The following is a 72,089-nucleotide window of genomic DNA, read 5'->3' on the forward strand; positions in this document are numbered from 1 at the left end:
AACGAGCATCGTTAGCACCCGAAGCAACAGAAGCAGCAGCGAAAGCCCGGCCGTCACAGTAAAACTTCGATCGTGTAAGTGGATAGCAGATTAATATAGTATTAAAATTAACTATTGTCCTTTTATTGCCCGAACATCCAATTCTTTGATCAGCCCTTCGATGTCAGAGCCGACCCTGAGAGCGAAAAAGCAGCTCACGGCCGTGCTAGCCGTTTAAAAGAGGCTAGTGTTGCCCACCCTCACTAGATCGCCGATGGTGTTGCCCAGCGATCGAGGTTTAGTTTCGGTAGGTCCTCCACCGACCAAGTAATAATGTTCAACCTTTCAAAATTAATTGTTTCTGTCGCTTGAATATTAAAATTGTTTACGCATAGTTTCAACGTTATGTAGACATAAAATAATTCAAAACTAGAAAACGTTGCTAGATATACGGTAACAAAAATTAGAGTGATATTGGTTGCACTGTAAGCGTTTTGTTTACCTTTTCATGGCGCATTTTGACCCACCTCGAATAAGTTTATTAAAATCATTTAAATAATTCTATTAACAATTTGATCAAGTAGTTTTACGTTGGTTTTCGAATATCAATAATAGGAAAAGTACTTTACAGGTACGAAGTATTGTTATTAGGCGTATAATATTGAACGCGCGCGGCTGCCCCGGCTGGGCATTTCATCCACTGTTTTTCTAATACATAGTGAAAACATCTGGAAGACACCTTTAGGCAAGTGTCATTTGTGTCATAGTTGTTGTTTGTTCAACTCATGTTATTGGAAAACATCTTCAAAACCAGGAAAAAAATAGTTTGTGTTCGGAATGTGGTTGAATTACTGATGAAAAACATCTCTCAAATGTTGTATTTTAAGTTGCTTTCTGTACTGTTTTGATAACATCATAAACACAAGTTACAGATAAGCAGCAGCAATTTATATTCGACAATATATTAAAAACACTTATGCTACGGAATAACATCTCGAGAACAAGAATATAACAACACAAGTCTTGAATTGCGCTAATAGTATTCTTATATGACTACTAAACAACAACAATATCGCACGCTAGCCTGGGGGCTAATGCGGTCTCGATCAACTAGATTAGTTGAGAGAATTCGTCATCGATATTGTTTTCGGCACATTTTGCATGTTGTTGGATAAGTACAACGATACACCGTGCCCCAGTGCTGAGTCGAGAAAATTTCCAGCTCGAAAAGTTCCTCGACCTGATCGGGAATCGAACCCGATATCACAACCGTGTGGGAGAGCTAGCCGACCGACATCGCTAACTACAGAACCACGGGGACCACTCTTATTTGACTACTGTCATTGTGAATTATTTTCTAATCTGTTTTGTGTGTTACTTGGGAAACTGGCCCTCCATACCTGAGTATGGACGTAGTCACGCTAGCAAGGACTTGGCGCCTGTTGCTACGGACCACTGAGCTGTTTGCCATCATGCGGGATAATACAGCCATGGAAGCTTTCTTGCAGGTATAATCGACATGGCTCCCGAACGTGGGCTTGTCATCGATCATAGCCCCCAGAAGCTCCAAGAAGCGTTTTGAGGCGATAGTGCATGCACCAGCACTGATCGATGCCTCCTGCTCCGACATCCTGTTATTTACAACGATAACCTCTGTCTTATGGTAATCTAGCTCCAGTTTTCTGGAGTGCATCCAATCTTCCACTACGCGTATGGATGGCGCCTCTTCAATTGACTCGCCATAGTCCTCAATCACCACTCCTGGAGGGAATGTTAGTTTTAACACGTCGTCATACATGGCATTCAACAATACCGGACCCAGGATGGCACCTTGTGGTACTATGGTAACTGGGACGCTTTTCTGACCCTCGTGTCCAGCAGGCAGATTGGACTGCCTGGTGGTTTCCCGACCTGTTGCCGAAGGACCAGCCTCTGGCGCTTCCACACGTCCGGGAAGAGGCGGTCTCAAGGCATTTCTGCATGACCGCCTTGAACAACCCGGGGGCTTCCTTAAGGGGTTATATACCTTTTTGGTCGAGAAAAATGAGGGAAGTTTGAATCTATTTTTAAGTGCATAGCACCATTTTCATTGCATCAAAGGGGTATTTTTCTGAAAGTACAGTTTATCAACAACAAAAAAATACGTTTGATTTTGAGATATACCAATTATTACTGGAGTAATGGCCGTTTCCCCGAAACGCTATTTTATTGCAGAGGCTTGCGGTGATCCTGATAGAGACTCAGCGCCGCTGAGGTTTTTTGATTTCGGTTTTGGTTTCGCTGAGTCAGCGGGTAAACCGAAATCAAAAAACTCATATTATTTCATTAGGGCATCTTCAGCGGTGGTCCAAATCGTTGTTTTGTTCTATTTTTTCGGAACAAACTCAAATTCACTGCTACACTGGTGGTGTAAATTTTGTTTTATACCAGATCTAAATTGAAAAAATTTGAAACTGGTATACGTTTTGGTCTATTTTTGTCACTTTTTGGAACAAGAAATAGATCGTTCTAAAACTCTTTGTACGCTGCCAATAGGTGGGTAAAATGTCATATTTCAATTGAATACCTCATTTGTGGCTATTTCCATATAAGCGTTTTGCGACTGTTGGGGAATAAACAAAACAAAGATTGTTTATGACAATTCACAATTCATTTTTGTGGCTTTTCTGAAGAAGAATATGAACAGGTTTGTCGTTTTTGGCTTCAAGGAAACCGGCCAGCAAAAGGGGGAGTTCTGAAAGACCATAACCATAGGTTCAACTACTTGGTTTGCAACCATCAGCCACCAGGATTGCAAATATGTTGGCTATTTGTTAATCGCCTCAATTGTATTGGGACTAGAGGAGAACTTAAGAGGCCAGAAAATGTTCCTCGAAGACGCTGAACTGAAAACGTTCAAAATGCTGGGGTGACATTGCTCATTTCGTTTTTCTTATTTTTCGACTTTGCGGGTTAGATGAGCCGCAGGACAAATGACAATGACTGCTCCTTTTAAGCTTGAAGCATAACTGGCAGTATTTGACCTACTCGAAAATAGCGAAAATCGTTCGAATCGAGCTGCGCAATGCCACCCAACATCCTCAAAGCCCTAACCAAGTTTGGAGAACTGCAAGATTTTAAAAGAATGATGAGACGAAAACGGAAGATGAACATCTACGCGATCAAATATTTTTCGCTATCCTTCGAAACCCTACTTGTAGCAGAAATTTTCGATCATAGCAATCCATCCTGAGGAATGTCACTGACGCTCGGGTCAAACCGTCAAATCTATAAAGTCTTGTGGATATAAAGTGTCTTATCAAAGTAATCGTTTAATGTGCGAAAAAATTATCGAATTTCCGTATTTTAAATATTGAGTGTTTTTATTCTAACAAGTCTCATTAACTGATAGCATGGGGTATTGAATTGTTGACAGTGTGACAGATGTCAGCGGTTTGAAACAACAAGATATACAACACCGTTGCGGAGAACGAAAAGTTGGTCTATATTAGCTGGTTCTATTCAGGTTTCGCTGGTGTAAATCTAGTATAAAGTTGTTTCAAAAATAAACCACCGCTGAAGATGCCCTTAGTTTAGAAGTGTGCCGTGTCCTAGAACGATCGCTTTTATGAGTATTTTGTTTTCAGTGCAAACGGGAACGTTTTTCCCAAATAATGCACGTTTTGAGCGCTAAAAATTGCATTAAATTTTTTTTTGCGGCAGAATGTAACTGTATGTTTCAAAAAGCGATCGTTCAAGGACCGGCGAATTTAATAACGAAAATTTAAAAAAAAATATGAAGAAAATCGGTTCAGTAGTTTTCCCGCAATCAGGATCACGGCAAAGTCATTTTTCGGAAAACACTATTCCGAGAAAATCGCGTGTAAAGTTTCAAGTTTAGCTTATGCGGCCGTGGCGAGGCGCGCTGCAAATCGCTCTAACTTTCTTCCTATTGCTCAGATCTTTATGAAAATTTGTGAAAATGTTCTCAAGATGTTGTATTTGAAGATAATACAATGAAAAAATTTTCGTTTTTTTGAAAACTTAAAAGGTATATAACCCCTTAATGGCCGTCTTGATGGCCAAGTTCGGGATTCCATCTGGTCCCGGTGCTTCGCCAATCTTTAGGGAGTTTGCGATCTCGATAATTCATCTTCTGTCACCCTCACCGCATCGTGTGCCTTTGCACGACTGCCGTCACTCACGGTTGGTGGTGACTCGTCAGCCGGAGGCCAGGGACTTGGTTCGTGCGGACCGATTGGTGATCGCTATTCGTGTAGCTGTCGTCAACCCTCCAGTACGTGATCGGTCCTGGGCTGCAGAACGTCACATCGATAGTCGATTCCGCACCGTGCCTGCTGTAGGTGCATTTCGTACCAACGTTAGCCAAGTCTATGTTGAGCTTTACCAAAGCTTCAACAAAATCTTGCCCCTCTGGTTTGTACCCACTCGACAGCCCAAGCGTTAAAGTCACCCGCAACCACCAACGGCCCTAGGCCCGTCAGTTACACGGCTGCTTGGTCGACCATTCATGCGAACGTTTCAGTAGACCAACTAGGCGGACCATAGCAACTGCAGTAGAATACTCCATCCACTTTGGCTATCACGTACCCCTCGCTGGAGGCTGCCACAATCTCCTGGACCAATCTCCTGGACCTGCCTGTCGTGCCGTCTTCCAAGACTTGTCCCAGTTACCGTTTCCGGTGGGGATGCGGTAGGGGTCCAAGACGATGGCCATAGCGTGCTTGGCGTCCCGTTTACCGGTGCATACCAAACACTTGGGAGGTGCGCCGCTGTCTCGTGCTTTATGGCCTGGCTTGCTCCACCGCAGCGGCGGCATGAATTGTACCTGTCAGGCCCTTTGCACGACCAGGATTTATGCCCCCGCTCAAAGCACCTGAAGCAAACGTCAGGCTGTTGGAAGATGCCCAGGGGGCAGACCGACCAACCCACCTTCAACGTGGCTCCTCAGGGCCTTGTTACCCTCCGCTAGTGGAAACTTTATGGTAGCAACCTGGGTACCTGCCGGGCCCCTACGGAGACGTCCTGCTTCCGCGATCACCACCACTCCACACTCCCGCTCCAAAGCATGTGCTATGTCGCACCCTTCGGTGATCTCATCCAGGTTTTTAAGCTGTAGAGTCACTTCTGGGGTGAGAGCTAGGATTTGAACATCCTCGCCTAACACTTCTTGGGCCGCCTTTTTCATAGGCACAACCCTTGCCTTTCGCCTCCTTACGGAGTTCAAAGATCATTTCGCCGGTACGGGACCGACGAATTGACCTGACATCCGCGCCGAGATCTTTGAGCTTGGCTTCGCCTCTCATGGCCTTGAAGACTTCAGCGCACTTAGATGCATCCGTCTTGAAAATGAGCGCGTCGTCCTTGCTCCTCTTGTTCGACCCATGCGGCTTCGCGCGTCGTTCCCGCTTTTGCCACTTTTTGTCCACCACGGTGGTCCATTTACCTGCGCCCGCGGCTTCACAGATCGTCAGTTCCCTACTTGGCAGAGCTGACGGGCCAGCCTGTGGGCTGTCTTCGAACAACCGCCCTCGTTTAACTTTCCTGGGGGCCGCTTCTCCCGGAGTTTTTGGCATCATTAGCCCGCTGAAGGGCTTCCGCAAACTCGGATTTCGCGCCGCAGATATTTTCATCAAGCTGTACAAACACAGCCTCTACACTCGGGAACTTATCCATGTGGCTTTCTACCGCTGAGTCTATTTTATTCCAACTAGTACGGGTGTACTGTTGGAAAGCACTGCCCAGCCGTTAATCAAACCTAGCTCTCCTCAATATCAAATCAGTGTTGCTGAATCATAAAATTCATCAAAAAACTAAAATTTTTCAAATTGATCGTTAAATGCAGCATACAACCTATTTTAAAGTGACTAAAATTAGCCGTTTTTTGATGAATATTATAAGAAAGTAAACCAGACTACAACACTACAAGACTTCCGACAGTTGGAAAACAACCGTTTAGACAAATACGTCACAACTAATTTCCCTTGAAAAAGACCACCAAAACAGCCGAAACGTCGGGCAGTTTATCTTGATCTAGTCTGATTGCCAAAGTTAAAATTATCATAATTGTCAAAAATGCCATATGAATAAAGAAATAAATACGATGTGCAAGAGTCAAAAATAAAAAGCATGTAAAAATTATTTGTTTCATTATATGTTTTTATGTTTTTAATTGAAACATGTATATTTTACTTATTAAGTTTGTCTATTGTTTATTATTTTTTTCGAATGGTGCATTTTTGTTTGCGAGGTTTGCAAAAGAGCTTCATAGGCGCCAGTTTACAGAAACCGCTTTAACAAGCGGGAGGTACTATCGACCAGAACACTATTTGTCTAAAAGATCTCAAGCATTTTAGTTGAAACTTTTCTGAAGACCTAACAAACTCTAGTCTTAGTCTTCGAAAGTATTATTGACTTATAGCTTATAGACGGAAATGTAAAGGTTGATGAAGAAGATACTTACATTATTTTATTTTTATGGTGACAGATCGTTGAGATCCTGTACTGAATCCAAAATACGCCTTCGCAAAAGTCGATTTTGGGCTGCTCTTCTCCAGTCTGCTATGGCATCCGCTGCTATGGCATCCTCGTTGACAGCACACATCCAGCGCGTGTGAGGTCTGCCTCGCTGGCCTCTGTCTAGTTCTCTGCTAAATATTAGCTTTGCCGGTCGCTCGTCCGCCATCCGTGCTACGTGGTCAGCCCACTGTAACCTGCCGTGTTTCATCAGCTTGATTCTATGCTCAAAGATCCCAAGCACTCGTCGGTCGATCGATTCATGTCCGTAGAGCACCACCGGAGGGATCAGCGTCCTGTAGAGCGCAAATTTCGTACGATTCTGTAGACTACGGGACCAAAGCTGGCTACGTAATCCGTAATAAGCCCTATTCGCTGCCGCAATCCACCTCTTCACCTTGCAGCTTACCTCGTTGTCACATGTCACGAGAGTACCAAGATAAACAAATTCTGCGACCATTCGAAATAAAGAAGATAGGAGGTTAATAAGTCTCAGGGTGAAGTCGAACACCATAACACGTAGCATTGGAGGTAAAAAAAGCAAAAAATGTGAACAGCAAAAACGTTCAGACATGCCACAAAAGAACAAATATTACTGGTCGCTGTTTAGTCCATCCAAAAAAATGTATTTATTATTTTTATTATTTAAATTATTGTAGTGTTAGCTTAGGTTCTTCCAACAACTTTGAAAGATATTCGTCATTACAACGTTAGTGGAGATATCTTTTACCTCTATTTAACGTGATTTTTTACAAGTTTTCTTCCACAATGATGCCGCATCATTGTCTACAGAAAAACCATTTCTTACATAATTATCACATTTTTTCCTATAAAAATTCTGCTATCTTTGTTGAATATAAACAATCTTGATACAAATCGAATACAAATTTCTTTTATAATGGAAATATTTAATTCGTTTTCTATTTCACCAACATTGATCTTTTTCATGAATAAACATTGTGTAATCCTACGTTAACAATCGTGATCGTGTCTCGGATACAACTCTGCACAACAATTATTAAAATTGCGATCGCTTAAGCATTTCTGAAATAGTTTCAAATTTATATTTAATTTCAATTTAATTTCAATTTAAATTACATAAATTTAAAACGACATTTAACGCGAATAGTTAACACCGTTAGTTATATTGCATTCCGAAAAGGGCTTCCGTTCATTTTAACATTGCACCAATCTGATTCCGCGGCACGCACGAACGCACAAAGAGCGAAACAGGCACACCGACTTCTGCGTATGTACCGGCAAATAAATTCGCCTTCCTATGGCATCAGTTCCATCGTAGATCCTCTGGACTGCACCCTCGAAAACAGCAACTTTACGAAATGAGGTCACAGACCAACAAAAAGCAGCTTTCGTATGTGGAACGCAACTCATGACATCGATATTTTTACGACAAATATATTTGATTCGATACGTGACAATACGTATTATGCTTTCGGCTTTAACACTGTTGACAGTGGTCATAACCAGTAACACCCTCTTGTTCGCTTTGCTAAACCAACAAAATATACACCAAAAGGAACGGCGGAAGGTTTTCCTAGTCGTTGCTCACTGAATGAAACCAAAAATATCCTGTATGATTCTCGGTGGCCTGCAAAATTTGTGCGTGTACGTGGGTCGAATGTTGGGAATTTTTCCCATCGATTTCCGAAGCAGATGGCGGAGAAGCCTCGTTGAATATTATTTAAATTTGGTGCCTTGTCTGTATTCCATTCGCGATGCCATCGGAATTCTTCATAAAACACGGACTTCCTTAGCGCGCTACCAGAAGAGTTCCACGCGCGTTCCAGCACAGTAGCGTGAACCGATGGGATCTGGTCTCTGACGTGAAGAAGCGTGAGCGCGTCATGAATATGCAAGGGAGCATAAAGCGCGCTATCTTGATTATATGCTAAGCCTTTAAGCAAAGTGCATAATTTATCCGGCTGACGGTGGTGCTGCACTGTCGAGTATCTCTGCTGTTGCTGTTGCAGCCCAGCATGCCGTCTGCCTTGTTTTGTCGGTTAGAGTGAACGATGATGATGGTGCTGATGGTAGCTTCCGAGCATGATAACGCTCCGTGCAACCGGTTTACATTCAAAGCTAGATAATTATTCGCATGAAATTTTCAAAAACAAAAAACAAACGTCGGCATCTTAATAATTAGAAGCTTGTATGGTGAAATATGCCACGCTTCCCTCAACCGAAACTGTGTACAGTGAATGTTGTGCTACGAGTGGTTACGGTACAGGGAAAGCCACGATCGGGCGGAAATGTGGTGTGCACAGTACAAAAATTGAGCATCTTAAATCGTATATCACTCAGACGCTTGAAACGCCTGACGAAAGGTTTTTGCTAGTGCACACTCATGCCACCATCGAAACAATACAAAGAGGAACAGTTGCGTACCACGCGGACTTTGGCGGATAACGCTGATACTGATGAAGGTGTCTTTCATTCTGACAACAAGCTTTGTGCCTTAATATCTACGATATGGTGAAAAGCTCGGAAGTGTCGCTGCACGAAGAGAACATCCAAAACAGTTGAGTTGAGACGAAAGTTTTACGCTGAATATGGAATGTTTGGAAACAATTTAATTGCGTCATGTTCAATAACCATGCGACTCCACATTTTCACAACCAATGGAGTCGCTGTATGCTGTAAATATAGGCAAAGTTACCTAACAGGAAAATCAAATGAATGTATTGTAATAGCTTCCTGTACGAGTATACTCGAACGAGCTACAAGAGTAGGAATTTCGGGTGAAGCCGAAAGCACCCAACGATGTTTCGTGAAAATATCTATCACCAGTCCATTGTTATCACTGTAATGAAAGTCATCGTACGCACCAGCAGCCACTGTATTCCCAGATATGCAGCATTATTACAGACCCTAATTGGATTACTAGACATCGAGTGGTTTATAACGGTCGATGTTGTATCGGTACTAGAAATATCAAATGGAATACAGCTTCGAACAGCGGAAATATAAATTTCACCAACATCCCAACACACACATAAATTTCCATCGTGCCTTTACTATCAGCCAAACAAAGCAACGTACCATTATATTGGGCGGATGCCATCCGTGTAACTCAGCAACCGAAATCCGAAAAAAGAAGCACAGCGCATCTGTCTGATAAAACACAAATTGCTATCAACTTGGTATGCTACCACATCAAATAGTTTACCAACTTCGTCATATAAATTACTCACTCATCTTGCACGCGCTTGCTCTACCATCCTCTGTCTGTCATCCTTCCACCGTCACACGCAGCTGCTTGTAACGGTTTAATCCGATCAATAAATCAACAAGCACAAACTTTTGATTGCGCCATTCTTCTCGTGTGCCACCAGAGTAGAAGACGAGGTAACTCGCGGTTAGTTCATAGATTGAAACTGGGAGCACGTTATGCAGAGAGTATCAGTAAGTTTATTTTATTGAATTATCAAATTTTATGTGAATGAGCACTTGCGAATATGATGTTATTCGCGAATGAAACTGTTTCGTTGAAGTTACTTTCTTACATGCGTTGAGCAGCAAGATGAACAAGACAAGCGTTACGGTGAAACAATTTTGGCTTCTATGACGCTACTGAAAGCTCCAAGAATAAATAAGTTCGACTGTTTTTTTTTTAACAGTTCTATTTTGTCAGGTGTGCAACTATATTTCTACTGTTCATTTGTTTATTTATTAATTTATTTTTTTCAATAGAAAAGCACCTTTATTTGAAAAGAATAGTTACCAATAAATCACGATAGAAGCGCTCGTTTTTCGAGGCTATCGACGAATCGAGCCATTTTTTGATACCTTCATGTGAGCCGAACCACCAGAACTAGCCAGACCATATGCCATCGAACAAAACAAGTAACAATCGGACACGTGACTGCAGAAGCAATTACAATGATATGAAAAAAAAATTAAAATATATGTAATAGTTTTGATCTGTCACCGTTTGTGGCAGGACACACAATATAAATACTGAATAAATATTAGTAAATAAATAATTCATCACAAAATATCTCTTCCTATTAAAAAAAAGCAACAATCGGACGGCGCAACATATGGGGAATATGTCTCAAATTTGAGCGTTTCTATGTAGGAAGATTTTGGTAGTACTAGACCGAGCGTTGTCATGCAGTGGAATCACTTTTCGTGCCTTTGCTCATATTGTAGTTGTTTGCTACGCAATGCTCCGCTGTGATTACAATTAAAATCGACAACGTTTCCCGCTCGTTCCTGCTCATAATAAATGACATCGATCTGGTCCTATCATATACACAACAAAATCATCGCTGTGTGTATATTCTACCGAGCCGACTATTAATAATCATAATCGTAAATTTCTTTGATGGTGTTGTAAATCCATTTTTCATCACTCGACACAATATGATGAAAACCCCCTTTCTTTTTTACTGTTGGAGCAGTAGCTTGCACACAAAGATAGAGACACTCATCATCCATTGTTTTCAAAGCAAAAAGAACTCAAGTTAGTTATTTTTAAAACATTGGTAGAGCATACAATCGCTTGGAAAAGGCTTGGTGGGTAACTCCTAATACCCGAACCAGTATGGAGGCATGGATCCTCCTCGTAATCAAAATCTCTGCCGGCCGTCAAATTTTCAGTGTGTAATCAGCCTTTCACTGTGTTGTCAGGGTGTCTTATTTGTCGGTGCGGTCACCATTATATCCGATTTAAATTTGAACATCAAACTGTCCTTCTTAGGACGAAGCAAATACATGATTCAAAATTTAAAATTCTACCCTAGAATTAAAAGTGAACTGCTACACTTGATTCAACTTTAACAACATCTCTCTAAAGCCCTGTACACCGTGACGCCAGGTCTAAATTTATAGTTTCCCTTCAGGCCGAGGGTAGACAGCCAGCTGTTCCTGTTCTTGATGTCCTGGCGAGCCGTGACCTATCCTACATGTCCCTTATATACGTTTTCCTGAAATCCATCCACGCCCCAGTTTAGTCCTATCCCCTTCCGCCTACATCCAACCAAACGACAAGAACACGTTAAGACCCCGGATCCGAAAACAGCAATCAGACCCGCACAATACTCTCAAGGCCCGAGGGAGACAACCCAATTTGCCAGTCCGTAATATCTTGGCCCAGCAGCGGAACATATTCAATATGCTGCTTACCTATAGCAATGGAAAACCATCAAACAACAAATCAGTGCTTTTAATGCAAAACATTCTAGCTGTAAGTTAGATTTAGTTTCAGCTCGTAGTCGGCAGCGAGGATAAAAAATTTGCTTTTAGTTATTAAGATACTTTAGAAAGTAAGCTACTAGATATAATTGGCGCCGTTAAACATTGAATTGTATTTGTGCCGTGTCAAATAAATTATAGATTAAGAAAAAAAAACATCTCTCTAAAGTCTGAGTCTGATCAAACCATCAAAGTTAGACCGCGGTAGCAGACCACACGAAACTAAGTGACATTCAACAGACGATTTGAAGTGATAGGAGAAAAGAAAACCGCGGCGGGTCAAACTGTCACATTCATTAAACTTCCTAACGATACAATCATTTACCTCAAAGTGGAGCGTCAAGCTTGTGATCGTGGCTTTACACACAACCATTGCGATTTTTTGTATCTCGATACGCTTCAGCCACCGTTTTTTAGTGGAATAATGATAGTACCACATCCCGGAGCTTTCAAATATTTGGCAAAAAATCAAATGAAATAACTAAAATTATATAAAAATCATTAACATGCCGAACCAGTTTGCTTGTCTTGTGTCTAAGTTTGGTTCATCACGTTTCAGATATGTAAAAATCGATAAGCAATCGATGTAAAAATCAAATAGATCATCTATTATTATCAAATATCATCTATTAACAAATAGCAAAAATTTAGTTATTCACCTAATGTAGAACATTCATTTTTACACCCAAAAGTGAAATTGAAATAATTGATGACAAACTAGACAAAAAAAACGCTTCACTCTTTATTCTTTATTCTTTATTCTAACCTCTTCACTTGTCATGTTTTTTCGTCGCTCATCACTCTTCACTTTTAACTCTTCACTCTTTACTCTTCACTCTTCACTCTTCACTCTCCATTCTTCACTCTTCACTATTCACTCTTCACTCCATACTCTTCACTCTTCACTTTTTACTCTTCAGTCTTCAATCTTCACTTTTCACTATTCACTCTTCACTCTGCATTTTTCACTCTTCACATTATCACTCTTCAATCTTTACTATTCTCTCTTCACTTTTCACTTTTCACTCTTAACTCTTAACTCTTCATTCTCCACTCTTCACTCTTCGCTCTTCATTCTCCACTCTTCCCTCATAAGTCTTCATTTTTTACTCCCCACTCTTCATCTTTCACTCTTCACTCTTCACTGTTCAAAAATCGACCTCCGATGCTAATTTGCAATTCTATATGGTGACTTTTGACTTCTGGATAAACAGCTCAATATAGCTGTATACTAAGTGATAAGAGCATTCCCGAAGATGGGATGATATCCTGAGGTCGTGAATCTTAGAATTACCGATTTCAGCTTACTGCAGAGCTCAACCCATGCTACTTTTATCGTGAAGAGGTGACAACTGTGTTTCTGCAATGTTCATCATTTATATCCCCTATCATACTTTAAGTCGTACATTGACATAAGCCGTAGGTGGCTGTTAACCTTGCGGTTGTGTCTTATACACAACTAACACAACTCTACTTTTCACTTTTCTCTCTTCACTCTTCACTTTCCTCTCTTCATTCTTTACTCTTAATTCTTTACTCTTCACTCTTAAGTCTTTCATATTCACTCTTCACTATTAATTCTGCACTCTTCAATATTCACTCTCCACCCCTCACTATTCATTCTTCACTCTTCATTCATTACTCATCACTCTTCACTCTTCACTATTCATTCCACACTCTTCACTTTTTACTCTTCACTCTTTAGTCTTTAATATTCACTCTTCACTTTCCACTCTGCACTCTTCAATTTTCACTCTTCACTTCTCACTATTCTTTCTTCACTCTGCACTCTCCATTATTTGCTCTTCCTTCTTCATTCTTTATCGATCACTTCCCATTCTTTACATTTCTAGTTTCATTCTTTCCTCTTTATTCTTCAATCTTCATTCTTCACTCCTGATTTTTACTCATCACTCTTCACTTCTCACTCTGTTTTCGTCATATCTCACACTTTATTCTTAACTTCTCCCTATCAAATCTTCACTTCTCACTGATTATTTTTTATTCTCAAGGGTAGAGACTAAAATTATTTCTTCGCTCTTAACTTTTCTTTTTTCACTCTTCTCTATTCACTCTATACACTCTTCACACTTTACTCTTAATTTTGCATCACTTTCACTCTTCACTTTATCACTCGTCACCCCTATTTCTTCACTCTTTACCCTTCACTCTTCATTCTTTACTCTTCATTCTTCGCTCTTTAATTTTATCTATTTTTTCTTCACACCTTACACTTTAATAACATTATTGCACTGCTTACTATTTATTCTTCAATTCTCTCTTATTCTTCATTTTTAAGGGTAGAGACTTTAAACAATTCTTTGCTCTTTACTCTTCACTTTTCATTCTTCACTATTCACTCATAAATCTCAACTCGCCTGTCTACACTTTACGCGCTTCACACTCCATTTTTAATTTGCTTCACTTTATTTACTTCTCACTATGTATTCTTCACTTATCAATTTATATTCATTATTCTTAAGAGTGGAGATTCAATTTATTTCGTTGCTCTTCACTTTTTCCACTCTCCTACTTTCATTTTACAATCTTCACACTATATTCTTCTTGACTTTTCACTCTTCACACTTCATTATTCATTTCACATTCTTCACTTCTTATTCTGTTTTCTTCACATCTCACCCTTCATACTTTACTTCTCACTATTTATTCTTCGTTTCTCACTCTTCATTAATTGTTGAATTAATTCTTCGCTCTTCACTTTTCACTTTTCACTCTTCACTATTCACTCTCAAATCTCAACTCACCTGTATACACTCTTCACACTTCACTCTTAATTTCGCTGCATTTTTCACTCTTCACTCTTTACGTTTCATTTATCACTCCTATTTCTTCACTCTTTATTCTTCGCTCTTTGCTTTTCTCTATTTTTTCTTCCCACCTTGCACTTTTTTAACTTTATTTCACTTCTCACTATTTATTCTTCAATTCTCACTTTTTATTCTTCATTCTTAACAGAAAAGACTTAAATTATTTCTTTGCACTTCACTCTTCACTTTTCTCACTTTACTATTCCCTCCTAAAACTCAACTCGCCTGTCTACACTTTACATTTTTCACACTCCACTCTTAATTTTGCTTCACTTTTCACTCTTCACTCTTTACTTCTCACTCGTCACTCCTATTTCTTCACTCTTCATTCTGTGCTCGTCACTTCTCTGTCTTTTTTCCTCACATCTCACACTTTATTAAGTTTATTTTACTTCTCACTCTGTATTCTAAACTTCTCTATTTTTAGTCTTTATCCTTAATAGTGGAGATTTAATTTAATTCGTTGCTCTTCACTTTTCATTATTCAATCTTCACTCTCCTACCTTCACTTTAAAATCTTAACACTTTACTCTTCTTGAATTTTCATTCTTCACTCTTCATTATTCATTTTTCATTCTTCATTATCACTCTGTTTTCTTTACATCTAAAACTTCATACTTCACTTCTCACTAATAATTCTTCAATTTTCATCGATTATTCTATATTCTTAAGAGTGGAGACTTAAAATAACTCTTCACTCTTCACTTTTCGCTCTTCACTCTTCATTTTTCGCTCTCCACTTCTCATTCATTACTCATCACTCTTCACTCTTCACTATTCATTCCACACTCTTCACTTTTTACTCTTCACTCTTTAGTCTTTAATATTCACTCTTCATTTTCCACTCTTCACTATACACTCTGCACTCTTCACTCCTCACTATTCATTCTTCACTCTGCACTCTCCATTATTTGCTCTTCCTTTTTCATTTTTCATTAATCACTTTCCATTCTTTACATTTCAAGTTTCATTCTTCTCTCTTTATGCTTCAATCTTCATTCTTCACTCCTGATTTTTACTCTATATTCTTCTGTACTCTCCTACCTTCACTTTAAAATCTTCACGCTTTACTCTTCTTGAATTTTCTCTCTTCACTCTTCATTTTTCATTCTTCATTATCACTCTGTTTGCTTCACATCTAAAACTTCATACTTCACTTCTCACTAATAATTCTTCACTTCTCACTGATTATTCTTTTTTCTCAAGAGTGTTAAATAAGTTCAAATTGAATTAATTCTACCCTCTTCAGTTTTCACTTTTCACTCTTCACTATTCACTCTTGAATCTCAACTCTCCTGTCTACACTTTACGCTCTTCACACTCAACTCTTAATTTTACTTCACTTTTCGCTCTTCACTCTTCTCTCCTTCCTCTTCACTGTTCGCTCATCATTCTTCACTTTTCATTTTTTGCTCTTCACTTTTTTCTCTTTTGTCTCCACACCTCACACTTTATTAACGTTATTTCAATTCTCACTATTTATTCTTCGAATCTCATTTTTTTATTTTTTGGGTTCAAGAGTGGAGCCTTAAATTATTTTTCTGCTCTTTTCTTTTCACTTTTCATTCTTCATTTTACACTCTTGAATCTTGACTCTCCTGTCTTCACTTTACACTCTTTTTACTTTACACTTCACTCTTCTTGACTTTTTGCTCTTCACTTTAAATTATTCTTCAAAGTTCACTCTTCACTCTTCACCTTTCACTCCTAAATTTCAACTCTCTTGTCTTCACTTTACACTTTACTCTTCTAGACTTTTCACTCTTCACTGTTAATTTTTTCTCACTTTTCACTCTTCACTCCTTTTTCTTCACTCTTAACTCTTAATTTTCATTCTTCACTTTCCACTTTTCACTTTGTTTTCTTCACATCTCACACTTTATTCTTTGTTTCTCACTATTCATTCTTCATTTCTCACTACTCATTTCTTATTCTTAAGAGTGGAGACTTAAATTGATCCTATGCTCTTCACTTTTCACTCTTCATTTCTCACTCTTCAATCTAACTCTATTGTCCTTACACTGTTTACTTTTCACATTTTACTATGGTTGACTTTTGACTCTTAGTTTTTTTTTTCACTTATCAATCTTTACTCTCCAGTTTTCACTTTACACTCTGCGCTCTTCTTGACCTTTCACTCTTCACTCTAAATTTCTCTTCACTTTCAACTCTTCACTTTTCAATCCTCTTTCTTCACTCTTCACTCTGCACTCTTTTTTCTTCACATTTAACTCTTTATTTTTCACTTGTCACTTTTTATTCTTTACTTTTATTGTTTTCTGCACTCTTTATTTTCTATTCTTAAGAGTGGAGACTCAAACTCAGTTTTAAATCTTCACTTTTAACTCTTAAATGTTCTTTCTCCAGTCTTCACTTTTTAATTTTCACTCTTCACACTTCTTTTTCCATTTTTCACTTTTCACTTCAACGGTTCAGTTTTCACTCTTCACACTTTACTCTTCACTGTTCTTCATTTTTTCTAACTTTGGGTCTTCTAACTCCGCATTCTTCTCTTTTGACTCGTCACTCTTCACATTGTCATTTTCACTCGTTACTAATCACTTTTTGCCCTTCACTTTCACTTTCAGTTTCTTGCAGACATGTTCATTTTTGTGGCTTGTTGATTAACCTCTTTTTTTCACAAATAACCTCTTACATTCTTAACTCCTGATACCTAGATTTTTGACTTTAGGATCTTTTTAAGCCGTATTTGCCAGAAAAACTGCTCTTTAGACTTTTTCGAAATTATATAGCAGGCTTGATATTTTTTATAAGTCTTGATCTAACAGATTTTTAAATTTACGCATTTTCACGCGAATTTCAAAATGTATACGTTTTAACAAGAGTGCCGGTCGAGTTTACTTATGTCGAATTCGTTTTCGCGGTGTAGCTACACAAGAATCACACTTTTGCCCGGTAGGTTTTTTTCACTTTCCGGACTAGTCACCAGTGAACACTGTGGTGTACTTCTGCGTATTTTCTGTAGAGTGATTAATCCCTCTTGTTTCTATCAGACGTGGGGTGAGCTGGAAGTGTGTTTGTCTCTCTGTAAGTTGGTTGAGACACTTTGGAGTGGAGAGAAAAGCAGTGTGGTGAAAGCATTGCTACACGCAGGCACATACTGAAAGAGAAGTGCGCGGTGATTTTTTTCTTCGTTCTTTCCACATATTGAGGAGAATGACAAGCATGCTTGCGAGTAAACACAAAGTTCCATGTCGGAGAACCGGCTCGTTTTTTTCACACCATCTATTTTCGATATTGTTTTCGCGGTGTAGCTACACTTTTCCGGTCTACACTTTGCAGCTTGAAATTAAATATTTTCAGTGTAGTTGCATTGGTATACGTAATAATAGGGATAGCTGTCAATTTGTTTTGTTTTGGTCATTATCGCCATCGTTATTCTGTCTCGTTTCCATTTCATATGTCCATCTCGCAATTGTGCTGAAAAAAAATTTTTGCTGACACTTTACCACGTGGAACGACAACCAGAACAAACCAGTTTTGACACAAACGTGTGAATGTGTTGGTAACTTTCTACAGAACACTCTGCTTTTTTCGGGTGTAGTCAGAGATAGAAAAAGTGTTGTCCGTAAAGGGAAATAAAACATTTACGTTGTCAAAAGTGTAGTCCGAGTGTAGCTAAACCGCGAAAACGGAAACAACATATGAATACACTCAATTTCCATCTTTGAATAAATGGTAGTGTGGGTCAGTCAGACCATTGATCGAAAGAGCTGTTGATCGAATAAAACGATGTTAAGAGAATAGAGTGGATGAGGTGGGACTTCCTATTTCAGCGTTTCCGGATACGTCTTGAGGACGTTAGTAACATGTGAGCGAGTATTGTCGTGTAAAAGAATTATCTTGTCGTGTCTTTTCTTGGATTGTAGCAATTAGCTCAAATGCATTATTTGTCGTCAGTGGAAAGCTCCTTAATGGTGCCACCTCCAAATGTGCGTTCTCAAATAATTTTTTATAGCTCCAGGACGCTTCTTGTGTTCTACGTCGAAATCATCATTTTGAAGTTATTAGCTAAATGTGTGTATTCACTGTTTACTCAGTGTCAAATTATGTAAACCTGAGTGCCCAAATTGTTATGCGTAAACTAAAAATAAATAAAATTGTCTTACATATTATTCAACCTATTTTGATTGACTAATTTCATACCTCAATCTCACCAGGAATATCCAGAATACCGAATTACACTGGTCGACAAAAGCGAAAAAAACTCAACCTGGAATAATAAAAGATTATAGATATTTAACCATTCTTGTGAATTTTGGTGCACCTAACAAGCTCGAAAGTGCTTCAAAAGGCTTAGATATAGGAAATTCAGAAGGCTTAGATATAAGAGATTCACATTGCTCAGCTTTAATTTTCATAATATAATTCAATTTAAGTACAATCTTAAAACCGAACAAAGCTATTTGCATGTTAATATGTTTTGGGAAATAAATATGAATTAAATTCATGCATAAATAGAACTAGCTCGTTTATTCCTGAGGGCTTATTTTGTTTCAATGGTGTTTGTATTCAATGTGAGAATTTCATGTCTTGTGCAGTAGAAATAACCATTTTTTTAAAGATAAAGGATAAAACTAAATAAAAAACAACCTGCATGTAGTACCATTTCGATAGCTAGAAAAAAAACCACCCCTTCAGACGTAACGTTTGCGGAATACATCGTTATAGTAAATAACTCTAATAAATGAGGCTGGGCTGGTCTGCCATCTCCGAAACCACAGCCCCGGTCGTATACAGCGAGCATGTTGTAACATCAGTAGTAATTCCATCTCGTTTGCCGCTGACTTCGCGTGAACCGGGAACGAAATGTTTTTCTGCGGTGATCACACTGCTTTAGTACATCGTGGCTGGTCGCATTTTTGCCCGTCAGTCTCTGAATTCCAGCGGTCGTAGTTGCTATTGTTATCGTTTTTTCCGTTTTTTTCGGTGGGGTTTTCTAGTATTTTTTTTTCGCCCTTGCCCTGCTGTTGGAGCACACTTAAAACGGATAAGTGGCAGTCGAGGATTAGCTTCGTGTTCCATTTTGGTCAGTGCATTCCTACAAAACGATTGCAAATTGGCCTATTAGGATGCATTCCAGAGTGCTGCTTTTGGGGCGGATGCTCGTTACTTCGGGGAATTTCGAAGATTGATGGCCCTCAGCTCGGTGATTTACGATTTTCCGAAGCCATGGTTGAGGCTTGTTAGGAGAGCTCTAACTTCGTCTGAGAGATAAAATGCTGTTATAGATATAAAATCCCTGCTGCCCAATAATTAACTTGTATACTTTGAAGCTATTAATTATGAAAATTAGTACTTTGTAATTCCGCTGCACAAAAGATACGTTGGAAATTTAGCTCCCAAATAAATGCAACTTTTTATGCCCTCAATGGCAAGTTTGTAATGAAGCATGCAGTATAATAGCTGCCACCAGAACAATAAGCCGAAAGCACCCTCAACAGAAGCGGCAGGCTTTGAATTCCAACTTCTCAGTGATGAACCTGTGTCTGGAACTTAAATCAGACTGACGCATCTGTCTCAGGCTGCATTCAGCGATTCATCAACCTTGTACAGTACGACGGCCTAGCGAGGGGCATAGTTTGCGCTAAGCCCCTGCTGGAAAATTTCCTTGCACAGCACAGCATAGAGAAACCTAAATACCACCAACGAAGAGTTAAATTGAATACCTGCTTTCGCATGCATCCACTAGGCATACAACCGAATGAATTGAGTTTATGCCAGTCTAATGCAAACTTCATTTAGGAGCAAAATCCCCCACACCCACATACGACCGGCGAACAAAGCTGGATGGAATTAACGACTAATGTGTGGGAATGCGTAAAAAAACTGGAAAATTTTATACCACCCAGCTTTTTTTCGGTTTTCGAAATGGAATCGGTGAAATAGGTATGGAATGCGGACAGGCAAAAACAAAAGTTTGCCAACCACATTTTCGTTTTGTTTCGTTTTCCAGACATCCTTAGCAAAGAGTTGTTGTGGGCTGCGGACTCCAATCCAACGAGACCATTGTCTAAGTTTTGCGGCCACTTTAGCGACAACACTTTTGCTACATTCTGCTTAATTTTTGTTGAACACTTTTTTCACTATTCATCAGAAATCAACTTTCAAACATTTCAAGAGTTAGGTTGAAAACGATTTCCGGACAAAACAGCAGACCAGCTCTAGAAGTAGAAACTTGAAGTTAAAGTAGCAATATACCACATAATGAAGCTACTTTTAACTACTAGAAGGACTCGTTTTTTCTGTAGTTTTTAATTCTATTCCGGCTCCGTAATAATTAATTATTGCTATCGATTGAGTGAATCACAAATAGCACCTGGGCAGGGTCTAAATGCACTAGTTGGCTACGAACCGTGTACTCTAGCGTAACACCAGCCCAACCATTGCAATGGATCAGTTCCTGCAAAACAATTTTCGACTGTTCAACAAGCGAAAACTGGCGCTGCTCCGGACGGGCGACGTGTTCGAGGAGGTGATTGCGACGATGCGCTTTTTTCTCGGACAATGTGGATTGGACATTTTAGATTTAAAATTTCGTTTGACTTTTCGAACCTACATGGTGCTGTTCTGGACGGCGTTGTTCTGTGTATCCTTAGTTTACACAGTATACCTTCACTGGCACGATTGGTACGCTGTCATGGATACGCTTTCGCTCAGTGGTTTGGGAATTCAGGCCATGGTCAAGATTCACATGGGATTGGGGAAGAAGACCTATTTTCAAAACAAGTACCTTGATATGCGAGCACTGCATGGGCGAGCAGCGATGAAGCCGCGAAATAATGCAGTCATGGTGAAATGTGTTCTGATTATTTCGTACGCGGTTCGGTGTTTGTTTGTGGTCTACGTCTTAGCAGGAGCAGCCTTTTTAGTTTTGCCTGCATACACGCTGATCATGAAACAGGAGAAATTGCTGGTCATCCCACTGGAACTACCTTTCATAGAGTCATTTTCGGATATAGGATATATAACAATAACAGTTTACCACGTAATAATGCTGTTGATGGCCGTATCGGGTATATTTGCAGGAGACATGGGTGTTATGGTTTATGTACTGCACATAATTGGAATTGTCGATGTGTTTATAAACAATCTAGATGAACTGGATGAAATGCTACTGCAATCCGAAACTAGCGACAGAGAAATTGAGCAGAAGTTTACCGAAATTTGCGTTATGCACCGGGAAATTATTAGGTAAACATTGCAAATAACAAATAAAATCGACAAAAATTCATTGAACTATTCTACAGATATGAGGAAGACTTGGACAGTACCTATTATCACACGGTTTTTGTTCAAATATTATCTTCGGTGTCGTGCCTCAGCCTGACGCTCTTTATATTCTATATGACTAAGGATTGGTCTAGAGTTTTATTTTTACTGGCGGCGTTCTTCCAGTTATTGGAATTTTGTGTGCTAGGCACTGCTCTCAGAGTTAAGGTACTACTAGATATTAAAGAGGAAGAGGGATGTGATACTTCTCTGTTTACAGAACGATCATGCAATTGATGCTATTTACAACTGCAATTGGTGTCTGCTGTCTACGTCTGATAAACGGAGGCTTGCCATCATGCTGCATCGGGCTCAGAACCCTGTGGAGATGACAATTGGTGGATTGTATTTGTTGAATATGGAAACGTTCGTCGAGGTTTGTTAATAAGCTATGTTTATTGGCTCAGCTGATATGTTTGATGTACTTACAGATAATGAAAACTATCTATTCATATTTTACCATGATGAACAGTTTCTTGGAATGAAACGCAATAATAGCAATAATCATATCAAATATTCAGTAAAATTTTCAAATAGGTATCAAACAACAAACACGACGGGTTTCCGATTGAAAATCCATACTACATGCTTCAACTCTGCAAATAAATTCAACTTGTTCGACGTAACACTTTGCTGATGGTCACAGCACAGTCATTCATACCGTCCAAAGGATGGGCAGCTTTCGGGTGAGGTTGTTATTTCAACAGCTAGTGTCAGCATTCCGGCAAGGCAACTTTCTGGCGGATGGGCTTTAATTTAAAATAAAACTCTTTCATACTGTTCCGTCTGTTTTCATGCGTAATTTATGTAAAGATAAGAAAAGTTCCATTCTCACACAACACACTGGCAGGACGCAAGTAAAACTTTTACTGCAAGGAAATCATGATTTTCAATACTGTTGTGTGCCACTAACTTGTTCCTAAGGTTCCATAAATCTGATTAACATTGCGAAATATTGGTAGATAGTCTTCATTATCTAGATTGAAGCACGAAGAAAATAGTTGAAAATATTACTTTAGAGCCAGTGTCACTCACCTCGACGAAAACTTCAATGTTGAGTGGCGCGAAACCTCCAATGGTCAAATTTACGGAGTTTTGACTGCGGTGAAACATGAAGTTAAGCATCTTGATGTCAGACCGATCCAGTAGATACCAGCTAATGTCGTAGATAGCAACAATCACATCGTCATTCTAGAATAATACTGTAAAGTAAACTTTTTCCAAAGCATGGTCATCCTATCTTTACCTTAACGCTGAAAATTGTACCTAACAAACAAAACTCTAACAGTTGGAAAACAGCTCCAATTATGAAAGCATATCCCGGTAGATAGTTAGTCATATAACAGAGAAACAGCGACAGAGTGAGGCATGCTACCGAAGAAGCCACTTGAACGAAATTCACAACAATATATCTTTTATCCAATTCTGATTCATATCTGGAAAATTAACTGCTTTTTTCAAATTTCCAAAATAGATTTTAATGCACTCACCTAAAAATTTCGTAATGTTCAATAACGATTTCACGAAGTTTATCGTGAATTTTTACGGGACTCCGTTTTGTTGCCATTAGTAGTGCATCTAATTCTCTCAGTTTAATCTTATACACGTCTACTAGTCCAGCCAAATTGCAGATGAATATCATCATCGCCGTATCGTAAGCAGTTATTCCATTGATTGCGAGTGCTAACAGAAACATCTGATAGGCCAATGTGCATACATAACCCCAGTAAGTTCGGGCGTCCACACCGGGGATTAGAACATTCAATGCCAATGTTTTCTCCCCATATATCAGATAGAAATACAATGGGTAGAGTCCAAATCCGGCTATAGCAATCAGGTAACTCAAGATCAACAACTTAATCGCAAGTTGCATCTTCCGCATCAAGCTCACAAGTGCAGCATTATATTGTGGACATTCAACGTACGTCCGATGAAAATCCTCCAGATATTGTTGCCGGCCGTAGAAAAAGCTACGGTACACGATAGCACTATACATTTTCATCATTCCCTGCAGCGCCATTCCTAGCGGAGCCACCGCTTGCAGCGACTCGTAGATGTTCGGATAGAAGATCCAGGCACTGTACATTCCTGTGACCAGGTAGCTGCAGCCACCGATCAGCGTCAAGGCCGTGCGAAGATTCGGCTTGTAATTGTCTGCCAGAACATCCATCCCGCAAAAATTAGCCAACCGACGGGTCATTTTTACCGTTTCTTGAAATTTTTCCAGCGAAGACTCGTATTCTGTCATGGTCACTCGACGCCAGTGCTACTCTGCTTGTAGACGGCAGCTGCTGCTCTTACATGAATGGTGGTTCTATAGGAAAAAAACTGTTCGAATATTTATTTAATTAATTGGCTGTGTCTCATTATAAAAACAACAGTTACACTACTGAACAAAAAACCCTTTGCCATAATTCTCTTTTATATCTATTCCGACGGTGTCAGTGTTGTGTGTACAAGTTCCACTAGTGGGTACATGTTTGAGTGTTAACACACCACAAATCTTAAGTATTAATTTGTAATTATCCTATTAAACTCGTTGAATCCCTCGATTATTCGATCCCCTCCACAGCCTGACTGACGACTCACTCACAGCCTGACTCACTTCACTTTTTAATTCTATCACTTTTTAATTCTATCACTTTTTAATTCTATCACTATTCACTTTTCACTTATCACTTCACTTATCACTTATCACATTATTCACTTTTCACTTATCACTTGCAAAATTCTTTTCATCAAAAATAGCTTGGATGGTTCTTCTATTATATCCATTCTGCTCACCAGTTTCAAAAATATATTCCATTTCATTTTTCTTTCCTTCATTACTGAGAGGTAAGGATGTGGTAAAAAGTAACCATTTTATGCTGGAAGGAATGGTTAGAAGTGCTAGGTATTACCCGTTTTGTATGCGTGGGCTTCCTAAAGATTTCGAATTCAAAGTGGTTGGAGTTTTTAACAACAACTACATCCAAAAAAGGAAGCCTGTTGTTTTGTTCAATTTCCAAAGTAAACCGGATATTTTTATGGATACAATTTCAAATTTCTAAAAAACTTTCTAAGTCACCCTGTTTTAGAATGCAAAAAATATCATCCACGTACTTCCGCCAACGATCTGGTAACAAGTTTTATTATTTAATTTATTTTCCAAGTGTGTCATGAAGCGTTCACATAGGAAAGGTGAAAGAGGATTCCCCATCGGTGCTCCTTTTGTTTGTTTGTAAAATTTTCCACGAAATGAAAAATAATTATCTTCCATGCAAAGTCGAGTTAACTTCAAGTAACTGCGTACTTTAGTTTTCCAAGGGTTATCCCATCATTGAGAGAGAAGCCAATCTTTCAAAAGATTTATAACTTCTTTCACTGGAACACTTGGGAAGAGTGCTGTGACATCAAAAGAAATCATTACCTCGTCAGTATTGCTACCCCCCGAGGATTTTAAATTTTCAACAAAATCTCCTGTGCTCTTAACAGACCGACTAGGAAATTCGTTCGGAATTGATTGAAATTCCCTGACTAACCATTTTGCAAATTTTTCAGTTAGTACCCCCACATCAGAAACGATCTCTCTCATTCCATTACCAGGTTTATGCACTTTTGGAAGGCTCATTATTCTTGGAAGAGAGGGGTTTAAAAAAAAGACTTTTTAGAGCATCACCAAAAATAGGTTGGCGTTCTATAGAAGTTTTTTCAACAAAGTTCACCATGTCAGCAAGAGGGTTGACTCTCTGTTATCTGTATGGGCCAAAAAGTGATAGGGTAAAGAGGTATAATACGCCCCCCCTAAGGAACATCGTCAATATTATAGCTATGTTCATCACAAACAACAAATCTTTCATGCAGGTGGATACACTATTTAGTTGGTAATGCACTGCTATTATTTTGTTTTGTAATTACTGTTACACAAAAACGGCATAATTTTATTAAAAAAAATATGATTAAATCGCAAGCTTTCCAATCTACCGGGCAAAACGCCCCAGATGCAGTATAATATGTCCCATGCAGTGGCTTCATGCAGTGGCCATCTCAACACACGAAGTGAAACAGCGCTTGAAGTCTCAGAAGCAAACGCTAAAGCAATGAACATATCAGCCCGGCTAGCAGTGGGGGATATTGCCCGGAGCTATAGGGGGGGGGGGGGGGGTTAATCGTCGGAATCGTGTGGATGGCCCCCATCCAATATGGGTATTTTCAGAACCAAGTTGATATCTAACAGTCGGAAAACGACCCCCGCCGACATTTAGAATTACAAAATGGCGACTTCTGGTATCTGGAAAGCACCCAAAATTGGCTCGGATGATGCCCAGACCATTTTGAAATTTAAGACCAAACCAAACACCATCTCATATGAGTAGTTTCGAAATCGAGGCGTCTTTCAGAGACCTGAAAACGCCGTTTTGAATTCCAAAACGGCGACTTCCGGTTTTTGAAAGAGAGCCAATTTTGGCCGAATACCATCGAATATGGGTATTTACGGAATCGGGATGATACCCAGAGACCAGAGATCAACCCCAGATGCCATGAATTTTAACAAGATGGTGACTTCCGATTTCCGGGAAACAGCCAAAATCGATCAAATTTTATGAATAATTGACAATATTATTGATGCCTCATATCAGTGGTTTCAGAATCGAGATGCTGACCTCAATTCGACACCAGACGAATCGGAAATCATCACCCTGAATTTTAAAATTGCATGTGAAATTCATTTTTGGTCCCTACAGTTCTCTTACAGAAACCGAAGTCGCCAACTTGATAATTGAAGGGGTCGTTTTCAGGTGTACGGACATCATCCCGATTCCGTAAGTATTGATATGAGGCATCAATTGTAATTATACCAATAATATTGTCAATTATTCATAAAATTTCTCCATTTCGGAACATATCCCCGGAAAACCGGATTTCCGGGAATGACAATTTTGTTTTGGACACCCCGGACACTGATTAGTTGCTGAATCTTTTAGAGCTAAAGTTAATTTCAGATTTCATACGGAAGCACAGTTTGTGATAAATAGTATAAATATGAACGTTCCTAGAACGCTACCTTGTGGAACACAAGATGCGATGGAGAAGAAGCGAGAATTAGAGCCGTTGACGCCGACGAAGAAAGAAATGTTCTAGATGGTGGATTTTGTCGCATTCTTTCCAGACAGGCAAAGCGTACTCAATGGCCGGTAACTTTATTCGCTCGTGAGCGGCAAGCTTATTAGTGCTCTATTGCGTAGAAAGTAGAGTATTTCGATAAGATGTTACACTTGGTAACTGTTTTCTCAACATGTCATCGAAATAGGAGTTTTTGGTACAGGGAGAGTCCAAAGTAGACACCTTTGCTACATTGATGTATATATTCCAGCTACAGGCCTTCATATAACGAAACGTTGGATAATTTATACAAATTGTCGTATAATATCTCCGAAACGATTGAGAATACAATCCGTATAACTCTAGATCCAGATTAATCCTATCCGTAGAACTAATACCTCAATTCAAATAAAATTCCAAGTCGAAGTACTTTGCACTGCTAGCTATGTGTGAATATAATATTAATTTTTAATTTGATCAATAGATAAACTGGCCTTCTAGTTGGCTCAATAACGAGGATTTTCTGCGGAAAAAATATATCTAGATGGTAAACTTAAATAATAAAATTAATTTTAGTGACATGAAAATTTTCGCGAATTGGCTAAAATAGAAGCCCCCAATGGCCAGTTTAGAAATACTATGGCCAAAATTGGAGCCTAGAGAAGTTTTTTGATTGAAAAATATGTAAACAAAATAACATAATTTGACTATTCAAACTTAATGTTAGTTCAGAATATGGGCAAATTAATTCGATTTTCAATTTGACCTAATTAAAAATTAAAAAAAAAATGTGAAAGAAATAAACTAAATAAAAAAAAACAGAGAAAAAAACTGATTCAATTAAAAACTCATACATAAATACTATGGCCGAAACCGGTGCTTTCACCCTACCTCAATTCTTAGACGAAGGGAGCGCAATCAAGAAAATTGTGAACATGAAGAGCTCAAACAGCTGTCTCGTGTCAGCGATACAATAAAATCTATGAGAAGACAAAACAATCTCACAGAAACTATGTGCGCAAGCCGTCATGTGCAACGACACGGATTTCAGTAAGGTAGTCGACAGGGGGAAGCAGCGCTTCGATGGCATATCGCCAACGTTCAAAAGTATGTTTTGAGCTGACTGATCTCCTTTTTAGCTGAACATATAGACACGGATCTGTTTTACCTTGTTGAAGTCCCATGCTACAAAGAACACTAGTAAGGGGGGGGGGGGGGGGGTTGAGGGTTGAAAAAAAGTGATTTTTTTTATTGCATTCTTGACGAAAGTTCTATACTCTATGGTCCCGGCATTGATGATTCTATGTGAGTAGAATAAAAAATTAATAGCTTACTAAGTTTCATCGGGGTCTTTTCGCTACGAGAAACTTTAAACGCGTTTTTCTCAAATCGATGTTTTTTGAGTCGGTGCACTCTGTATCTCAAAATCTATTCAACCGATCGTTCTCAAATTTTTTACAGTATTTCCTTACATAATTCATGAGGTAACCCTGTTGAGATTTTTTCGTTTTTGATTTTATTTTTTTTATTATTAACAACAATAGTCATGAATTTAGGCCAAAAATCGGTATTTTCACTTTCAAGTCTTGTAAAAAGTTCAAAAATTAAAAAAAATGGAAAAACTCGACAGAGATACCTAGAGGGACATAAAAATTAAAGGAAAAACTTTGGTTATTTCATTTCAGATGATCCAGTGCTGAGGTATGACGTGCACCGCAAAAAGTATTTTTTCTGAGGCGCCTGCGAAGAATTGCTACCATTCGGTCAATTTTCAATATTTTTCAACCAATATTTTACAGAATATAGTTCAATTACTACTCTTTAATGTACAATAATGAGAAATAAATTTACTTTCATCGTACGCCCAAAAAAAATCTGTAAAAACCTGTTTTTTTCTGCTTCTTAAGCTGTAGAACTCTATTAGGCAATGTAATGAATGTAATGTAATGAATATTGTTTTGATGTCAACATGTTTCACGTTCAGTTTCTTCCGTTTTCGAAATGTTTGCTTCTTTACGACTGAAGCAAATATTCCATCAAAATCTGTCCCCTACACCTGAGTGAACCCCTGTGCAGTGACGTGCTTTATATCTGGTAACTTTTCCTCCCATGACTAGTTTCTTTTTGAAGATCCATCGACAACCAAACACATTTTCCGGCTCATTCACTGCTTCCCAAAAGTGGTTGATCATTCATAAACTTTGCTATCGTCCTTGTTTCCGGGAAACGTTTTGGCAATCAACCTTTCGTTGGCCGTCGAACAGCACCAAGCCCATTTTTGGAAGGGAACATCCGTAAATGACGTAGCTTTTTCAGGGTTTTTTGACCCCCTCCTCCCCCATCGTAGCATTTCGTCACAAAAGTCAGACCCCTCTCTTGATAATAACGTAGCATTATAACAACCCCACCCCCCCCCCCACACCCTTACAAATTTTTTATCAAAAACATATCTTGCACCATAAATGAACAAGTAAAGATAAGAAAGTAATAAAAATTACCCTAAACAGACAAAACTGTAATAAAAAGAACAATTAGAAAAAATCCATTTTTTGAAGTAGAATACTTCTCTCAGGAAGTTCGGCTACATAGGAATGTGAAATGAAAATCTAAAACCGAAACAAGTGAAAAATATGTCCAATTTCAAATGCTAATAGGGTAGGGAACATATTCTAAGCAGCTTTAGGAACCGCCTGTGTATTCAGACGAAATACTCGAAATGTGTTGGTCGAAATTCAAACAATATTATATCAATATGTTCTCTATCGTTTTGTCTGTCAGAATTCGTTTTCAGATTGTAAAACTAAGTTAGCAAACTTCAACAATAATCAATTAAAGTTACCAATCGAGGGACACTATTCCAATCACCCCGAACCTATTTTAAGCAGTTTCCATCTGTTTTGCAGGCTTTTTTTCTTCAGCACCGAAGTGGCTCCTGAATGGCTGCAATATAGGTCGATTTGTTTCAAATGATCTTTGTTCACAGATTTCATTGTGATTAACGGTATTTCTCATATTCGTAAGACAGCTCGACAAACAAAGTTTTCGTTTCCATCATTGAAATAGTCGATATTGATCGAAATGCAGGAGTTTTATGCCTGTTTTCTTCGACTGAATAAAAATAGGCGCTGCTGCTTAAGCCGTTCCTTACCCTAAATCGGTTAGTATCCGATGGATTTTCTTCGTTCTTGCAGCAATAGATTGGAAAATCTTTTAAGATTCTACCCAAAAGAAGATAATTGTAATTTTATTATTCACACTATTGTTCTATTGAAAATAGTCAAGCTTTGTCCAAAGGAAAAATCCGACCTCTGATTGGTTGTTATATGATTGCTTCCCAAGCACGGTCGACAGAACCATATAACTTGCAATTGAAAACATGCTCTTTGGCCTATATAAGAGCCTGTTTCAGCCGAAGTCGCTCATAATAGTTCTAGACAACAGCAGTCGTCCTTCCTTAGCAGCAGCAATAGCCCTGTGGCTCTCAGCGTGTGTCGCCAGACTGCCATTATTCCCCCCGTGTTGGGGCAGCATGAAGATTGCCATCAGGAAATCCAATTTTGGAAATCAGATTGCCATTTTCAAGGCAAATAAACAAGTCATTGAAAGTTAATAATTTTTGACTACGCAAGCAAGCATTCTGTGTTGGATCCTAGCAATTTAAATCTGTCGCACCCGTCGAATTTACTGAATGTGAAATAGCTTCCACAGTGCATGTTGTCCGTGTATCTTAATTCTCCCACTGTTAGGGCAGCTCAAAGGTTGTGATCAGCAACCGATTTTAGACCGCAAAATGCCTTTTTCACTGCAAATAAACAAATAATTGAAGGTCAATAATTTTCTGGCATCAACACAAGCAGACATTCTGTGCGGGATGCAAACAAACTCTGTTGTAGTTGTCTAATTTTTACTTTATTTAGTAAACCCCCCTTGTAGGGGCAGCACAAAGGCTGCGATCAGCATAACCGACTTTGAATAACAAACTACCCTGTTAGAACGCATTCACAAAAGCAGTTAGTTCGACTGTGCAGAGCTCAGATGAAGTCGATTCAATCAATCAGCATAAACAGAATTTCGTCGTCTCCCAGCTGCCAAGTTGCAACACGATGCAACACGCAACAGCGAGCAAACGTAATCGCTTGATGTTACAAACCGCAATACGGTTAGGGGTAAAATCGTTGCGTGTGTGAGAGCACCATCGGTGTTTATTCGCTGGATACAAAAATTAAAATGCGAATTGTGGAATAGTTCATCTGAAGAACATTAGAAAATGGTAAAACTGAAAAGAAAGGCGTGGCCAATCCGTAGCACCCTTCGGCTATAAAAGAGTTTTTCTGGGAAATCTAGCTACATTCATCAGTCGGATGGTGAGCTGGAGGACCGTCCACAACGTTGACATCAGTAGCAGCAGACATCTGCGCTCAGCAGTAACAGAAGATGGCAGCGGGTTGCACCTGTGGCTGCCTTCGAATTAAACAAATCACTTGCCCTGTGGTTGGTCACCACGTCTCAGGCCTCTGCCAGGCTGAACGGCAACGCGAGCGATCAGGCGAGATTTTTGCGGTACTTCAACCGGCACTTTCTCTAATGGAAAAGTTGGATCATTTTGTTCACAAGAATATTACTGTCGGTAATATTACACAGATGCGATTGCATCATATCCGATATGGAATTGAACAATTGTTCTTTTGAGGACAAATAAAACACTCAATTTGACGAGTTAATAGCTTTGGGTAGGGTTTTCAATCCCGGGAACGATTTCCCGGGAAATAGCTTTTCCCCGGATTCCCGGATCCCGGGAACAGAAATATTGATTCCCGGGATCCCGGGATTCCCGAGTTCCGCGAAAAATTTCGTATGATTCACTATAGTTTCTTAGGCAATATTGCAATAAAATTAAGTACGTCAAACTGGTGCGACCTGAAATAAATCATTTAATAAAACTCAAAGTCAGTATAGTATTTCAACGTAAAAATCATCTTTGCATGTTAATTAGTAAGCCCTCAAATGCTCTGAGACTGACTTAACGTATTTAACTGGTTATATAATATTCTATCGTTTCCTTCCGGTTTGTCTCGGTCACAGAAAACCACCGAACGGCGAAATAACGAAATAACGTAGTTATTTAACCAAAAATCTTTCTTGGAATCTTACGTTCTAATCAATAATGATATGAACTCCAAAACGATTTAAAATGTTGTTCTGTCAATGAAAACTAGAATTAGGACGCAGTCTATTTAAAATAAATCACAATGGCATAGCAAATATATTTAAATGAAAAAAAGCGAATAGGTTTACTACCGCTCAAGTAAACCGTAAATATTTACTGTAGTGTAAAAACATTTTGCCCAAAAAGTCCGTACCGAATATAGTCTATATTTTCCGCGTCTAATACCTGCCTAAAGGCCCAAACACAATGGATACGTTTGCGTTGCGTTGACGTTAATTTGACAGAAAATGTATGGGCTAACTGTCAAATTGCCGCAAACGCAGCCGCAACGTATCCATTGTGTTTAGGCCTTAACACTCAGTATTCTCTTCAACAAACTAAAAGAATTGAACGCCAGTTTTCAATTAAGTGTAGCAACAGCTGTAATCAGTGATTTGAAAGTATCCTAGAATTCAAACATTAGCGGTGATTCAGCAGACTTGAGCAAAGTTTTACAGAAGGAAATAAAATGTTTCAGCTTAACGAAAAATTGTCATCGGATCTTAAGCGATTGTTTGACGACATGAATACCCTTAATTTTCCTTTTCTGCAAATGTATGCTACAAAAATCGAATTTTTTATGTTAACTTCAAAATGTTTTGTATTTCATTTGTTTTTTTGTTTTTCACGCGGATTGAGAATGAAATTTTAAACAATTTTTTGTTACCTTTTACAGATGAACTTCATTTAAAATATAAATTTGCTAGAGAATTTGTCAGTTCCCGGTTCCCGGGAATTCCCGGGAAATGCGATTTTTCATTCCCGTTTCCCGGGAAATCGATTCCCGGGAATATTGCAAACCCTAGCTTTGGGTACCAGTAGCAGTAAGGTAACAGCCTCAGCGGTAGGTGCAGCCAGTACTTCCCTAAGGCCGATGTTATAAGGAAGTAAAAGGAAGCGGCACGGCGAAACAGTTCGGGTGTTCTTAGACGCGCGTCATTTTTCGTTGTTGATATTATTCCCCACATGAAACAACGCGCTTTCGTACGGTAGCGGCGGTATTAGCGGTAGATGCGAACACTAACTCCAGTAAAGCCGTGTCTAATTTCCAATGTGAAAACACCTTCCTATTGTGTTGGCCGTGCGCATTAGGCCTCTGCCAGGCTAAACGCGAAAAGCGGCGCGAACCGATTCGCCAGCCGTAGGTTAGTGTACAGCCGAAAGTAGAGCTGTGTAAAAGTATTTTACTTCAACCTTGCGGTCGTGGCTTTGCACACCCCTCCTGTGATTTTTTTTCTTAGTTCCAGATTTGCTACGTAGCTTGGCTTTACCCCCACCCTCCCCCGCGTCACTTTTCGTCATAAAACTGCAAACCCCCCTCCCCCCTCGATTGCTACGTCATTTATGGATTGGGATGGAGCGTTCTACACTATCTTCAATGCAATTCTCTTAAATTCAGGACTATTACAGATCAACAGTGATTAAACCATGCTATCTTGCTTTTTTCTGAATGTCTTTAATTCTTCCAAGTTGCATTAAAAACCATATCTCGACTAATGACGAGTTTTACCTTTGTTATACTAAACAAAGGTTATAAAATCGGTCGAAATAAATTTGTGACCGGGAATCTAAAGTAGCTGGTGAACGTAATCGGCAAAATTAGGAAAAAGTGTTGAAGCAATTCTACATGGCTATACACGTTTACTAGTGTGCGCAGGTGAAAAGTTACTTATATCTATGATAAGATACACTATGCTCATGTAAGATTTAAATATTGCTTTCTAATTTAAGACTAAGTGCAAACAGAGTATCCATGTTATTCCACTTCTCGTTATCGCAGAAGATTTAAAAAGTCTTTATTTCGGATTTTTTCATACAGCCTAGGCCTTCGAGCAGAATAATGTTCTCACCTACACTCTGAAAATCTAAAATTCTCGTAGATCGTGGAGAACCTTCATTTTCAGATAATGCATTTTAGATAGAAATAAATTGACAACTTTCATCAATAGCTATATTTTTTTCCTGTATAACTCTAAACTATATTTCGAGAGCAGGTTTGTAGAAGTTTGCTTCAATTCGTAAAAAAAACTTGATGTTGATTCATAAATCTAGGTCCTGCGATTTCTGAAAATAAAGCGAATAAGAACCGCATAAAACTAACATACATGTTTGCTGTTCTAGTGTGAAATCAGCATCATTGTTATCTATTACTGTTTCCCCACGCTCGATTATCTCCAAAAAAAATTCAATTACTTCTAGCCAGCATTTAAAAATTGGTTTGTGATCGAAAAACTTAGACTCATGTACTTCAGTGATAACATTCATAATATTTGCAAAAACCACGTCAAGCTTTAATTCAATTATCGTCTTTGGTTAACTCTCTGAATACTATCTTTCAAATTCATTTCATGCATTATTAAAATTGGACTTATGATGGTATACGATTTGTAAGTGACTGGCCAAATATGTATAAAGTAATAGTTAGTATAACAAAGGTTTCTGCACCACTAGGTGGATTAATTTAGGTTTTTTTTTTTAATTTTTGATCAATAAAACGAAATTCTTCATGCTGGTCAGAGTATACCACAAAAATCTTTTTCTTTGCCTTGACATCTAGTTTATTACGTTTCTCTTTTGGTGTGATCTGGGATGACTTTGAAATCAACCTACACTTGACTGAAAATCGAAGCAAGGCGCTAGATCTAACATTTTCAAAAAACTAAAGTATATAACGCCACATTACGATCACTAATGTTTCGAAGCAGTTTGTTTACCATATATCTCATCTTGGTTCATATGTGCACCATGAACAGGCTTCGGAAAAGTACTGCGGTGCGACAGTATACTTACCAGTGAAAATTGTTTGTTGTTGTTATTGAGTCATTTAACATTGAGTTATTGAGTATGTGTAATACAGATTAAACAGCTAGATTAAAACAACTGCACGACTTGAAGAATCGTTTGATAAATAAGTTAAACAAATGCCATTGGTGTGTCAAAATATAAAGACAATATTGATACAGCATAAAAATAATGACGAGAAAATTGTGGATAAATTTATACATTTTCGATCGTTGCATTTGGCGTCTGCGTTAAAAAAATAAATACTAAGAAGAGATTTCAAAGTTTTTATCACAATCTATCCAACGAGATATTAATGACTAAAAACCGTTCAGAGGTAACAAAGTTGTAACCGATTGAAATCTTCCATTCTACTTCTTCAAGTGAGACGTATTCTACATCAAAACGTGTTTCGCACCGCCTCGCTTTCTTCATAGCATCGAACTTACTCTTGTGAATCATAATCGCCTGACAGCCCGGTCGAATTTGTGCCGAAGCATGTCGCGCTGTAAAGGCTGTCATTAGCGACAGCTTGAATGAACCAACAGCAGTCATGAGGAGATGAAAAATAACAGCCCGTTTGGTATTGCATGTGTGCGCTGTTATTAGTGTCTGTCGGGCTGTGTATCGAATGTATGGGGAGCAGGGAGGGCTGTGCAGTACAATAAGAGCCGAATTAGTTTAAAATTTGCTGTCACTAAGAGACAGTACCTTTCAGGAGGCTGAGTCCATGAATGCAAAACGATTCAATTTAGTATTGCTAAGTGCGGCAATGTTTCGATTTGAATATTTCACCCTAGGATTGAGACTTACAAAATGCTACGAAACAAAAAAAAAATTAAAGATGCAACCACCAAAAAGAGGTCGATTCTAAACGCTTATACTTCTAGCTTTCTTATTGACTTTATAAGTTTTTAGCACCAATCAGAAATTCTTAAATATTGAGTATAAAACCGTGCACTTTTCGGTAAATGAGTAATTAACAATCATTTTCTAAATTAACGAAATAACAAATCACTGAATTGCTGCACAAACACACAAAACTTCTAACGACCTTGTGGCCACGTACAAAATTAATAAGGTCAAACTGTCCTTGAATGTAATAATGGGGAAAAGTTTTTCATCGGTTTTAACTTTCCCTACCTTGCATATTTTCATACTTAATTTAAAGCAGGGAATCCTCACTCAGCAACAAAAACAAAATATACAGCACGTGTACTTGGTAAAACAATTAGCATATAAAAAAACAGCACGAACGAAACGAAGAGGCATCAGTTGTAACATTTTCTGTTGTTGTTTTTGTATCAAGACACAGCCAATTAAATTATTGAATATTTGAACAGTTTGTTTCCCTCTACCTAATAGTAACAAAAACTAGTATTCTTTTAAATGTACCCGCCCCCAGTGGTCACCAGCAGTGCAGAACCGGCGTCGAGTGACCACAATGAAGTACGAGTCATCGCTGGAGAAGTTTCAGGAAACGGTTAAGATGGCCCGTCGTTTAGCCGATTTTTGCGGATTGGATCTATTGGCAGAAAATTACAGACCAAATTTTCGCACGGGCTTAGCGCTGTTCGGAGGCTGCAGCTACCTGGTCACGGGGGTGTACAGTGCTTGGATCTTCTATCCGAACATCTACGAATCCCTGCAGGCGGTGACTCCGCTCGGAATGGCGCTACAGGGACTGGTGAAAATGTACAACGCTATCGTGTATCGAAGCTTTTTTCAAGACAGCCATCAATACCTGGAGGATTTTCACCGGGCGTACGTTGAATGTCCGCAATATAATGCAGAGCTCGTAAGCTTGATGCGGAAGATGCAACTTGCGATTAAGTTGTTGATCTTGAGTTACCTGATTGCTATAGCCGGATTTGGGCTCTACCCGTTGTATTTCTATCTGTTGTATGGGGAAAGAACATTCGCATTGAATGTTTTAATACCCGGTGTGGACTCGCGAACTTACTGGGGTTATGTGTGTACTTTGGCCTATCAGATGTTTCTGTTAGCACTCGCTATCAACGGAATAACTGCCTACGATACTGTAATGATGTTATTCATCTGTAACTTGGCTGGATTAGTTGACGTGTACAAGATTAAACTGAGAGAATTAGACGCACTGCTGTTGGCACCAAACAGGAGTCCTAAAAAAATTCACGATAAACTTCGTGAAATTGTTATTGAGCATTATGAAATTTTGAGGTGAGTGCGTTTATGTCTTTTTTGTAAGTTCGTATAATCTTCTTTATTTTTCAGATATGAATCAGAATTAGATGAAAGATATATTGTTATAAATTTTGTTCAAGTGGCTTCTTCGGTAGCATGCCTCACTTTGTCGCTGTTTCTCTGTTATATGACTAACTACCTACCGGGATATGCGTTCATGATTGGGGCTGTTTTCCAGCTGTTAGAGTTTTGTTTGCTAGGTACAATTTTCAGCGTTAAGGTAAAGATAGGATAATCATGCTTCGAAAAAGTTTACTTTACAGTATTATTCTAGAATGACGATGTCATTGTTGCTATCTATGACATTAGCTGGTATCTACTGGATCGGTCGGACATAAAAATGCTTAACTTTATGTTTCACCGCAGTCAAAACTCCGTAAATTTAACCATTGGAGGTTTCGCACCACTGAACATTGAAGTATTCGTCGAGGTCAGTGATTTTGGTTTCAAAGTAAAATTGTTAATCGCTCTCTCCTTGATTCACTCTAGATAATGAAAACAATCTACCAATATTTCGCTATGTTAATCAGTTTCATGGAACCTTAGAAACAAGTTACCGTAGCATTGTTCCACATAACAGATTCACTACAGTTCTGAACGACGAAGTCCTCATAGGAAAACTCTACGTTATTGCTTGCGTCCTGTCAGTGTGCTGTGATAGAATGAAACTTTTCTTACCTTTACATAAAATACGCATGAAAACAGACGCAACAGTACGGAAGAGTTTTATTTTAAAGCACATATGCCAGAAAGTTAGCTGCTTTGCCGGAATGCTGACACTAGCTGTTGAAACAAGAACTTCTCCGAAAAACAGCCAATTCGTAAAACAACGGTGTGTATGGCTGTCGTCTTCAGCTAGGAGCGACGTCACGCAAGTTGAATTTATTAGCAAAGTTGAAGCATTTCCCTCAAGCAGTATGGATTCGTCGCGTTCGTGCTTGGTAGGTGAATGGTAATTGAAGTTTCAGTGAGTGTTAAAAGGCGATGACTTATTTCCGCCTGCAGTAGTTAGTGTGATATCGCGAAAAACAATAGCTCTGGAGCTTTTTGTAACTTCCCTTCACAAAGAACGGTACCTGTAAACACGGCTACCGAGTGATAACAGAACATTTTGGTAGAAAAAAGATGCGTTTGAAAAACCATCTTGATTTGAATTTGATTGTCTCATCCACCACAAGCCATGAATGAAGTAATATTTTTCGCCACCACCGTGCATCAGATTCCGCACAATTAACGCCCTGACAACGTTCGCATACCGACACACAGTTTGTTGGAAAATTTTCATCTCTCGCGACGCAGTTCGCTGCTAATGAACAGGACTGTATCCGACTGAATACTATAGTAATCAGAATTTATGTAGCGTGACACAAAAAAAAACCCGAACCGCCACAACCAGCTCAGCCGGTGAAAGACTCCGCGTATGCAGTTGTGCACCTTTCATAAAACTTTTAATGAATACAAACCTCATCCCCGAGCCAGACCTCGCAGCGCCTGACAGTCGTCGTAGTCGTCGTAGTCCTCGACGTCGGAACAGGCGAACAAATGAACAAAAATATTCCGACAACTAGCGTCGAAAACAAACTGTTCATCAGTGGCAGCGTGTTTGGATATGGACCAGGATAGCTTTATCGCATCCATTCCCGTTGCCCACCATGACCATCGTCATCATCTACGTGCGGTCCTCAGAACTGCTTGGCAATCATCGCCGTCGCTGTATTATCGTTCGTTATAATAATTGCTTACGTTCGCTTGGGTAAATACACAGAGCGGCCTCTTCTTATGCTCTGCTGAATGAACGGGCAGGATTCCACCCAAGTTGACTTAGAATGGAGGCAAGCACGGGACTCACGAAATGACGAGTATGGCAAAGGGGTGGGGTGGTATTATGCATTATGAGAAATAGTTTCATGCTAAGCTATTCAGACGAAATTATCAAAAAACATAAAAACTTTCCTCAGCAGATGCCTTTGTTTCACTTCGAACGTGCGAAAGCAGAACAGCAGAACTTCCGACGTTGTGTGGCACGCGTTCTGCAGTACCGTAAACTTCAACTCAAGGATTGCGAGGCACGAAGTGCTCAAAGTTCTGCTGATGAGGAGTAAAGTTGTCACCATCCCTGCCTGGACGGCTAGGGAGGTTTTGGTAAAATAATACTGGAATAATCTAACAACCAAAGCGATTCGTAGGTGTTTCCCATCAAAAACAATATTTACTCACCATGCTGATGCACTTAAATTTTTGATGCCATTCAAGTTTGAATTTAGCGCTCATTAAATAAAACAAACAAATACGTGGCTCTTCTTTCGAAACCCCACGTCACGTTGCTCGTCACTTATCAGCCCACACGCCATCGTTACGGTACAGTCCCCACACGAACTCCTGTCGTGTTTAAGGACCGGAAAAAGCAGCCAGCGAAACATTCAATCCCTCGCTTTACGCTCCATCTTTTGGCCTCTTACCAGTCACAGACATTGTTCGTCTTAATTAATTTACTTAATTTCCTTAGGAGTGCGATAAATAATATCCTTTCGCTTTGTCGTTCCATTCATAGCCAGCTCCCGTCGCCGCTGGCGGTTGGGCTCCTGTCTGTGCCGTTCGCCGAAGGGAAAGAAAGACGGCACAACAATGGGAAAGAGTGTTTCCGCGAAATGCTAACTCCAGCGTTCGACATTCCAGAGTTTTGAATTGTGAAAGCACCACCCGCTGAGCCACAGCTGATAGATTTTCGGCTCATGTGGAAACCGGTTGGTTTGGTGGTCGAGGTAAAAAGCATGTTTTGCAAAACATCCTAGGGGAAATTTTTCCGTCCAGGGGGGAAAAGTTAAAAAAAATTAATGTACTTTGTACTGGAAGCGCGCAAAACTCGTCTGCTGGGGGTGCGGCCGTTAAGGCTGCATTATCAGTTGAGGCAGATTTGGCTAGTTCTAGAGAAATTTTGTTCCTGCTTTATTCCTTCGTCGTTTTTGCGTTGTATTTTGGAGATTCGTGGCAACACTTAGCGACCTTTATTTGACATAAAACTTGAAAGGTGCCAGCTTGTCACCGATTAGAAGAGAAAAGTTTAGCATATTTTTCAATACCCTTAGTTTCATGCATTCTGAAGACACTATCGTAAACTGTGGTTGTGGTTATTGTTGCAATCCAAAAAAATTTCACCGTTTCCTTTTACGTGGTAGAGTGCAAAACATGAAAAACCAAATTCCTATGAAATTTTGTCCATAAGCTGACTCTGTAGAACTTATTTGCCCACTTTCATATCATCTTTGCTATAATTCTTTTCTACAAAGATTAATCGCTAAATCGCTAATCACTGACTCCGTTAGCAATATAGCGATTCTGCCAATTTGACGTCGCTACTACTTTTGCCTCAAACGCTTATACTTTTTTTGCTGAATTTGTAGTTCAAAATTCACTGTTTGGAAAAATAAGTCCTGAATTACGTTGCAATGTGAAAATTTTGAGATTCTGCGGTGAAACTGTACGGTGTTTTTTTTTTTTTGAAGTAGAATACTTCTCTCAGGAAGTTCGGCTACGTAGGAATGTGAAATGAAAATCTAAAACCGAAAAAAGGGAAAAATATGTCCAAATTCAAATGCTAATAAATCGGTTAGTAATCGATGGTTTTCCTTCGTTCTTGCAGCAATGGATTGGAAAATCTTCTATGATTCTTCCCAAATGAAGATAATTGTAATTTTATTACTCAAAATATTGTACTATTAAAAATAGTCAAGCCTTGTCAAAGCGAAAAATTCGATCTCTGATTGGTCGTTATATGATTGCTTCCCAAGCACGGTCGACAGAATCATATACCTTGCAATTGAAAATATGCTATTTGGTCTATATAAGAGCCTGTTCCAGCCGAAGCCACTCATAACATTATCATTGATTCTCTGCTAGCTTGTTGAGCAGTTCAGTAGTTTATTTTCGCTTTGTTCGCTTTCGTTCGTTCGTTCGTTCGTAAGTTTCGTAAGCGGGCCTCCACCAACAATCAACCAGGTCGCCGAAAGGTGCCATCAAACAACACAAAGGAGTTCCCTGCCATTTGATCCCGACACCCCATACCTTTGCTTGCCCCGCTACCGCTGAATCCAACCACCAAACCAGTCACAGCTGCCTCTACGTATGCTGAAGCAACGAGATCCGGTAGCCGTTCACCCCCACCAGGTCTCCAAGGGAACTCGTCCGCAATGACTTTCTCCCAAGCTGCAACTGGCACAACTGACAACGAACCCCAATGCTCACCATGGAGCAATACGTTTCACTGGTCGTGGAATGCATCAACACTTTTCGCACTCGCAAAAGTAGAGCTGAACAACTGCAATCTGCGGTGATGATCGCTTCCAAGTATGGACCGTGAAATCATCAAGATTGATAACTGGAACGCTTGCTCCATCATGAACAAGAATTACGAGACTTCCTCAACGTACACAAATTAAACATTGCTATCATCACGGAGACGCATCTCAAACCTGAGGTGAACATTTTCCTTCCCGATTTCCGATTTGTACGGCTGGAACGAGCATATTCTTCTGGAGGAGGTGTGGCTATTGCTCTTCGGCGTGAAATAAGCTGTCATCTGCTACCGAGTTTTCAACTCAAGGTCATCGAGGCCGTGGGATTGGAAGTAACCACTGGAGTCGGTTCTATTACCATCATCGCAGCCTAATGTCCCAAGCAAGTCAACGTAAGGAACGGCTCGGCAACAAACCTAAGAAGCGACATCACCAAACTGACTCGGGGGCAGTTCATCATTGCAGGTGATCTCAACGCAAAGCACCAAGCCTGGGGCAACAGTCGACGCAACCAAATGGCCTGATCCTCTTCAAGGACCTACAAGTAGGCCACTACAACATCCTAGGTCCGGCCACTCCCACCCGGTTGAGCAGATCCGGAGTACACGCAACCATCGACCTGTTCATCTCCAATATGGGCAACATCACCGACCCGGTTGTTCACCAAGAACCCAGCTCGGACCACTTCCCAGTGGTAATCGAAGTTGGATCCTCTGCAAACCGATTCCAAGTCTCTCGGCGTCACTACCATCGAGTCGATTGGGCGCGGTTCCAGCGATGTGTGGACAACGTAATAGATTACAGCGTCCAGCTTGAGTCCTCAGAAAACATCGACCAGTGTCTTCAGTCCATCGATGAGGCATTATCCCTGGCCCGAGATCGACATGTTCCGGCTTCTAGTCTGGTGAGTAACTCTCTGAACCTAGACAACACAACCAAACGATATCCAATTCCGTAATACTATAAGACGACAGTACCAGCGCTCTGGCCTGCCCCACCTGAAGACCAATGTCAATCGTCTCAACAAAATCATCAAAGCCAGGTTGGTGGATTTAAGAAACAAACATTTTTCTCAACATCTTCGCTCCCTCCCAGTCCGTGGAAAGCCGTTCTGGAGACTTACCAAAATTTTGAAAACCAAACCGAGACCTATTCCCCCAACACCAATCCCCGGTCGTTTCTTTTTAACAGCATCTGAAAAAGCCAATGCACTTGGCCAGCATTTTGTCAACTCTCACAATTTGGGTCGTGCCATGGTTAGCCCCCACGAGCTTGCCGTCCAGAAAGAAATAACTAGAGTCGCTGATCTTTCCTCAGTCATTCCCGATGAATCTAAAACATCTGCTGATGAGGTGTTAGCTGCCATCAAGCGCACCAGGAACATGAAGGCCGCCGGTGTCGATGAGGTCCTCAACCTTGAGTTGAAAAACTTGAGTCGAGAATTTTTCGAACACCTGGCAGCGATCTTTAATAAGTGTCTGGAGCTCCGCTACTTTCCGTCTCGCTGGAAGTTAACTAAAGTGATCCCCATTCACAAACCAGGGGAGGACCCTACCAACGCTAAAAACTATCGTCCCATCAGCCTTTTATCGTGCATCTCGAAGTTGTTCGAAAAGATGATTCTTAGTCGCTTACTGGAATTCGTAAACCAAAATAACATTTTCCTCCCAGAACAGCTCGGGTTTAAGCAGGGTCACTCCACCGTTCACCAACGGACTAGAGTTACTCAGATCCTAAGGCGGAACAAGTCCGTTAGTAAAACATCTGCTATGGCATTGTTAGACATCGAAAAAGTGTTCGATAATGTCTGGCATGATGGCCTGGTGTTTAAGCTGCAGCGATTCAACTTCCCGATCTTCCTCGTGAAGATCATCAAAAATTATCTGTCGAATAGATCATTCCAGGTCTTCCTCAACAACATTCCCACTGATTCGCTTAACGTAGATGCTGGGGTCCCACAGGGTAGCCTTCTTGGTCCCATCCTGTTCAACATATTGACCTCTGATGCTCCTCCCCTTCCGGGTGGTGGCATCCTGTCTGTGTTTGCAGACGACACTGCCATTATCTACAAAGGTCGAGTGATTAGAGCTTTGACGTGTAGACTACGAGAGGGTCTGGATGTTTTGTCCGGCTATTTCAACAGCTGGAAGATCTGCATCAATGCAGCTAAGACCCTGGCTATTATATTCCCACATTCAAAATCAACTCGACTTGTTCCACCTGCCAATGTGAGAATCCATCTCAATAACACTTCCATCGAATGGTCGAGTGAGGTTGTCTATCTTGGTCTCTCCCTGGACCAAAAGCTTCTATTTCGTTCACACGTAGAGAAAACTGTTACTAAGTGTAACATACTAACCAAATCCCTCTATCCTCTCATTAATAGAAAATCCATCCTTTCCCTCACCAACAAGCTTGCCGTTCACAAGGAAATAATTTTACCGGTCATAGAGTACGCTTTGCCTGTCTGGGAGGACTGCGCTAAAACCCACCATCTTAAACTACAGATTGTTCAGAATAAAATATTACGTATATCGTAAACTCTGAGATCCATCGCCTGGCTGGTCTTCGGGTGCTGGAGGAACGGAAAACAACATCGTTGACTAGATTCAGAGAGTCCTGCGCCAGATCACCTCACCAGATCATTCGTGAGCTGGTAACTTAGTTCTAAGTAAATTTTAAGTTAGTTATTCGTAGTTAAGTAGGTTATAAAAATTTATTTTTTCAATTAAAAACAAGTCCTATAAAGGAAGAACTGTAAAATTCTACACAAATAATGTGAATCTATAGAAATAAGTAACCAGCGAACCGCAAAACAAAGATGCAGAGCCTTGAAAGGCTAAACAGTTATTATGTAAACCATATAAAAATATAAATAAATATACTTTGAGTTGAAAAATCACAGGAGGGTTGTGTGCAAAGCCACGACCGCAAGGTTGAAGTAGAATACTTTTACGAGAAAGATAACCCGGCTGCTGCTTGCGTGTCAGTCGTTTTGGAATCGTGTATTATTTACAAGTACTTTTGTACTATTTAAAAACGATGTTATTGCTATTACTATTCAAAACGATGCACTGTACTGTTTAAGAACGATCGGCGGATTTTTGGGAGAACTACGACGGGAGGTTTCTCATTTAGCGGTGACAAGACCCTTTTGTCCTTTAAGCTAATCCGGTGAGCCGAACTGGAGTAGACCAGTCGCTTCGGAATGCTAAACAATAATTATTGATTCATTATTGAAAATTCATTGCTTTTATAGGCAAATGCAATTGCCGAAATGCTTAACTCTATGAGTGTACATGTATGGCCAACTTGGGCTCCTACTGGAAACAGCTGGAGTGACGAGCATCAGAATTGCAACGCTGCATTTTGCGTGCTGTTTGAATTGGGCACCAAGCGTTGTAGTACCCTCGCTACCTTGCGGAGTGTAATGTAACGCTTAGGCAACAGGTGTTCAGTTAAACACAGCTGAGTGTGTGACGGAACTTACCTGCGCGGGTCAATGATTTAATTTAATTTAATTTTTAATTAATAGTATACGACAATCGGATTTGTTTCGTATATACCGCTTGTTAAGCACAATATCAACAAATCGTAATATACATCACACTGCTGTGCATTTGCAGCAGCAGCAATCCTCAGTTGCAGTTTATTGATAACCATTCATTATGCTCTTCCGAATACATTTAGTAGCCTTGAGAATAGCCGATTGCTGCAATTGCAATTTTCATTCAATTATTGCATATTGTGTCGTGTTGTGCGGCTTGGAAGAAAAAAATGTTCCCGTCCCCATGTCGCATGGAAGCAAATTGTTGCGTGTTTGATATTGTCTATGGTAGACATGAGTATGAAGGTCGAAATTCTGCTCTGATGTCTAACCATAACCGTCTTCTTCAAGGCGTTACATCCTTGTTAAAGAAGTGCTGTGAATTTTCTAAAATAGACTCACCATCGTGAGCAAAACGTGCCGAACTTTTCTGTTTGAAATCGGATTTGTTTCGTATACACCGCTTGTTATGCACAGTATCAACAAATCGTAATGAACATCACACTGCTGTGCATTTGCAGCCGTATCAAACCTCAGTTGCAGTTTATCAATAACCATTCATTATGCTCTTCCAAAAACATTTAGTAGCCTTGAGAAAGGCCGATTGCTGCAATTGCAATTTTCATTCAATTATTGCATAAATGCTTCGTGGTCGGATATACCCGCTGCAACTGCTACGCTATTCGTAGCCATGCCACAGTTTTGGCCGCTATACGCTGCCATTGGTATCCGCTGTCCCTGCATCAGATGGCACAGCTGCTTTCGATGCTCACACTCCCGCTGCAATTAGTGCGCTATCCACTGCTACGCCACAGCTGTGGCCGCTATCCGCTATCGCTGGTATCCACTGCACTGCTACTGCTGCTGCTAAGGGATGACTGCTGTTGTCGTTGTCTAAAACTATTATGAACGGCTTCGGCTGAAACAGGCTCTTATATAGACCAAATAGCATATTTTCAATTGCAAGGTGTATGATTCTGTCGACCGTGCTTGGGAAGCAATCATATAACGACCAATCAGAGGTCGTATTTTTCGTTTTGACAATGCTTGACTATTTTCAATAACACAATATTTTGAGTAATAAAATTACAATTATCTTCATTTGGGAAGAATCTTAGAACATTTTCCAATCTATTGCTGCAAGAACGAAGGAAATCCATCGAATACTAACCCATTTATTGGCATTTGAAATTGGACATATTTTCCACTTCCTGAGAGAAGTATTCTACTTCAGAAAGAAGAGAAGCCGCTCATAATAGTTCTAGACAGCGACAACAGCAGTCATCCCTTAGCAGCAGCAGTAGCAGTGCAGTGGATACCAGCGATAGCGGATTGCGGCCACAGCTGTGGCGTAGCAATGGATAGCGCACTAATTGCAGCGGAACTCAGCATCGATAGCAGCTGGGCCAGCTGATGCAGGGACAGCGGATACCAATGGCAGCGTATAGCGGCCAAAACTGTGACATGGCTACGGTTAGCGTAGCAGTTGTAGCGGGAGTGTCAGCATCGAAAGCAGCTGAGCCAACTGATGCAGGGGCAGCGTTTCCAATGGCAGCGTATAGCGGCCACAACTATGGCATGGCTACGAATAGCGTAGCAGTTGCAGCGGGTATATCCGACCATGAAGCATTTATGCAATAATTGAATAAAAATTGCAATTGCAGCATCGGCCTTTTTCAAGGCTACTAAATGTTTTTGGAAGAGCATAATGAATGGTTATAATTAAACTGCAATTGAGGTTTGATGCGGCTGCAAATGCACAGCAGTGTGATGTTCTTAACAAGCGGTGTATACGAAACAAATCCGATTTCAAACAGAACAGTTCGGCACGTTGCACAGTGGTTGTATGGTAAGACGGGACAAAATTCAGAATTACATGGTTTTGTCGACTAATGACACTGATGTAATAAGGAAAGTTGTTTATTACCTTTCGAGCTACTAATTGCATAAAAGCCTTATAAGATTAACTGAATGGTAAAAGTGTCACAAACGCCAATTTCCCAATCTAATATCAGAAACCGCTTTTTTCCTGTAAAAGTTGTCCCAAGTAATGCAATCGGAGGTTTTTATACATTAATCAATTTTAAATAATTGCTGAAGTGACTCAAATGCAGTTATAACTAGAATGAAAAAAAAATTCTGTTTTTTTTGTTATGATATTTATTTGATTACTACAAAAATACATGTACATACTCAGATGCATCTCCTGACAGAGACAAGATCATACATCAATGTCTTTTGATTGCCATTACTCACAACATAGTGCATTTTTAACTGTCAAAACATCGTCTAAAAATACGTAAATAGCGGTTGAATAGGCAAGTTTCGGCAGCTGAAACCACTGATAGCCTTTAAAGGATACTATAAACGATGAGTGGTGAGAAAATTAGAGAGGTATTTTGATATATATTGGTGTAATGTCCAATTGAATTTTGAACACCTTTTTTTCAAACATAAAATACGCATGATTGGGGTTTGTTTCCGTATGTATGACAATAAATCTTAGAACTGTGCCCTTAAACGTCTTTTACTTACTTGCTCTTTCAGTTTCCAGTTCAGTTAGTACAATGAAAATCCCCACGAGCTGAGGGAACATAAGTGAAACTGAATATTTTTTCAGAAAAATTATTGTTGTGATAAAACTTTTTCGCAGTATGTATAAGCATATTACAGGTGTATCAGTGATCTCACGAGGCTACTTATACACGTGCAGTATATTTCAAACATAAATAACGTACTTTATATAGTGAAATATGAAAGTAGAATTTTCTAATTTTGTCTACGGGACACTGCACTGTGCGTCTGCTCACGATGCTGAGTTTATTTTAAAAAATTCAAAACACTGCATTAACAAGGATGTAACGCCTTGAAGAAGACGGTTATGGTTAGACATCACAGCAGAATTTCGACCTTCATACTCATGTCTACCATCGGCAATGTCAAACACGCAACAATTTGCTTCCATGCGACACGGGTACGGGAACATTTTTTTCTTCCAAGCCACACAACACGACATATTATTTTGTTGCCTTAAAAAGAGCTCTATCGGTCCGGCTCGACAGCATGTCCACAAGAAATCGTTTCTGTACATCCGTGTTACGAAACTGAGAAAATCTGTAGAAACTGAAAATAAAGGCGGGCCCAGAATGAATGAGATGTATTTTTCGTACATGAGTACGAAATAAAACTTTTCGAACGTTGTAGAATGGTATAACTGGAAATAATTTAGCCACACCTATTTTTCCAGTTATATCATTCCACAACGTTCAAAAATTTATTATGTCAGAGCGGATATCGCACGCTATCTGACCATAAAGCATTTATGCAATAATTGAATGAAAATTGCAATTGCAGCAATCGGCCTTTCTCAAGGCTACTAAATTTATTTGGAAGAGCATAATGAATGGTTATCAATAAACTGCAACTGAGGTTTGATGCTGCTGCAGATGCACAGCAGTGTGATGTATATTACGATTTGTTGATACTGTGCTTAACAAGCGGTATATACGAAACAAATCCGATTTCAGAATGACTGACACGCAAGCAGCCGGGTTATCCTTCTTGTAAAAGTATTCTACTTCGACCTTGATTTTTTTCATCGTCACGCGAAAAAAGGCCATTTTTTATCGCAAACGTTAAGAGAATAAGAACTGTGAAAATAAGATTTTTTTTAGAAAAATGAGAATTTCTCATCATGTTATCTCGAAAACAACTTCAAACAACTGACATTTTGAACCTTTCATACGGTAGAACGAACGTGGCAATTTCCAAGAAAATCGATTCAATTAACATAAAGTTAAAGCAATTTTATCTTTTTAGTGGCGTTTGGACATTTATTTTTGGAGGGCTTTTCACCCCACTTACCCCTTTTCAAAAAATCTGAGATCATGCAAACCATTGCTCTGATTCATAGATACATAGACTATGGAAGTTTCTGCCGGATCGAAGAACCTCAATACAAACTTCCTTGTGAAGGGACCGATTTTAATTGCCAGAGTCCATAAAGCTTGTGTTGTTGCCAAAGCAAGGCAGAGCTTCACCGGAGGATGTGCCGCTAACACCACCCGACGATCGCAGCATCCGACAGTAAAATGATTTGTTTGAGCTGAAGGAGTGTATGCCCGTTTAACTAGGTATAGTATTCTGTCTACCGTGTTAGGAGAAGCAGGCACTAAGCGACAAATCGGAGGTCGAAATTTGCATTTCAACAAGGCTTGACAATTTTAAATAGTACAATAATTTGCATAGTATTTTTATTTTTCAATCACAGCTTTCGTGTCTGTTGTGAAAACATACATACACAAACGTTCTTTTAAAACAAAATTTTCTCGAGTTTGTGAATCTTGCGCAGATTGGGCGGCGTTATCAATAATTCAGTAATACTCACGTAGTAAAAATATTTCTTAGTTTGGAATTTTTCTCGTGACTCAAAATTTGACCCCTTTGAGAGTCTGCTAAATGAAGTCCGATTGAACTCTTCATATGGCATGAGTAAAAATTTGATTAAGAAATATTTCAAATACGTACATAACAACGCCTGATGAACTAACTTTTTTTAATGCAGTAAGATCTAAATAATTGTAGATGGCAGAGACATAAATTAATTTCACCAGCAGGAAAATTAGATAACATGTTATGAATTGTTTGTGTAGCTGTGGAAAAGCTGAATAACATTTTTCTCTAGAGATGTAGTTCTGCTGAAGAGCTTGAAACCTGGTACTCTAGCAGAATCGGCAACAAACAATTATACCGCAAACAGCGATTATGACGCGCCAAGCCGGCACCACGCCACAGCTATTTTAACTAAATTTATACTCGCACCGAATAAATTTCAAACAAGCAAAGATCTTCCGCTTTGGTTGTCCGTTTCCTCCCACCCCTCCTTCGATGATCGTATCCCGACACTACGTGAGTTGTGTCCGCGTTTGCCGACTTAAATGCACGCCAATCAAGCTCGGTAAATTGCTTCCATTTATACTGCGCTCGCTCACCAGTGGTCTATATCTCCCGCAGATGAATGTGTTAATAATAAGCTACGCCGGAAAACTCAAGTCTGTTGCACGCTGGCGACGCTTAGCGGCCAGCTTCCTCTCGGCATTCGCCAAATGGACTTTACTCATACAGGAAGGGTTCCGGTTTTCTCCGGATGCACGTTCATTACCAGCGCGAACCCAGCGTGAGTAGAACATTCTCAAAACTGCAACAATAAATTTAGCATGGTAAAAGTAGGAATGCAAGACAGCACTGGGCATACTCGGAAGAACGGGCAAAATAAAGTGCTCCTACTTTGAGGCTGCGATTTAAAGCACTATGTGTCGGAATCCCAAGCATCGCTTCGAACGATCGTTCCAGTGGAGGGCAAAATGCAGCCAGCAGCAGTGCAGTGGGGCTCGTGCAGTTACTGACTGGAGTTGACAGCAATTGCTAGCGAGAGCAATATTTCATATTCTAAATGACACAAATTGTATTATTTCAGCTTCATACACGGCTTATCAAGCAGCGATGATTTATCCGATTTCAAGTGAGCCTCGGAAATGAAGTATTGCACCGTGCATCGTTGGCTGCCGGGCCTGGGTACTTAGATGTGCAGTGGAAAATGAATACCCGACGATTCACTAGCTCTCAGCTCTGGACCACAATTAATGTGACCTAATAATTTGATTTAAAATTTAAGTTCGTTGTTCGCAATTTTATTTCAGCTTCGGCTAATTCTAGCTTCGTAAACATCACTAAACTTCCCCGACCAGTTTATGGAGCTACTCAAACCTAATTAGGAGAAACTCCTCTAATCCGATTCCGTTTTGCTGCAGTACGCAAGGGACTACAGACAGTACCGGAAGTTTTGCAAAGGATCGACAATGCATCGCGCATACGGAACGAAGCTCGTACCTATGCGGGCAAAAAAACAACGGAAATCGGATTCACTCCTTCGTTCCGATCCTAGCCGAGCCAGAAGAAAAGAAGCAGCAGAGGAATAAATCAGATTAATTGAAAAGATATGTCTCAAACTCGAGGTTCGGCTCTCTGTGAATTTCAAAGGGCATTGGATCTTCATCCCAACTTCCTGCAAGGACGGGTTGTATGTGAGTGTGTGTGTGTGTGCGAGTTTGTGTGTACTTGTCACGTTTGTACATGTGTTTGTGCGTGGTGTGATGTCCTCACATTCTGTCCTTCTGGAGTGTGTTCTACTAGGAGAGCTATAGCGTTACATCAGAGCACGGAATACCCTGAAGAAGCTGTGATAGAATACGGCATCAGGTGTCAGCTGTTGCCGTCGGTCGTTCGGTACAAGGCTGCTACCGCCGTCACGGTGGCGATGCTGCTGTTGGTGCTGATGACGATGATGATGCTGGAAAAGAAAAAAAAACACATGTAACAACCACACCACACCACTGGAAAAGCTTTCGTTTGATGCTTCAAAGCCGATGGGCTTTTTTTACTCACTGCATGTACACATTCTTTACTCTCGCCCGATTTTCTCTCTCTCTCTCTCTCGCTCGTTGTCTACCGTCTAGGATAAACCGAGACTATTCATGTTTCTTTTTTGTAACCTCCAAACCACATCCGCATTAACAATCAAAACCAAGCTGGTTTGCGGCTTCTGTACGGCTAATCGCAGAGGACAAACGATCGGTTGCTGTGGAACGGAAATTGATTGATGGATCATGCGGTTGACCTTGCCCGGACCAGACTATAGTTGTCCTAGCGATGCGATGTGGCCGGGGTGGCTGACAGTAAGCGGACGGGTAACAGCTTCTACATGGTTTCGTTTCGCCTTTTTTTTTTTGTTCTTAGGATAGGATAGAACGTGCTGCAATTTGTCTAGTGGAATGGGTGAAATGTCCGCTTTTACCCTAATAGATGGGGAGGCACAGGAGGTCAGAGTCGGTAGAAAGCACCATCGGCGTTTGAGTTGTGCGGTTGTTCGAATTGTTTGGATGGATATTTTATTCATGACCGCACCATGGACGTTCCATTGTAATCTGGTTCCGTTTGCTTTGGTGGAAAAAGGCATGATGGAGTTAGAAAGTTTTATGTTGTTGTTGTGGAAGTATTTGAAGATAGATTGGATATTCAGCAACAGGTAACAATGTAAACGATTTAAACGTTACTTGCTTTGAATTCGAGTGATTTATGCCTAATAATAAAAAAACTGATTGTTAGGTGTACGAATAGAACATAAGATTTTCCAGGTCCAAAAGAATGTCCAAAACCACTTCTTGAAGTATATTTATACTTATAATATTATATCAACAAAAAATAAAATAATAACCTGTTTTACAGCTTTAAAAACAGTGTGCATAGTTTATCCTAAAACGAAACCTCTTTCCTGTACGTTTTAATTGCACCAGTATACTGCAGCCAGAGATAATAACTCCATCGCCATGTTTTCATGGTCTCTTGAATTTTTTACTGCTTGGACTCTCTGCAGCAATTCAGCCCCACTTTCGACTCAATCTGCCACCTTTGTGTCGGTAAAGATCCAATCGTTTTCTCATACAAAATTCACCTACCAGCGTAATTATTAATGATTTGTATTGACTGTTCGATTCAGCAACGCGAAACATCTGCTAACATAAACACTGGCAGTCATTATTTCCAACCTTGAATTCATTCGCACTTCCGGTGTTCCGCCACGTTACGTAATGGATGAAATTCTACAATCACGTTTTCGGCTGTTCAACGATCGAAGTCTGCAGCATCTTCGGACGATTGATGTGTTCGAAGAGTTAATCGTGTTTTTACGCATGTTTCTAACCAACTGTGGCATGGATATTCTACAGGAGCGGTTTCGCTGGAATTTCCGTACGTTTCTGTGTCTCTTTTGTCTAATTTCGTTCAGTTTTTCTGTGGTTCACACAGTTTATCTCCACTGGGGAGATTGGTATGCGGTAATGGACTCTCTGTCGGTCAGTGGCATCGGCTTGCAGGGTATGATTAAGATGTACAGTGCGCTGGCGCAGAAACCGTACTTTCGAGAGAAGTATCTCAATATTAAATACTTGCATCAGCGTTCTACTTCAAATCCGAAAAACAACGCGTCGATGATAAAGTGTGTCCTCACAATATTGTACTTATTCCGGATGTTTTTCGTGTCCTATGCCATAGCAGGGGTAGCATTTTTTGTACTACCCTTCTACGTAATGGTAGTGAAGCAGGAGAAAAAACTGGTTCTGCCACTGGAGCTACCTTTCACTGAGGCATCAACGGAAACCGGATATGTTATAACGACGATTTTCCACCTAGTATTGACGGTAATGGCTATAATGGGGATACTAGCGGCCGATATGGGCATTATGATAATTGTACTTCACGTTGTTGGAATAGCCAATGTATTTATGAATAATCTCGGCGATCTGAATGAAATGCTGCTACAAGCGGAAACTAGTGATGAGACGAAGCGACAAAAATTTACCGAAATTTGTATCATGCATAAAGAAATTTTACAGTAAGTCCGATGAATAGGTGCTATGAAAATCTAACCGGATGATTATTTGACAGGTACGAGGAAGATTTAGACGGTTGCTATCATCACACGGTTTTCGTTCAAGTCATCACTTCGGTATCGTGCCTCAGCCTGACGCTTTTTGTGATCTATATGACTAGGGACTGGACAAGGCTCATGTTCATGCTGGCAACATTCATTCAGCTGTTGGAGTTTTGCATGCTGGGAACAACTCTCAGAGTAAAGGTACAGTGTTAGATTGGAGTTCGAGTTGTGCTTGCTAGCTGGAATTTTATTTCTAGAATGATCATATAATCGACGCCATTTACGACTGCAATTGGTACCTGCTATCTTCATCCGACAAACTGAGGCTCGGCATCATGTTGCATCGGGCTCAAAATCCCGTGGAAATGACGATTGGTGGATTGTCTCTCTTGAATATGGAAACATTCGTTGAGGTTAGTTGAGTTGCTATTTGATAATTTTATTCGCTTAACCGACATTCTTGTAGATTATGAAAACTATCTATTCATACTTCGCCATGATGATTAGTTTCTTGGATTAGATAGTGTACACAAATATGATGGCACAAGCATTGTGACTCAATGGTTATCTAGCGAATGCAGTAAACTAGCTTGAAGCAAATTGGAAAGTTTTTTTACAGATATTTTATCAATTCATGTACAAACATTTAGGACAATACTTAACGCAAAAGTTCAAGACTTGTACAATCACTGTACCTCCCGATTCGCACAAATTTTGCACTAAAATCGCACAATAAATGTGTGAAAAGAACAACGCAAAAGTTGTACCGTGAATACATTGACATAGATTGAATCAAAATATGTATCATATATCGACACTTTATTTCTCACATTGAGTGTATTAGTGACTGCTACTAGAAGAAAGTGAATCTCGAAAGCGCGTGTGCAAAAGACTTGAGAAGCGTAGCATATATCTCATTCTCAAGCAGAAAGGAGGAGAAAGGTTTTGCTTCTCGTTCGCTTTGCAATGCTGCTTGATACCTGTTTAAATTGTTTAAGTGTAGTAGTTTGGAGCTGCCAAATACATTAAAAAAACGTTAGAGCATTAATCGCGTTATGCCCAACACACAAGCATTGTACTGGTTCCAAATTACATCAACAATTGAGCTAAAATCGCACAATTTTGTACTGGTTTCGCACCATCCAACTTGTGCGTATAGTACTAGTGTGTGTGTGTGTTTACAATTCATCTCCCACTGGCCGGCAGTGCTTTTATGGAAAAAAAACCTATCTGCATCCATTTCTTTTTGTAGCTGAGATGAAGAGATGCAAATATTTTAAGCCCTGGAGATGAAAGGTGACAGCTTTAGTGTTCATCCAACGACCCATTTCAAGAAAGCCTGGTAAAACACGTACATTCCGAGATCGCCTTCATAAACGCTGTATAACATTGTATTCACACTTCCAGACTAATTTGCATTAGTGGCTCGTATTTAGTATTACTTGATCATATGAGCTTCGCTGTCTCTAATATAGTTTAGAACGATCTTACCAACATCTCCTTCTTCCCTCCCCTGTTGTGCATCTGAGAATCTCGTTGAGTATAGAATAAAACAATTCCTCACTATTATCATACAGAATAAAACTGCATAACTTTTCCATGGCAGCTAGTTCGTTTACCCGCCAGCGAATAGCAGTGGCGCTGCGAGCGTATCAAATTTTTCTTCTCGGTCGATGAGTTTTGTGGCCGTTTCGCTTTGAAGTGAAGATCATTTGGTTGGATTTGTCGTCAAATTTTATTCCGTAACCGTGAACGATGCGCGCGATCTATTTCATCTGTTATAACAGCACGTTACTAGGACGAAAATCTAGTGTATCTGAAAGAGTGCTGCGATCATTGAAAGTGAAAATTGAAAATGATTGGCTGTAATTTTCGAAGAATTTTGCTGGGGAAAATGACTTTTATCAGCACTGCTGAGAACACATTTTACAGTGGCCAAAGTGTGCGACACCACTTATTGTGCCTCACTCAATGCGTTTGTTGGGCAATGGTTCTCGGATCGTTGTATTCTTTCACGTCTTTTTTCTATTGTTCGATGTTGGGATTGATCCTACAAGTCATCTGCCATTTTTTCCACTCGCAATGGCACCTGCTGAAACTGAGCTGGGAGAATATGTCGGTTGAGGTAGGACTTCCCATTTGAGCGTTTCTAAGTAAGTTTTAACGACTTTGGCAGTATGAGGCCGACCGTTGTTATGCAGTAGAATCACTTTTTCATGCGTCTGCTCGAATTATGGCCGTTCTCGCGCAATTGAAAAAATACTGCATAACCATCTTAGCGTATAGGTATCTACAGCCGAACTGACGACGAACAAGCATGACCGGGTAGTATCCATGACTTTTTTTGGTAGCTCTTATCAGTCTATTTTTCATCATCTGTTACAATGCGATTAAAAAAACTCTTTCCCAAGTCACAACAAACCAATGTTTATTGTTATTGAATAATTCCCAAGCTATGCAAAAATGGTTTGACAGTAACTTCTAACACGGAAGCAAGCTGTTTCTGCGTTTGGCATGGATCCTCATCACAAAACTCCTCAAATTTAGCGTCTTCGACGGTTTGCAACCTTTCTTCCTGCGAACAGGGGGCGTCAAGTTTATAACAATCTGGACAAAACTGAAGCTAAAATAGCTGCATTTAATTCTGAATTCAATTTACTTTGGCATATACTGTAATACATATTTTGAGAGGGTTTCAGTTTTCTTCAGTGTACCAGAGTAAATTTTCTCCTTCAAAATTCAAACCATTTAAACCATTTCAAACCAGTGACAGTTTGCAACATATTGTTCACCGGGGCGGCTCGGTGGGCCTTCCTCAACCCCCTGTCTCTCCGGGGGACCATCGTGTCAGCTTAGTTTAGATAGAAAGAAAACTTAGTTTAGATAAATAGGAAACTACTGATATGATTATGGTTTTATACAACTTCAGCTTTGTGCGGCGCCGTATGCTCTTATATCGAAGCGTTCTGTGAAGGCCAAAGTAGGTCCGATTTCCAGCTTGAATACGTCGTTGGATCTCTTTATTGTGTTATTGTCGGCAGATACCAGAGATTCCAAGAATAAACTCATCTATCACTTCGAGCTCTTCGCCGTCCATGGCAGGCGAATGTTGGTTTCTCTCGAGCCTCTCCCTTTCGACATATTAATTTTTGGTTCAACTCTTCTAGCCTATATTTTTAGTCTGGCGTAGATTGCCTCCGCCGCGGCGTCGTCGCGAAAAATTCTCGTAATGACATAATGGTCGTCTGCAGAGCGTCCTGCAGAGCACAACTAAATCATCACTCGATCCAAGGTAGCCTTGATAAGTCGTGTTAGTATATCCGGTAAACAATGATCGTGCATTATTTGCCATAGCTAGTCTCGATCGACTGTATCGTACGCTGCCTTGAAGTCCACGAGGACGTCACGTGTGGCCACGTTGTGCTTCCGGCATCTCTGAAGGACCTGCTGGAGAGTGTAGATTTGATTTGTAGCAGCGCGTGCTTGTGTAAAACCCGCGTGGTACTGTCCTACGAATCCGAGAGGCGACGGAGCAGAATTTGGGAGAGAACTTTGTAGGCGACAATGATCAGGGTAATACCACGCTAATTGCTGCGTTATAGCCGATCGCTATTTTAATGGATAGGGCATACAACTCTTTCCATTTACTCTTTTGGTGATTTCTCTTCATCCCAAATCCTGAAAATTACACAGTGAAGTGCCATGGCTAATGCCGTGTTTATAGAGCTCTGCCGGTAGTCTGTCCTTACCCGCGGCTAGATTGTTATTCAGTGACTCGATTTCCTAATTCTCGGCAGCCTGCGGGTTTTCAATTGCCGGATGTTTGGCCGAAGAGCACGGTTTTGTCGCGTGTGAAATACTTGCCTTACCTTACCAAACAATTCGAAGCCGTGGTGTGGCCTTTGCTGTACGTAAGAGTCGTCTCCATTCCACTCGGTCCATGGCTGCAGTTCGCCAGCCCTACAGTCTGCGTAGGGTCCGCAGGTCGTCTTCCACCTGATCGATCCACCTTGCCCGCTGTGCACCTCTCCATCTCGTCCCTGACGGATTGGTTTCAAGAACCATCTTTACCGGGCTGTCATGCGATTTGTTTATATCATTTGAAATGATTGGTTTTATCGGAATAACAACATCCTCGACTTTTGGCTTTTGTACATCACCTCTATTCCGGAAATATATTAAATGTAATTCAGTTATTTTCGTTGTTTTTTAGAAACTGAAAGTGGTCATCTTCGAATTCAAAATGGTGTCCAGGGTCAATGCTTGGCTTCTATACATCATTTCGATTACGGAAATATCCATATGTAGTAGTATTCGGTTATTTTCGGCTGTTTCCCAGAAGTTGCCATTTACAATTCAAACTGGTGTCTGAGGGTCCTGGCAAATGGTTGGACACGTGTCACTTGAGATCCTATTGTGGTCATTCACCTCTGTCCAGCAACTCTTATCCCAACCTCCACGTGGTGCCGACCGGGACACGAGTAGCCTTAGCGGAGATCGGGTAACCAACCCCGGTGGAAACTTTGGTCGTATTTTGACTGGGAAGGGGGAACGTACGCGGCTGTTTCCCCATGTTAGGGGCGGCGTACAACAACGTCTGATCCGAAGCGGGCGGCTGAATCATGAAACGCGGTGTCTCGCCAGCTATAGCAAAGACGGCAGCCCCGTCGCGAGACTAGGTATCGCAGCCCTAGTAAGGCAGCATACTGAATATTAAATACTACGAACAATCCAGATATAAATACGGAATGGAATAATCGGCATGGACCTAGGCGAACAGAAAAGGACAACGATTATTGGAAACTCGGTACTTGGAATGTAAGGACTCTACTCGAACCGGCACGCGCAAGTATCCTGGCTAGAGAGCTGCGAAAGGTGAATGTGGAGGTTGCAGCTATCCAAGAGGTGCGGTGGCCGAAATCGGGAGATCGCGAATTCCGAGCAGTAGATCCTATTGCGGACACTTCATTTAAGTACCACATCTACTATAGCGGCGGCGTGAAAGCAGAAAGAGGAGTCGGTTTCGTGCTAATTGGAAAACAAATGAAGCGTGTCATTAGATGGAGGCCGATCAGTGACCGTATATGCGTGCTGAGAATTAAGGGCAAATTCTTCAACTACAGCCTAATATATGTGTACGCACCGACCAACGAGAAACCCGATGACGAAAAGGAGGAGTTCTATGAGCTCCTGGAAAAGACATACAATGAGTGCCCAGGACACGATATGAAGATTGTCATCGGAGATGCAAATGCACAGGTCGGGCAGGAAGACTTCTTCCGCCCCGTAACTGGTAGGGAAAGCTTCCACTCTACTACGAACGACAATAGCCTGAGCAGCGTTGCCAACCCTCCAGTTTTTCTTGGATATCTCCAGTTTTTTTGAAGATCGTCAGCGAAACAGCTGAAGGTTGAATATTTCCAGTTTTTTGAAAATTGTTTCAGTTTTATCCAGTTTTCTGTTCATCACCACATTTTTTGAACTCATTCCCATTACATATATGGTCTTCTCAGTATTTTGTGCATACTGCGCCTCGGTTGTAAGATTTTATTCGAAATCTGCTCAATTTCAAGTACACCAGTGACTATAATCTCCATGTGTAAACAACTTTCTTTCAGCCTTTTTGGTTACATGCAATAATACGGTGCAGCATTTTTGAACCGAAAATCAAATAAATTTATGTAAAAGCTTCAAATTAATATATCCAGTTTTCTCCAGTTTTTTTATTTTGAATTCTTCCAGCTTTTTATTAAAAAATGTTGGCATCGCTGGGCCTGAGGCTTGTTAATTTCGCTGCAGCTAGGGAGATGGCTATCTGTAGCACTTATTTTGCACGCCGGAACATACGTAAGCACAGCTGGATGCACCCGAATGGAAAGCTTTGCACTCAAATCGACCACGTTCTGATTGATGGACGGCACTTCTCAGACGTTACAGACGTGAGGTCGTTAAGAGGACCGAACGTTGACTCGGATCACTTTCTCGTAGTAGCCGAAATCCGCGCCCGGCTGTCCAACGTGTTGAAATCCAAGGCAACGAGTTGCCAGGTGCAGTTGAACATCCAGCGGCTATCAACTGAAGGAGTGGCTGCTGAGTACTCGCAGAAAGTTGATGAACGGATTGAGGAAAGAGTTGAAGGGAACCTGAATGAACAGTGGAGGCACATCCACAGTTCGATCAGCACTACAGCGCGAGAAGTGTTGGGTACAACTGCGGCAGCTGCGCCCAATGAGTGGCTTGACGCTGAGTACCAGCGAGTGACGGAAGAGAAGAACCGCGCCAGGGGTCACATGTTGGCCACGGCTGTGACGCGTCAGAGCATGGGTAGATATCGAGAAGCAAGAGCCACTGAAAAGAGACTCCATCGCCGGAAGAAACGACAGCATTGGGAGCGTATTCTTGCGGAGGCGGAAGGTTGCTTCTCCAGGCACGATGTGAGGAGCTTCTACAAGAAGGTCAACGGAATCAGGAATCGAAACGTGTCAGTCCCTGTCATGTACAGCGATAGGGAGGGGAACCTGATAAACGATAAAACAGACGTGGCCAGGCGTTGGGAGGAACACTTCAGTGTGCTGTTGACCGGTGAGGGGAACGGTGGAGTCGAAAGGAGCAGGATGACTATTGAGAATGATGGTCAAGCTGTGGATACACCATCCATGGACGAGGTGAAGAAAGCAGTGAAAGAGCTGAGAAACTGCAAGGCAGCTGGGAAGGACGGCATTCCCGCCGAACTCTTCAAAGTCGGGAGCGAGCAGCTGTATCGTGCCAACCATCGGATCATGCTGAGAGTGTGGTCTGATGAAGAATTGCCCTTGGACTGGTTGGAGGGTCTTATATGCCCGATCCACAAAAAAAGGTCATCGCCTGGACCGTAGCAATTATCGGGGCATAACTCTTCTCAATACCGTGTACAAAATTCTCTCCCGCATCCTGTTCCACAGACTGAGGCCGTTGCAGGAGACCTTTGTTGGCGAGTACCAATGCGGTTTTCGAGGGGGACGCTCCACGACGGACCAAATGTTTACCTTGCGACAAATACTCGATAAATTACGAGAATTCAACTTGCAGACGCACCATTTGTTCATAGACTTCAGGGCAGCGTACGATTCAGTCAAGAGTAATGAGTTATGGCAGATTATGATTGAACATGGCTCCTCAACAAAGCTGATTAGGCTGATACGTGCCACCCTTGAAGGTTCTACATCAAGCGTCAGGATAGCCGGTGAGATATCGGACTCGTTCGTGACGTTAGATGGTTTGAGGCAGGGTGACGGGCTGTCGAACTTATTGTTCAACATCGCATTGGAAGGTGCTATAAGGAGGGCTGGTGTGCAGAGAAGCGGCACCATCATTACGAAGTCGCACATGCTTCTCGGTTTTGCGGACGATATCGACATCATTGGTATCAACCGTAGAGCTGTGGAAGAGGCCTTCGGACCTCTCAGGAGGGAAGCTGCGAGATTAGGGCTTGTCATAAACTCTGCCAAAACGAAATACATGGTGGCTGGCAGAGTGCGTGGTAGTCCGTCGGAGGTTGGTGCTGCGGTGGTGCTAGATGGGGAAACATTTGAAGTAGTCGACGAATTTATTTACCTGGGAACATTAGTGACATGTGACAACGAGGTTAGCCGTGAGATAAAGAGGCGGATAGCAGCCGCAAACATGGCCTTTTACGGATTACGTAACCAGCTTAGGTCCCGCAGTCTGCAAATCCGTACTAAACTTGCACTCTATAAAACACTGATTCTTCCGGTGGCTCTCTACGGCCATGAATCATGGACGCTGGAAGAGGCTGATCGGCAAGCTCTTGGTGTTTTTGAGCGTAGGATTTTGCGTTCAATCCTCGGCGGCAAACTAGAAAATGGTGTTTGGCGCAGACGCATGAACCATGAAGTGTACCAGGCATACAAATCGGCGGATATAGTCAAGCGGATAAAACACGGCAGGCTTCAGTGGGCTGGGCATGTAGCGAGAATGCCGGATGAGCGTCAAGCGAAGGCTATATTTAGCAGGAATCCTGATAGAGGTCGGCGACTTCGAGGTAGACCCCGCACTCGTTGGATGTGTGTTGTCGACGAGGATGCACGCGAAATAGGTGTTAGGGGCGATTGGAGGATAGCAGCCCAAGACCGAGGGACATGGCGACGTATTCTGGATTCGGCACTGGATCGATAATCGGTCTGTCGCCTTAAAAAAGTAAAAATAAAGTAAAGTAAGTGAGTACTGGTGTCTAAGGTCAATTTTTAGCTCCTTGCATCATTCTGGATCCGGTGATACACATATTGGGTGGTATTTGGTCACTTCAGGCTATTTTTCAGAAACCGTAAGTCGCCATCTTGGATTTAAAATGGCATTTGGACACAATTTCTGACCCCTGAGCGTCATTCTGGTTAAAGAAACACTCATTTTCGGCAGTTTTCCAGACACCGGAAGTCGCCATCTTACAGTTCGAAATGTTGTCTGAGGTCGACTTGTGGCTTCACTGCATCATAACATTCCCGGAAATACCCATATTGGGTGGTATTTGGTCATTTGCCGCTGTTTTTCAGAAACCGGAAGTCGCCATTTTAGATATTGAAATGGTATTTGGAGATATGCCAGAAGAAGGAAGGATGGACATGTTTGTTACACCTAAATACATTCACTTGCCAAATTTGGTTATATTTGCTTGATTGGCTCTCGAGCTGTGCGAAATTTGAGTTTCATTTGTATGGGACCCCTCCCTTATAGAAGAGGGAGGGGTGTGAAACCATTATGGATATATTTGTTACCCCTGAAAACATTCACCTACCAAATTTGGTTCTATTTGCTTGGTTAGTTCTCGAGATGTGGAGGAATTTGTGTTTCATTTGTACGGAACCCCTCCCTTCCAGAAAAGGGAGGGGTGTCGAACCAATATGGACATATTTTTTACTCCTAAAAACATCCACATACCAAATTTGATTGTATTTAGTTGATTGGTTCTCAAGCTGTGCGAAATTCGTGTTTCATTTGTATGGGACCCCTCCCTTGTTGAAGATGGAGGGGTGTCAAATCATTATCGATATATTTTTTACCCCCTCCCTTATAGAAGAGGGAGGGGTGTGAAACCATTATGGATATATTTGTTACCCCTGAAAACATCCACCTACCCAATTTGGTTCTATTTTCTTGGTTAGTTCTCTAGATATGCAGAAATTTGAGTTTCATTTGTATGGGCGCCCTCCCTTCCAGAAAAGGGAGGGGTCTCAAACTATCATGAAAACCTTTCTCGGCCCCTAAAACCCCTACATACAAATTTTCACGTCGATCGGTTCGGTAGTTTTCGAGCCTATATGGATCAGACAGACCGACAGACAGACAGACAGACAGACTGGACTGCATTTTTATAGGTATAGATCAGCTATAAATTCGAAAATTGACGAAGAATAATTATGCAACTGAAATTCACCAACATGATTGCTACACTGCTTGGAATGTACTCGCAAAGTGGGAAAAAGTAGTAGTAGATCATATTGTGGTGGTCTAGTTGAGGTTTCGGGTTGAGCTATGGTTTGTTTGATTGCTACAGTCATATTTTAAAGGCAAGATTGAACAAAACATAAAGTATTATAAAGAAAAATTGCTTTGTTCGCCATTACTGATTTTTTCTTTCGCGTACCCCCTGAAGGCTTTCGAGTACTCCCAGGGGTACGCGTACCCCAGGTTGAGAATCGCTGCCATATGGCATCACCTGACATATAAACTTTGATAACAGTTTAACAACTATACTTGAAATTTCTAACGATGAAAATATTTTAAGCAGTTAGAGAACAGATTGATCTTCAAAACGCAATATAGTTTGTGCCAATTATGCATGCGGTTGCTGAGTAATAAAAGTTTGAATGTCATTTTTCGATGTTAAACCTAAATCAATCCAGCTAGCGGTCAGACACAGCCTTTCTCATTCAAACTTATTTGTAAAAAAAAACATGAACGCTTCAATCCAATAAATGTGTATTCACTTTTTGGGTTCTAAAATAATGATGTTGTAATAGAAGTATGAAATATGAATTTTGACGTAATGTAAATGCTCAATAAATAGCGAAATAAAAGAAATGACTCTTAATTTAGAACAATTCAATCACGAGCGATACCGGGAACATTCAAATGGTACGATACCACATTTAAATTATATTGTGGCCACATATATTGATCAAGGCATAGTCTTTGAATTTCTTTTCATCCCATGACTTTTGAACCACATATCAAATTGTTATGAAGTTTGTTATTTGTAAGTTTGAGAGATGACTCGTTCGTATGACATTAGTAATGTTCAAATAAGTCGTGTAATCTTTGAGATAATAGAATTTCGTTGTTTTATTAACAATTTAATAAATAACGGTTGCTTAGTACGATTATAATCAAATGAAATGGGAACGTATAGGGCATCCAAACTTTGAAACCACGTGTTAAATCATAATTCATCAGTTAACCCTTAACTAGCCTGTTCATCTGATAATACAATTGATCAAATCGGTTCTGTAGTTTCTGAGATAATGAAGTTTCGTGGTTTTCACAATTCGGTACATTACAGACGAAGTTACAGTTCGATTAAAGTAAAATTCAATAGGGTGTTATGAGTCAGCTAGACCTTTCATTTGACACAAATTTCGTGAAAATCGGTTCAGCCATCTCTGAGGAAAGTGATTGAGTTTATGTATTCTTCGGAATATGTTTCTTTTCATAGCTAGAGTTCACATTTTTAAACATAACAGGCAAAGTAATAGTCCAATTGCAAAAAAATCAAAAGGGTCTTATGGGGTAACTATGACACTGATTTTGTGGAAATCGGTCCAGCCATCTCTGAGAAACATTAGTGAAACTAAACAGTCTTCAGAAGACGTTTCTTTTCATAACTTTTGAACCACATGTTCAATCTATATAAAATTCAAAAGTTAATGGTTTTTAAAATAGCCCGTTCATTTGATACCAATTTTGTTGAAATCGGTTGTGTGGTTTCTGAGATATTGATGTTTCGTGATTTTTACATTTAGATACATAACCTCTAAAATATAAATCCGATTACAATGAAATTCAATAGGGTCTAATGGGGCAACTAGAACTTTCATTTGCATATAATTGCATTAAAATTTGGAGCACTTTCATATCTTCGGTTTTGCAAGTGATTGCTATACCTTTCTAGGAGAAGGGCAAAACTTTAAAAAAAATATTAATTAGGAGTAAAATATTCGTGCTGAAAAAATAGCGAAATAAATCACGAGCAATACCGGGAACGTACGAATAGCACAATACCAAATTTTAATTTTTGATCAAAGCAGTTACAGTTTTAAATAGTCTTTGAATTTCGTTTCTTTTCATAACTTTTGAACCACCTATCGAATTGCTATGAAATTTCTTACTTGTGAGTTTGAGAGACAACCCGTTCAAATGACACTAGATATGTTCAAATAAGCCGTGTGATCTTTGAGATAATAGACTTTCGTTGTTTTAACAATTTAATATATAACGGTTGGAATAAAAATACGATTATAGTCAAATAAAATGGGAACCTATAGGAAAGCCAAACTTTTCATTTGACACTAAGATTGTTGAGTCCAGCCATTTTTGGGAAAACGAGTGAATTTGATATGTCACTGGAACATGTTTCTTTTCACAATTTTTGAACCACGTGTTTAATTACTATAAAATTCATCAATTAACCTTTAACTAGCCCGTTCATTTGATACCAATATTGTTCAAATCGGGTGAGTACTTTCTGAGATAATGAAGTTTCGTGGTTTTCATATTTTTATACATTACAGACAAAGTAACAGACCGATTACATTGAAATTCAATAGGGTGTTATGAGGCAGCTATACCTTTCATTTGACACTAATTTCGTGGAAATCGGTTCAGCCATCTTTGAGAAAAGTGAGGGAGTTTAAGTAGTCCTCGGAATATGTTTCTTTTCAAAGCTGGATTTCACATTTTTAAACCTAACAGGCAAAGTAATAGTCCGAATGCAAAAAAAATCAATAGGGTCTTATGGGGTAGGTAGACCGTCCAAATGACACTGATTTTGTGAAAATCGGTTCAGCCATCTCTGAGAAACATGAGTGAGATTAAACACTCTCCAGAACACGTTTCTTTAAATAACTTCTGAACCACACGTTCAATCTTCATGAAACTCAAAAGTTAAGGGTTTTTAAGTAGCTCATTCATTTAAAACCAATTTTGTTAAAATCAGTTGAGTAGTTTCTGAGATAATGATGTTTCGTGGTTTTCACATTTTTAAACATAACCTCTAAACTAAAAATCCGATTGCAATGAAATTCAATAAGGTCTTATGGGGCAACTAGACCTTTTATTTGCAATTAATTTCATGAAGATCGGTCCAGCTATCTCTGAGAAAATCGAGTGAGATTCGGAGAGCGTTACATACACACACATACACACACACACATACAGAAAATGCTCAGCTCGTCAAGCTAAGTCGATTGATATACGAGATTCGACCCTTTGGAGCACTTTAAACCTTTGGTTTTTCCAGTGATTGCTATACCTTTCTAGGAGAAAGGCAAAACTGATTTCTCTACGCGGGGATAGGGTTAAGTTTTCTTAAATCATTACGTAACGTTTACGTTATACTAATTACGTGATCTATCATTATGCAAAGCGAATCGGGAAACAAAACTAAACGAAATCGGTTTAGAACAATACGGTTTCATTTCATGCCTCACTGATGTTACATTTTATTTACATCATATCCAAGCATTACTGTCAAATAGCCGATTTCGGTAATGGAAACAATAAAACCAATACATTACCGAAGCCAGTACCGTTCTATTGCGAAGAAAAATGATACTAGAACGCAAACGACCGGCTGTAAACGGCAGTTCGTTTTGATGGCTTTTCAGAAAACTGTCTCCGATTTGGGATGCTTCCTCGGAGCGGACACCAGCGGCTTTTGTGGTTGTCTCAACGTCGAGATGTAGGTGAACAACGCAACGTAATTTTGACCGAGCGATTAAGTTTCTAATTCGAATACGAGACGATGTGATTGACCTAGTTTGTGGACTTTTATCTCATGTGAAAACAACTCACTGTGCCAGTGAAATGTTAATCTTTTTGCTTTTTTGCTGAATTGAGGTTAGGTTGTTCGTTGGTTTCGATGTACGTTGCAGCTCTCACTGGATAGATGTCGTATGTTCGAATCCCTACTTGGGGAAGAATGTTAGTGTCAATAGGATCGTATCAATTGTTTTGTGTATTTCGCTGTTAGCCGCGATAGCGAAATGTTAGAAGTTCGCGTAGCTAAATTGTTTTGGAGTCCGTAACAGTTAATGGATATTATAAGATTAAAACTGTAAGTTATTAAAATAAGTTACCAAAAGTTTGACCGAGCTTTAACAATTGCAAATGTTCTTATTAATCGTAAATATTCAAAGCGTCTAAAATATTTGCTACCTTCAGTGCAACAAAACTAGCGTTAATCGCAGGCTTGATAATATGTACTCATTGACTGTCCAATTTTCGACTTTAACTGTACGATTTGTTTGTGTCTGTTTATAATTAGATAACGTTCGCAGCGTTACAATTTGGCAACTTGTCAAATTAGGCATGTCCATTTTGGCCACCAAACAACAATCTAAAATCACTGATTGTGCACAGCTAATTTCGCCAATGCCATTTTATTCGTCGCTTATCAACGCCTAAGACAAGACGTGACAGCTGGTCACCGTTACATTCAACCAATTTGAACCGGCTGCTGATTGACTGAATTCGATAACGCAATCGTCACGTAGAAAATACAACGAGGCAGTAAAGCAGTGATGCTGGAGAGTCATAATTTAGCTATTATAATTGTTCATAAATAATGATGCAAAAGTATGCAAGGTACATGATATTACCGAGTAATGTATTTCACTGTTATAACTTTAAAAATGCATTGATTAATCGTTAATTACTATTTCTAAGTCCAAGAAACTTAGAAAGAAAAAATTTGGGTACCAAGAAACTTAGGAAGAAAAAATTTGATAATAGAAGTATGCTTTATTGAACACAAAATAATAAATAAAAATTGAGTATTATTCGCCTATATATTGCAATTTTAATTTGTTTTATTTTCATTGACCTGCAGAAGTTGTTAAAAATAATCATTCTGGCATCAACGGTATGGAACGTTCAAAAAAATTTCGACGGGGATGACGGCCGTTACGAAAAGAAAAATAAGAAGCCAGCTGTCGCGTCTTGTCTTAGATCAACGCTATCACCTATTAGCAATATTTTCTGATCCATCCCATCCCAATTATGAGACGTCATGCATTTTGCCACAGCAATTAGTAACTTTTTCCCTCCAATTTGTGCTTCTCTTCGATGTTTTTTACCGTTTCAGCGAAAAAGAAACCATCACATCAGTCAACAGCAGCGCGTCCGTAAACCGTCAGACAGTCAGCAATCAGGTGCAAGTTTTTGGCATGTATAAATTGGAAATGCACCGACTGAAATGCATCTATCAATTATTTCGTGCAATATTTACGCTTCGATATTTACAGCGGCAAAAAAAATCGCTTCGTCAAACTTCCAGCGAAGCGAAAATATATTTGCAATACATCAACGATTTTTCCTTCAACGGATGCCGTCTGCTTGGGATCTGACTTCGTGGTGCACTACATGCAATCTATTGCTGACGGAACCAAAACATCCAACGATGGTAGGTCAAGTTTTCAGCTTCGATCGGTACCGAGCGGTTTGGTGACTGAAAGGCTGTGCAATCCATTGACGCGGTAGTTGAAAAGGTTAATAATGACTTATTTATCTTCCGTGCTTTTTTTTGCAAGTGTGAATGAAAGTTTTCTAATGCTTTCAATTTGAAGAAGACCGCTGCGATATCCAGTAATACAGAGTTAAAATATACTCTGCATGACACTCATTCAAATTATATTTTAAATATTAACCATTTTGGTTTTTGTGCGATTTATCATACATTAGATTTAATTTGATTTGAAATTTGACGTAAAAGAGCAACCGTAAAAAGAACTTGCCGAAGCGAAAAATCTCACCGATATCCAATCAAGTAGCAATCTTACGATTGGAAGGTCCTTTTTCCATTCTACTAAGCCCTTATTGGCTTAATCCACAATCGCCTTCCGGGTTGTGTACCAAAAAGCAGCCTGCCCCACCTCAGTCCCCAAGTTCGAGTTCGAGATATCATCAGGTTGTCCGTTCGGTTCATATCTCTTCTCGTAGCAGCAACAAGAAGGGAATTTTATTTCCTTTTCTTCCGGCTGTTGTCGGATAGTTATATCCTGAGATGAACGACAGGTAAGACATGAACACACGTGCATAGCATTTTCCGACAGTTGGTTTATGAGTACGGTAAGCGTTCCTGAGCTATGTCGAAAATCGAAATTTTTCTTCAAGCCTAATGACACGAATTATGACCGAAAACCATCAAATTAAATGTTTTGCTGAAATTTATTACGCCTAAATTTATTAATTGAAAACTGTTGACAGAATATTTTCGTTTCTTTTATAAATACCCAGTTTCTCAGAAAGCTATACGGTGGCACAACTCTCCTACAGTTATGTTATATATTTTCGTATATTTTGCAGATTGTCGCAAAAAACTAGACAACTATTCAATTCATTTGACTGACATTCCCGCTTTTGTTTCAAACTCTCGTGGCTGCGTCGTTGAACCCGAACAAAGCAGGAAAATCTACCAGGTTCCATGACTGGCACACCTGCCCTACGTTGACGTATGATTACTAGCAAATTTTCCGAGCGTTAGCCAATGCGGATGTGTACACACATGGTTTATGTCCGCTTTGTGTCCAACTCGTGCTTTATTTGGTTTCCTGAGTATATTTCTGCTTTCCTCACCAAGGAAAAAGCTAAGGCTTCACTTCTAAAGTGAGCTCTCGAGTTTGGGTCGCATACATCGGTCCCCTTCCGCTTAGGTGGATTCCGGTTCTCTGTTTTTGCTTCTTAATACTGAATGTCAGTTCAGTCCGTCCCCTCGAGGTTTCTATTTTTGTTGCACCGAGCATTCTCAATCACAGCTGGCAGGACAATGGTATTAAAACCGGACATACATACATACACACACACTTATAGTTTCTCTGTATCCGGAAGAAATCAACACAATGCATTTGGGATTGAATTTAAGCCCGAGCAGCACACTTGTGGATCTTGTTGATATCCAATCACATTTCTTTCATCTCTTTGCCGGACGCCGGGTTTTGTCCCACTGGAATGAAATGACTGTTGGTATTTTGTTGCTTGGGATTACAGACGGCATTAGCAGCGTTAGCCGGTTATAATATTCAAACGAGTTTACAGGTTGGATTTGCGTTAAATGTTTTCCGTTTCTACAAAATGGTATGAATGTATTTGGTTTCAGCGGAGAAAAAAAGCTTGAATATTTTTTCCGAAAGTCTCCAAATGTGAAACGAAACTACCTTGGAAGCAACTGTGCTGAAGAACCACATTTCTTTTCCTAATCTGGTGAGTCAACGTCCACCTTATTCTGCACATCGGTGTTTTTAGATGTGAAACAAATTCTCCCGATCGAGATTTTCCTCGAACAAGGTACCTATTGTAGTGCAGAATAATGGGGCCATTTTGAGGTGTTAACCTTGCTGGCATCAGCTCCGCTCTTACCGCCTTCCAGCACTTTTGTATACTCTCCTAATACATATAGCAACATTCCAGTCAAATATTATGTCAGTGCTTTAAAAAAGACTTGAACGTAAATAAACCACTTCTACAGAGGAAGCAGGTCATGAACTACTTGAAACATTTAACAGAAAATAAAACAATAGTGATTCGCCCGTTGGGTATTTTTGACGTAGCTTTACGTTTCACGGTAACATGCTTGGATAGGGGTGCAAATTGTAACTCCGAAAACATCGAGTGCGTCAAGAAAATTGTCCATTTTTTTAGTTGTACAGTAATCAATTGAAAAATCATTGAAGAGTCGACCAAAATGCATGAAATTATTATTTTATGATGCTAATTATCATACTATTGAAAAAAGAAGCTTTGTTTCGGACGCAAATTTTGACCCATCATAGCTAAATACCATCCAATATGCTATTTCGATAATCGGAATGAACAGAGGCTCAAAATTGACTCCAGACGCCGTTTTGAAGCTCCAAATGGCGACTTATGGTTTCTGGCAAAAAATTAAATTACTCCGGAACTGGAATGATGCCCAGAAACCGGTATTTAACTCCAGGCGTCTGGTTTCTGGAAAGTAGCCCTAAATGACCAAACACCATCTCATAAAAGTTCTTCAGGAATCGAGATGATGCTCATGGAGCTGAATCGACCCCAAACAATTTCGAAATCCAGGATTTCAACTTGCGGTTAGGCCGATAGCATTAAATAATAGTGTTTCCGGACTCAACTTCTGACACCATTTTGATGGCTTTCGGCTTCTAGAAAACAGCTCAAGATGACCGAATACAATCTAATATGAGTATTTTCGGAGCCGGGATGATAGCCGCAGACTGTAATTCGATCCCAGATGTCATCAAAATGAGGTAGGTTATTTAGAGGCTTATTACGGATCTCACCTCACCGCAGAATTTAATCCCATAATTTCCTTTTCAGGCATGAAAATCATTTAAAAAGAGAGTTACAATTCATTACTATAATTCAAGTTGCAATTCATTACTAAAATTCATCGCTTCAGACCATCAGGTTTATTACAAAAAATACATTGGCGTAATCCTACGTTAACTTTTTTTAACACAACTTTTACATCGAGCACAACTTCAACCGTCATAAAAACATGAACCTTTTTTTGCTTGCTTGCGTATTCGGTCTGGATTCGTCGGATCCCACAGGACCGGATGCTGTTCCCACGACTCAATCAGCTGGACCTTCAAATTTCGAACCATAACAAACAATCACAAATACTACAGGGTATACAGCCCTAGGGTTGTATGAAATGGTGACGTGGGACTAAACACTGTAATTAGGGGATTTTTTGTTCCAAAATATACAGAGTCCGCATACAAAATCAATGTGTTTGCTCGGTGATTTACGTACTTTTATTTTCAGCCTTAGAAGAATATCGTTTATATTTGGCGATATTATGCCTATAGAATTTTTTGTGCAAACAACATGTATTTGACAAAGCTCAAGCTTATCGTTCTTGTTAAAGAATCACCAAGAATTTCTCGTAATGTGTCAAACTCAGAATTAACTCTATATCCTCAAAAACCAAATCCAAGAATACTTACGTTATCATAATGAATGGTTTTGGCTTATTTAACTCTGATTGAATCAAACCTATAATATGGATTTTACTTTCAAAATAAAATGGAAGCCTTTCAAAGATTCATAAATTGGCATACATAAGAAGATATTTTAAACAAAATTATTAAGAAGTTTCAGCAAAAAATCGTAGCAATCCACAATTACATTTTTGTTTTTTGCTTAAAATTTTTTTTTCATTTGCCTACAACTACATTCGCTGTATTACGAAGACAGCTTATATACGTTTATTATGGCAAAGCTTAGAATGATGATATATCATCTAACAATTTTGAAATGTAAAAAAGGATTTTGAATGAATCTTAGTAAATAAACCAAATATTCACAAACATTCGCAGGATCTTACTCTTCTATGAATGTGTATATTTGGGAATTTACTCTTTCG

The 72,089-nt window shown here is 40.0% G+C and overlaps 3 protein-coding genes across 3 annotated transcripts; 2 read left to right on the forward strand and 1 right to left on the reverse strand.

The window, feature by feature from the left end:
* Positions 1–22,739: 22,739 nt before the first annotated feature.
* LOC129728221 (putative odorant receptor 83c) lies at positions 22,740–24,081 on the reverse strand. Its single transcript, XM_055686640.1, has 4 exons — positions 23,324–24,081; positions 23,080–23,269; positions 22,869–23,024; positions 22,740–22,809 (listed from the first exon to the last, which is right to left on the reverse strand). Exons 1-4 carry the CDS (start codon positions 24,079–24,081, stop codon positions 22,753–22,755), a joined length of 1,161 nt encoding a protein of 386 aa, XP_055542615.1. The 3' UTR covers positions 22,740–22,752.
* Positions 24,082–36,338: 12,257 nt separating this feature from the next.
* On the forward strand, positions 36,339–37,724 carry LOC129732117 (putative odorant receptor 83c). The gene is made up of 4 exons (XM_055692636.1): positions 36,339–37,101; positions 37,156–37,345; positions 37,400–37,555; positions 37,615–37,724. Exons 1-4 carry the CDS (start codon positions 36,347–36,349, stop codon positions 37,669–37,671), a joined length of 1,158 nt encoding a protein of 385 aa, XP_055548611.1. The 5' UTR covers positions 36,339–36,346; the 3' UTR covers positions 37,672–37,724.
* A 14,886-nt stretch (positions 37,725–52,610) lies between these two features.
* Positions 52,611–53,975, forward strand: LOC129732481 (odorant receptor 67d-like). The gene is made up of 4 exons (XM_055693390.1): positions 52,611–53,413; positions 53,467–53,656; positions 53,713–53,868; positions 53,922–53,975. Exons 1-4 carry the CDS (start codon positions 52,611–52,613, stop codon positions 53,973–53,975), a joined length of 1,203 nt encoding a protein of 400 aa, XP_055549365.1.
* Positions 53,976–72,089: the final 18,114 nt, after the last annotated feature.

The sequence above is a fragment of the Wyeomyia smithii genome, chromosome 3, assembly GCF_029784165.1.
Source record: "Wyeomyia smithii strain HCP4-BCI-WySm-NY-G18 chromosome 3, ASM2978416v1, whole genome shotgun sequence".
NCBI classification, from domain to species: Eukaryota; Metazoa; Arthropoda; class Insecta; order Diptera; family Culicidae; genus Wyeomyia; species Wyeomyia smithii.

Excerpts from the sequence above, each read along its gene's own strand:
- LOC129728221 (XM_055686640.1), bottom strand. The coding sequence starts at position 24,081 with ATGACAGAATACGAGTCTTCGCTGGAAAAATTTCAAGAAACGGTAAAA. Across the intron at positions 23,270-23,323 it reads GAACATTACGAAATTTTTAG|ATATGAATCAGAATTGGATA; the intron begins GTGAGTGCATTA and ends TTAATTTTCCAG. Across the intron at positions 23,025-23,079 it reads GTACAATTTTCAGCGTTAAG|AATGACGATGTGATTGTTGC; the intron begins GTAAAGATAGGA and ends GTATTATTCTAG.
- LOC129732117 (XM_055692636.1), top strand. The coding sequence starts at position 36,347 with ATGAAGTACGAGTCATCGCTGGAGAAGTTTCAGGAAACGGTTAAGATG. Across the intron at positions 37,102-37,155 it reads GAGCATTATGAAATTTTGAG|ATATGAATCAGAATTAGATG; the intron begins GTGAGTGCGTTT and ends TTTATTTTTCAG. Across the intron at positions 37,556-37,614 it reads ACATTGAAGTATTCGTCGAG|ATAATGAAAACAATCTACCA; the intron begins GTCAGTGATTTT and ends GATTCACTCTAG.
- LOC129732481 (XM_055693390.1), top strand. The coding sequence starts at position 52,611 with ATGGATGAAATTCTACAATCACGTTTTCGGCTGTTCAACGATCGAAGT. Across the intron at positions 53,657-53,712 it reads GAACAACTCTCAGAGTAAAG|AATGATCATATAATCGACGC; the intron begins GTACAGTGTTAG and ends TTTTATTTCTAG. Across the intron at positions 53,869-53,921 it reads ATATGGAAACATTCGTTGAG|ATTATGAAAACTATCTATTC; the intron begins GTTAGTTGAGTT and ends ACATTCTTGTAG.